The sequence below is a fragment of the Ananas comosus genome, linkage group 17 (assembly GCF_001540865.1).
Source record: "Ananas comosus cultivar F153 linkage group 17, ASM154086v1, whole genome shotgun sequence".
In the NCBI taxonomy this organism is placed as follows: Eukaryota; Viridiplantae; Streptophyta; class Magnoliopsida; order Poales; family Bromeliaceae; genus Ananas; species Ananas comosus.
Genome location: NC_033637.1, coordinates 5274186 through 5345930, shown reverse-complemented (window position 1 = coordinate 5345930; position 71745 = coordinate 5274186). Strand labels below are relative to the sequence as shown.

The window sequence follows — 71745 nt, the reverse complement described above, 5'->3', positions numbered from 1 at the left end:
TTCATTATTGCAGGAAAGCTAAAAGAAATGAGTGAAGAAAAGAAAAAGAAGAAGAAGAAATAACAGCTGTAAGAGAAATGAAAAATAAAAGCATCTTCATTCCTTAAAAATTTCTAACATTTTATTCATGGAATTCGAAACTTTTTATTTCTCAATGGAAATGCAATATCCGAAGCTAAAACAACAGAATGTACCGATAGGTAAATTCATTTGATCCAACCAAGACATATCAAGTTCTAACAACAGATATTTGACATGATGGGCCATTATCCTATCTAACAGGAAGCACCATGTTTAACTTCTCATCTCAAAGTAGGTGCAAATACTTATTATGTATATGTAAACACCACAAACCTGAAATTGATAGGACTTGTTTGACTTTTAAGTGTTAATATAATCTGATGGTCCATCAATTGGATGCATGCATGAAAGGGTGAATATGTTAAATATGATTTACATATCAAGACAACTGAACAGAGAATTTTGAGCAGTCATGTTCACGTAATTGTATACAACATTTCCCGGAAAATAGCGGGGTTGATAGGGAAATTGACCATTCGGATGGGCGTTCTAAGTTGTGATTCCAAATATTGTTAAATTTAGATTTTGCAAAATAGTGGGGATATGAGGACGCTAGGGATTCCAGAGTGCCCAAATTAAAAAATCACTATAAAGAATGTGCAATCTAAGTGGAAAAATCTCATTCAAGAAAGTATATAAATAAATAAAAAACATCAAGTACAAAAAACAGCAAAATATCATTTTTCTCTAGCAAGTAGCAGCAAATATTTAGAGGTAAACAAAGTTAATCAATATAATAAAAACTTAATGCATTTACCTGCAGCCTTTGCAGCCACAGCTTCCTGATAGACATCTGTTACAAATAATATTTGAGATGGCTTGTCCACCCCTAGTGACTGTGAGATTTCGAAATAACTCCGTGCTTCTCTTTTGTTCCTATATTGGAAAGGAAAAAAAAGTGAAATATATCTTTTAGTGAAAAGAAATAGCATAAGACATTGCAAAAGCAAGAAAAGGAAACAGATAACCTACCCAGTTGTGGTGTCGAAATATCCACAAAGGTACTTCCTCAAGTCGCCATAAGCTGTGTTTCCAAACAGAAGTCTCTGAGCCTCTCTACTACCGCTCGAATATAAATAGACCTGAATTTAGATTTATCAGAGACTTCTGCCATGAAAAACTACGAGATGAATGTAAAATCTAAAAAGACAAATAGAATAGTAGACAAGTTCCTACTACAAAAGCTAGCAAGGTGAGAAAAGAATAGGGCACACAATTGTAATTCAAACAGGTCAGTTTTTAGAGTTCTTTTTCATCGTGTTTGCAGGTGACTTAGAAAAGAAAAAGTTTAGAACCAGGATTACCGTAATGGATGGCTTGTGAATTCTCATTCAAGAAGCATATGGCTAATTGATGGAAAAGCAGAATGACAGAATCAATTAAATGTCTGCTTAACTATTTTAATCTGTGAATCTTCAGCTAAAGAATTAAATTACGTAGATCGAATGAATATATAACCTTTACGCCATTGGCATGCCATCTCTTAAGAGCCTCAGGAACATCCTCATAAACAATTCCTTGCAGTTCTTTGTTTTCAAATCCAGTTCTCCAAATATGGCCCTGTGTGTCAAAAAAAAGAAAAGAAAGAAACAAAAAGAAGGTTAGTCAAAACTCAACCAGATACACACAGATTCTTTGACTCATAATGGAGAAATTACAGGCTAGGCCTGCTCGACCATGTCAGCCAAGAACCAGTCCTTAATTTTTAAGAATAGAGGCCTAACATCTAAATATATACCATTATGTGATCTACAACCTCTAAGGACTCTAATATCAAAGATCATTAGTTTTTGGAAAGCTCTTACCTAGGCAAGAAAGCTTCAGGTAGGTGGAAAAATTAACAGCGTTAACCAGTTACTGCTCATTACAAAAGAAATAAATTTCTAAATGTTATGATTTTCAATGACCCTTAAGGTGTTGTAGATCAAGTCGAATGGTTTAAAGCTTCACTTTAAGACTTGTGTTGTGTTGTGATGGTTCACGGTGGACCAGGTCCTCACAATAATTTCTCCTCAGAATGAGAGGTCTAGAACCGATTATGCTACCTGCAATTGTTTAAGAGATGTAACTTTTCTGTCTGCTTTAATCATAGCTTGAATATTAGCAACTAAGGAATCAATGACTTCCTCTTTTCCAGCACCATTAGGTGGAAGGGGTACAGCCCCAACAACCCCTTGTTTTAGGTCATCCTCAACCTGTCAAAAAATCGCAACTATATGTTAACCGAAAAAAAAACTATGAATATATGCACCCACCACTCAAATATATCTTATTAGAGGCACATGTTGGCGCTGATTCAAACACTATATAAATAAGCCTAAGATTTTAGGATTGAAGCCTAGTTGTGCTTTAGCAATATACGCAAATCATGGAATATAAGTTCGTATCAATCTCTCTTCATCTAATTTGTGCAAACAAACACTGCGGACAATGACATCATTTAGAACTTTTGATAACAAGCACTTTTATTTGCCATGGCAGTACCCAAAAGGCAAATAATTTGGATAGTAGAAAGCATCAATATCTTACTTGGAAGCGCAATAGCTTAATATCATCTTGAGTTTCCTCGCTGTCGTATGTTGAAATCAAATGTTCCCGAACATTATCTCGAGCATAGGGGAAAAGAATGTCGGTGGCAAATGATATTGGAGTAGTTGTTCCTTCAATGTCAAGGACAATGCATTTCTGCAGATCATTAAAATTGATTAGCTTTTTTTTATTAGAAGTGAAGATTAGCTAAGTGCTAATAGTAAGAAATAAATTAATGGAACCTATAAGAGAAGTTGAAGAAGAAACAGATCTAATAACACAAATATTAAAGGAGCTCTGATGCATATATCCTGCAAAATCATTGATTTACATGCACCCCAATAAATTCTGAGCTATCATTTATTTTTATAACCGTCGAAAGTTCAGTTTCTTAAAGAAACACCAGTCATCTTAATTTGTGGGGCATTCCAATTCATGGGGAGAAAGCGGACTGCATATGAATAAGGATTTTAAAGAGGGGTATTTTGTAAGCACAAGGGTATATATGTAAAAGAGGAGTTTTTAATGGCATATATGGAATTTATATTTTGCAGAAATATATATTTATAGTAATCTTGCAGTGGTATATATGTAAATATTTCTACAGAGAAAAGACAAAAAAACACAAATTGCTCAAAAGATAAATGCACAAAGAATAGATAGAAACCCCCCTCATCCCCCAAAATAGTCATATCATTCCCAGTAAAATCTAGCATTAGAACTCCGAGAACTGACCTTTGAAGATTCAGCAGCAAGATTGCCATTTTGGACTGCTGCTCTCACTGAAGTACTCAAATGGTCTTTGTGCTGCAATGGTCTATCAACATTGATTGGACCATGACTAGGAGTCGTCCAGTCAATGCCCAATTGGTAGAGCTTGATGGCAGCATCAAAAAGATAATGATAGCACTCAGCCTGAAAATCACATCAGAGAAAATAAATAAGACAATATTCAAAGACAAGCGGCGATAAGGAAAAGCGTATCAAGAGCAGAAGAATAATAGGAATGATAGCAAAGACCAAGTTGGGAACAGGTGACAAAAGGATGTTACATATAGTATATTTCTTTAGTACGTTGAATAGGAACAAATGGTGGATTTATTGCAAATTTGTTTCTTCAACATGGTTAAGAAATTATAAACAGAAGTGAAAGACTGAATCCACGATTGTTGCAAATTGAGAAAATGATGTTACACTATTATTACATTACTTACTACTGAGCTTTCCTCATCTTCATAAAAAATATGAATTGTAAGACAAAATCCAGCCAAAAGCTATGTTCAGCTCCACCAAATGCTTCAGATAATTTTCATAACCTAGAAAAGTTAACCTAAAAAACTTTGATATTCAAGAGGAATCAATAGGATTACGCTGGATCAAATATTCAATATACAACCTCACTAAGAAAGTATCCCATAAGCAAAGTTTGTAGTTGATAGAGGAGAAAGATTAAACAGATGTTCATTATGGAAGGAAACACACCATTTACTGTGTGTGTGGAACTACAACTGTCAGCATAAAATATAATTCATACTGATATTACCTTAAATCATACATTTAAATCTTTAGAAAAAAAAAAGAAAAACATACCTGAGTCTTGCAACTGATCCATGTGTCACCCCATACATAAATACCATGGTTTCGCACAAGTACAGCAGTTGCTTTTGGATATGCTGCAATCTGTTTAAGTACAATCTCAGTTCAGTTATAAAGAACCTATCCAAATGATTTTCACAACTGTCATGATTAGCATACAAAAACCATCTATATCATTGTTGAAAGTGATGAATCATCAAAATATGTTCACCGGAGCAGAATGTATTATAGCCTCACTATACAAGTATATGGTAATCCTTCTCTACCATTTTATCATATACAATTGAATTTCTTGCTAGTTTACTAAGATCCCTATACATGAAGTTTACATAATTAAGATCCATATTAAGATCCATATACATGAACTAAACAGCTTTGACAATTTGTCTGCTTAGGCAAAACTTTGTAAAATATTTACTATACTTCAGATAAACTTTCTAAAATATTTTAATATACTTCAAATGTCCAAAGAGCAAACAATTTGCTACTTAAAATATTTCATTTGTCAAATGAAGTCCATACATATCTAGATTTTAAGTTTGAAGAGGAAACCATATATGATCTACATTATCTATAGTCCTGAAAAAGTAAGAAGAAAACACATTCGCAAGACAAAATAGTACCGCTTCACTAAGGGAATCTGTGAGCTCATACTCATAAGGGGTATTCTCGATTATCGGAACTACCAGCTCGTCATGATAACCATGTCCTTGTATTCCTTTAATCATCTCCATATGAGTTATCTAAACCAACAAAAGAGTTATTATGGAATAGAAGAGATCAAAGTGGATGTCATTCTGAAACATCTCCAGCTAACAAGAAATGGAAATACAGTAACAAGTAAAAGATGAATGACAGTTCCAAAAGTATTCCTACATATAACTTGAAAGATTTACCCGGAACTCCTTTGCGCCTGGATGAAGCATTGTAACAAGACAAGATTCCATGCCGTGGCTATGAATAACAGCTCCAGCATTTCGCATCTGATAAGCCTGCAAAGGATATAAATATAAGATAAGAGCTATATAAAAGAGGCAAATAGCTGATCCATTGTCTTAACAGCGATTTGAAATATGAGCCAGAAATGGATTGCTCCATTCTTGCATTGTTGGTTACTGCTGAGAAAAACACACAAATCGAAAAAAGTTACTATTAAATTTTTCCTTTTCGCCGGAAAAAACCAATAGATGTACAAATGAAAGCAATCCGCCATCCACCGAGCATTCAAAGACCTAATTTTTTACTTAGAGCAACAACAGAAAAATGAAATCTTAACTAAACAAGGCCTTCATTAAGAAAAATATGTAATTGAAAATAAGAGGGATTTAGTATCAATGTAACTAATAATGCAAATGGCTTCGATGGATCGATCGATCACCTTCATGAAGAGCGGGGCACAATCGGTGCACTTGGGGGGCTTATGGGGCCACGGCTTCGGCACGGGCCGGGAGAGCACCTCGCCATCGCCAGAGAGCAAGTACATGTCCTCGGGCACCATCCGCTCCTTCTGAACCCCTAAATCACCAATCACACCGAAGGATCACATCAAACCCCCCAGTCGATCGACCCATCGATCGAACCATTGACCGATCGATCGATCCATGGAGATAACACCAAAGAGGAAGAGGATCGAGGAGGAGGCGATAGGATTTACCGGAGGGGGACATGACGATGAGTTGGTGGGGCTTGGGCACGGCGGGGTCGTGGACCTTGAGCGTGATGCTGCCCCCCGTGCCCGTGACCCATCCCTGCGTGTAGAAGAGGCGGCAGAGCTCCGCCACGAGCGCGCGCGCCTCCGCCACCGCCGCGCCCCCCATGTACGCCTCCGACGCCACCTCCGCCGCGCTCGTGGACGACGACGCCATGATCAGGGCCGAGGAGCTCGGTGCGAGGAGTAGTGGAAGTAGGGTTTTGGGGTTAGAAGCCCACCGAGGGAAGAGACAAGGAGCATCGATGCTCGGAGGACTGGAATTCTTATCTGCACCAGGTGTACGAAGTAAATTTCATGCACCGCACCTATAACCTCTACTACATATATGAACTAATAAAATTCAAATTGTACTCCTTTTAACTGTTAATGACATTAAAAATGCCTAAACATATTAAATTATTCTTTTCTATAATTAATTAGTGAGATTATTTGATACCCTAAACCCTAAGTAGCTTAAACCATATCTATGTGACTAATTTGTAATTTAAAATATTTAAATAATTAAATTTAGGCACGATTCATGATGCATACGGATACACGTGGTGGACGGAATAATTTTTATTGGTTGAGGTTAAGTTGTTTAGTGGACAGCATGTGGCACACCATCTTTGTCATGGACCAATTATTTTATCTTTTTTATTGTTTTTTAAGAAAAAAGGTCCGTAGGCTATATTTGTTGTTCAAACAGTTTCAGAATTATAATAATTTCTAAATATTTCTTTGGCTAAATTATGGACCTCAACATTTAATTTTCGATTTACATAACACATCCATATAAGAGTGGTATTTGGAAGAAGATATATGTAATTCTTAATAAAATTAGTTATGGATCACTGAAAAAAAATATATATATACGGAATAACATTTATAGCAAAAAAAGTACTACCGTATAAAGCCATATGATAAATTGCAAGAGGGGAGAATTTGAAACACTAGTCTACTAGCACCGTTTGGTTAGGGGACAGGGATAGGAATAGGCCCTTATCCCCCCTTTTATACCCAAACGCTAATTTTTTACCTGAGAATAGTAGTTCTCGGTTATCCCCACCAACACCTTCATTTTCTATATAAAACTATCTAAAATTGTTCTTATTCCGGGAACAACCTAATTTTCATCCAAACGCTATTTTTCTTATCCCCATACTTGTACATGTCTCTGTAATAGCTAGTTCTTGCTTATACCCGAACCAAACGGTAAGAATTGCAACAATTTCTCTCTCAACAAGTGAGTTGATGAATATGAATTGATCTACATTACTAAGAGTGAAAGCATATGAACCTTTGAAGACCAAGCTAATTCAGCAATAACCAACATCCCAATCAGCAGCATCTATCCAGCATTAAATGTCTAAAATTATTTTGAAATTGCTACAGGAGAGGTTGCGAGTCAAATAAAACATTTGCTTAAGAGATCACTAAATTTGCATCATGTTTACAATTCCTTATAAGAACATGAATAATGTTGTGGCCAGAATTCGAATGGCAATTATAAATTAGTTTAGTACTTGAAGATATATATTTTTTAGGGGCAATTGCTTATATACCCGTAAAAAGCTTCTGACTTTCTGATTTATCTTTTTTAGATGACTAATATTGAAAATACTATTTTTACGTTCCAACATATTTCAAATATACCCCTAAAGTTAAAATCTGTTAATAAACTCTGTTATCTGTATAAAATTACTATTTTGCCATTTCAAATATACCCTTCCACCATTATCGACTTTTCTTATTTGCCCTTTAAGTTAGGGGCACAAAAAGTGTTTTGACTTTTGGTCTCTTCAAACATACCTCTCTAACGTCACCAATTTTTCTTATTTGCCCTTAAGTTAAGGGTAAAATTGATATTTTAATTTTTTTTAATTGTGGTCGATATTTAACTCGTGTTTAACCCAAGTTAACTTAACGGTTGATAACTGTAGGCCTATGGGGGTATTTTAGAATAACGGAGAAACATATGAGGGGTATATTGAAAAGGAAAAAAAGTAAGAATAAATGAGATATTTTCGAAGTTTTGAGGGATATATAGACAATTATTACGCTATTATACTATCGATAGTACTAAGCGATTGGTGCTATCGAGTTTTCAGTCGTTGGATGAAAAAATATATAGTTAGGATGATAATGGTCCTTTAGGGTTGAATGAGTGGTTGGTTGAATAATATAATCTAACGGATGGAAATGATCAAGGGGTAGATCCAACAGCTTGATACTATCAATAGTATTAAGAGCTTGATAATATAGATAGTATAGTAGTCGGACTTTATTTGTACAACAAACACATACTATTTTTTTTACCCTCGTATAATGTAACTCACTATAGAAGTATAATCCCCATTAGCTACTCTAAATATTAAGAAAGTGAGATATCATCTAGCAAGAGTACAACTTAACTCTCGTAGCATTAATTGCTAAAAAAAGAACTTCAAAATTACACTTTTGGTTCTCAGAATATAAGTAATGCTTTAATCTTCAAACTTTAATTTATTGTACTTTTTTATTTCAACATTTTAGATTGTTACAGTTGAGGGCCACAAACTAATTTAGTTGGTTTGATGATGATAATAATATATTACATATGTGGTGTGCTAATCATTATTAAGTTATGAACTATGGCACTACCACATGGCCGCCGCATTATTATTTATCCAACTAAATTATATTAGAAGACTTGAGTGCAATACTTTCAAAAAATTGAGTTACAAGTTAGGGAAAACTTCAGAAACCTCTCTTGTGGTTTCACACTTTTTTATTTTAGTATCCTGTGATTTAAAGTGTACCAAGTTAGTACCCTGTGGTTTCTCACTTTATCACTTTAGTACCCTGTGATTTAAAGTGTATCAAATTAGTACCCTATAACTTTGCACTTTATCACTTTAGTACCATGTGGTTTCACCCTTTATCACTTTAGTACTCTGTGATTTAAAAAAACCACAGGGTACTAACTTGATACCAAATTAAAACCACAGGGTACTAAAGTGATAAAGTGCAAAACCACAGGTTACTAACTTGATACACTTTAAACCATAGGGTACTAAAGTGATAAAGTGAGAAACCACAGGGTACTAACTTGATATATTTTAAACCACAAGGTACTAAAGTGAAAAAAATTGAAACCACATGGGGGGTTTTTGAAGTTTTCCCTATAAGTTATAACTAATTAAAGTTTAAAGTTTGAAAACTAAAATATTATACACCTCAGACTATTCCAAAAGAAAATAATAATAATAATAAGAGAGATAGAGATAGACCATTACTAAAAAAGAAAGATCTCGAATGCACTAGTTATATTGCAGATAAGAGTCCCTAACCAATCGAATTATTCTTTTTATTCATCCATTTTCATCATGATTATTAAAAAAGTATTTGTATATATTTTTTATTAAAAAAAAATGTAATTAACTAGTTATTGATGATATGATATAAGTGTTATATAATGGACTTTTTCTACTAAAGAACTGGTCTTTAGAGCAGGTCCAGGTATCATATTCTGATGTGGATGAGGAAAAGGACAGAAGCTTGATTGTGTACAATGTACCTGGACAAAATGCATCAAAACTCTCTTTTTTAATTTAATTTTTCTCTTTTTATCCATCAAAAAATTCTCTGAATCTAATCACATGTATTTTCATATAAAAAGCTAGAATCTAAATCACTCTTATAATAAACACAAACATGCATTTAAGCATTAGTGGCGTGTTTGTTTCATTGGAGATAGAAGATACAAAAAATTACTGAGTTTAGATTAGGTTTAATGCTCACAAACTACAACAAAGTAGGGATAGGGCCTAATAATTCTTAGGGCCAATGATTTGAGATTTGGAATCATTTATTAAGATCCAAAATTATTGCCAGATTATAGGTATAACAGGTCACTGGTTTGGTCAGTACTTCAACCAATAAATTGAATGACATCATAAATACTTAATTATTATTTTTTCATACAATATATATGTCACGTCTCGTATTTCTCGTTTTTCTGGACACGCTAACAGACCCGCCGTATACATAGAAATTTCTCCTGTATACGAAACGATAGCTGTACCTGTAAACATACAATACTACAACTAGTAGTATAGAGCTGCTAAAAGGAATACATATATAAAAATATCGGTTCAATACAACATAAAATTCTGGTACAAAAATACTGACTCCAGCGAGGAATAACATCAGCATCAGTATGTAAAGAACCAAAAACTACAACTACCTGTAGCTAGTCATCCTCTAACTTTGCAACTCGTCAGGAAGGGCTCTAACTCGCAACACCCTTTCTGCGATCAGAATCAGCAGTTGCAGCAGCCGCAACCAGAGGCTCTGCAAAAGATCCACAATTCGGCGTGAGAACTACTGCAAAAAGAAATAGTCCTCAGTGGGTACCGCTACCGACCTCAACGGCTCACCCACTAAGTCTACAGAAGGTATGCTCAATGATAGTAAAGGAACTGAAAATAATCTACGGCTATATGCCACTATACTATCATTATCCAATGCTAACTATCTGTAGAATAATGTAAGTTATGATCCAATCTCACTAGGGATTGTGAATACACCCGTCCCGCCTGTCGAAGCTATACAGCTACCTCCACGCTCAACCGTCCGTGGAAAGTAAGTCCAACCAGGACACAATGACACCAATGCAAACGCACAAAGCCCGACCCCGGAGTGGCACTCGTGGGCGCTACCCAACCGAATATGCAAGCGTGTCTCTGTCGAGCTCAATCAGGCTCTCATAGGCTATAGTCAAGTAAATAGAGTCTAACTGGTCTAACAGCAAAACTCACGTGCCCTCGGCACAATCTGATGCAAAAACAGCAATCTGGGTCCACCGTCAACCCTAACGGCACCCGACAGTCCGGAACAGCCTAAACACTACTGTAAAAAATAAACTCGGCATCCCAGTACGAGCGTAAGTACATTCTACACTATCATGTGTATCCACCGCCCACAAACTGCGGTGATACAAACAACTGCGGCTCCTAGATCTAAATCTGGTAGTTTTAACATATGACAGTGTAAAAGCGTCAGTTTTCTCCTAAGTCAAATCCAAGTCCAACATATATTATTTAATTAATATTCTAAGCTCCAATTCAGATTTTAGAAGACAACAAATCAATGAATCGAACTACTAAACATGTTATTCAAAACAGGAAATACACGTCGACAATGAATCAAGCTATTAAACATGTTATTCAAAACAGGAAATATACGTCGACAATAACTAGACTTAGGAGGAATTCCGTGAAATACGGTAAGCACAATATTATCCCACCTCTAGCGCTAATTGTAAGAATTTATCCGGCACAAAAATTGCAGTGGAAATTAAAATTGTATTTTCGAAAAACAAAAATCTATATCACATATGAATCAAGACAAAACAAATCAATCCAGTGCCGGCGGATCATTCTCATGTTACAATGTAAAATAATAATCTAACCTAAGCAAATTTGAAGTTTAGGTTACATTACCTCGGACTAGTTAAGGTCTCTTGATCTACTGTACGGTTGAAACTGAGATTCCAATTAGCCGCGCACGTGCCCGTACGGAACAGATGAGTCGCAGATTACAAAGACGGTGCTAGCAGTCTTCTGATATCTACGTTCCTTTTAGTGAAATATTTTACGAAAAGTTGAGAGAGAATAATGTGAATCCTTTTCAGTAAATTTGAGTGTCACATACTAATGAAGCCACGGCTCCTATATGTACGCCTCCACTAATTAATAAAGCCGTACAAGCCGGGCACACTCAATCTGTTATAACTAATTTGGATCATATCCAATTAGTTACAATACTAATTAATCTGTTATAACTAATTTGGATCATATCAAATTAGTTACAATACTAATTGGATTATATCCAATTAGTTACAGGATAAATAAAAGTAAATTTACGCTTATCCTATTATAGATATTTTATTATTATCCCTCTTTAATTTAATTAGATCTTATCCATTAAATTATAATTAAATATTCATATTTAAATCTAATCTAATTAGAATATTATCTCATAATAATTTATGAATATTTAATTATTCTCTAATCTAATTAGAGATTAAATCTTTCGTAACATTCAAATTCAAATTGTAATTTCTCATTATTTCCACTAAACTGTTTAGTGTATTATACTCATCTTGTCATGTTGGATGCACACAATTCCTATTGTGTGTGACCGCATAGATTCATTACTATTCGACAGTGAGGTCCAATATCAAACCCTTCAATATTGAATTAGAACTCTTCTAATCTGTAAAACAATTTATTTAAATTATTTGTTTACTTCTCTCACTGTCCGTGAGTGACACCTAGCAGTATATCACGGCAATCCAAAATAGTGATGATAAAACGAACCTTTCCGCTAACCGTTACCGTGTGGTTAATTCCTTCCAACACACAACGCCCCGATCGAACTAAGATTATGGTTACTCGCCAAATCTTATTATTCGATCATATGACTAGAATATCTAAAACTGACTCAATATGGTAACACAACTGGAAACTCTTTTCGCACACCACGTACCCTGGCCAAGGATTTTTCGAGTCGAGTTCGATAGTCTATATAGAACGTTCTCTCTCATTATTGAGAGTGTTGAATTCCTTATTGCACACTCACACGCCTCCCCATATAAACTACTACAACCAATCAGTACCAGAGGTAGACCAATGATTAGAGTCTAAGTATTAGTACAGTTAAACAGTAGCAATATATATGTGAAGCAACCATGATGCCTCAGGTCTGAGGAGTACTTCACACAATGGTAGCATAGAACTAGTCACTGGTGAATATGGAACCATGTAACTGTTCAACTAAATGGTCACGCTCAGTGTACTTGTTCGCTAACAAGCACCTGCATGTTCACTTTAGTGTCCCTACACTAATGACTTGAGATTCGTCACCTCAACTTAGAAGTATAGCATACACCGGCCTATCCGGAAATATCATCGTCCTTATGACATTCCTATGGCTAGGAGCGTTTAAGAATCCTGTACAAAGAAATATATATCTCAAATTCCTAACTCTTAGGAATATATTTTCTTAACGAAGATTCAATGGACGATTCATATAAATGTATTGTACTGCTAACAATAAATATGAATAAAACTTGCCCTTTATTAATTAAGAAAAATACTTAATATGTTCACAAGCCTATGTCACCGATTGGCTTTAGGGTATATCATTAACACTAATCCACGGCACAACTAGAAGTCGCGAAGTCACTGGGAGTCTCAGTCGTAATCACCCCTGGACTAGCAGCAAATCTCCTCAAAGATCTGAATATCAAAATACCAACATTTGCATTACAACTCCCAAAATTTTACACTTAAGCTTAACTTTCAATTCCAATGTCAAAACTCACTTATCAAACCCCGAATCCACAATTCTGGTGGAGAACACTCTCAAAACCAGTAGGAAAAGGTGCAGCAGCTTCCTCAGGTTGAAAATCCAGCTCTATCCAAGAATTGGTCCAAAAACAATCAAAGAAAACTCACTTTCAGGACCAAAACACTAGCAGCTCAGTAAAACACGAAATTGACTATACAAACCTCAATCAATTTTTGTCAAACAGGGTTCCACGAAATCTTTAGGAAGTCAGCTAACCACCAAACCATGTTTCACAGCAATCCGACCTTCCTACGTCGCACACGAGCCAAAACGCCAAAGGTCGCTGCAGAAATTATGCTAAAACAGCACTGCTCAAGGTGGAAATTGTAGAATTTGGAGTAATTTGAGGGACTTAGATGCAAAATAGGGCTTCTCTGTGAAGAAAGGAAGAAAAGAGCTCACAGGGGTCGAGTTCCATCTATTTATAAGGAGTTAGAGGGGTCAAATAAACCCCAGGAACAAAAGATACTAGCTTGAGATCCCAGCAGAAACGGTCACTTTCGGGCGCCCAAAACCCCTTTCTGGGCGTCCGAAACCTCCAGATTACACAATTGCTCCCCCTCGGTTCCTCCGCCCGCGGTGTACTGCGGCCATATCTTGGTCCGACGGATCTCACCTACCACCAGCCACGTGTCAGTACAAACGATATTCCCAAAGTAAAATTTCGGACCGACTTCTGGGCGCCCGAAACTAGGATCCGAATTGGCTTCCAATATCTGTTCAATTCAACACTCAACTTCTGGGCGACCCAAACCTAGTTCTGGGCGCCCGAAACTGGCAAAACTCTAGTTTTGCTCCTCTGAGTGCGCCAAGTCGATTTCTGCATCCATTTTGTGCAGAAACGACTCTGACTCAGTCCGACACGCACCAGATGTGGCGACTAATCATTAATACTGTAGTCAATCCTATCCAAACCTCCAGAACACTACAATATAATATTAAATACATACTAAATATAACATTTTATATTATTTTGAAATATTATTATATTATATATAATTAAAAATATATTCGAAGCGTAGATTATAAAAAATTTATACATATTTTTATTTAATTATTTGAAATATAAAATAAAAAAATCGACTGGTTTTAGGTTCAGTGATTAAATAGCTAATCTTAATAAATCAAAACAAATTTTAAGTCGGTTCAATTTTATGAATTAAACAAAATCGATTTGAATATAAGATCATGATCGGACTGGCAATTTACGTTGATAAAAGAGCTTTTTTTGTCTTTAGTTCCTCAGACATTCTTTTCATAAATAATCCAACAAAATTCATATTTACAAGATTGATTTTATCCCCATCATGCAAGTGCCACGCGAGCGCTATGTGTGCAAAATTAAACACGATGAATTATTCACCGTTCTTGAACACAGTGTCCTTCTTAAACTCTAATTTTAATATTACTTAATACTGTGGTAAGAAAATAATAAAATACGGTAAATTATTCATCGTGTCCAAACATGTTGAATGGTTCACTATGTTCAACTTCATCTACATCTTGATTTGCGGTCACGTGCTTATATGGTAGAAATAAAATTAATTTTACAATAAATATAAATTTTGTGAGATTAATTGTGAAAAAAATAAGGCCAATTTGCATAAAAAATCCACTTATTTTGGGCTTTTGCAAAACCGGGCCACCTTTTTCGTTTTTGCAGATTCGGTCCGCTTTTTCAGCAAATTGACCAAAATACCCTTATACCTTTTTCTCTCCCCTCTTTTTTTTTTTCTCTCGTTCTTTTTTTTTTTTTCTCTTCCCAGAGAGCGGCGGAGGCGGAGGAGGCGGCTTGTCCGGCGCATCCTTACCCTCGCCCGCACACCCCTGCACTTTCCTCGCCTCCGACCCTGCCGAGGCCACACCGCGACTTTTTTTTTTTTTTTTTCTTTTCNTTTTTTTTTCTTTCTCGACTCTCCTCCACCGTTTTTGACGACGACGCCTCTCTCGCCGTCCCCGCCCTTCTCGTCCTCTCCCTCTCCTTCCTCCTCTGCCACCTTCGACGATGACATATCTTCGCCGGCGCCGACAATATGCCGACGCATCCTTACCCTTGCCTGCACACCCCGGCACCTTCCTCGCCTCCGACCCTACCGAGGCCGCTCCGCGACTCTTTGTTTTTTTTTCCTCTTCGACTCTCCTCCACTGTCTCCGACGACAACGCCTCTCTTGCCCTTCTCCGCCCTTCTCTCCGCCCTTCTCTCCCTCTTCCTCTGCCACTTCCGACGACGATGCATCTTCGCCGGCGCCGACACCGTGGAGGTCACTGTGGTGCTGCAGCCTCGGAGCGGGGGGTCCTTAGCGGCATCGTTGCCGGCGCCGTGGAGAGGGGTGATCAAAAAAAATTATAAAAGAAGCAAGAAAAAAAAATAAAGATAAAAAATTATAGAAAAAGAAGGATGAAGATGAAGTTGTATCGTTAACTGCAAAAAAATTATAAGTTGTACTACTTAAGATGTAAACTGCAGCTTTAAGATGAAAATTACACTCTTTAAACAAAAATTACACTCTTTGGGAGATATTTACACTGTTTCTCCTCTTATTGCACTCTTTCAGATGTAAACTGCACCACTAAGATGAAAATTACACTATTTAAATAAAAGTTGCACTATTTCTCCTCTTGTTGCATAATTTTTTTTCTTGCTACACTATTTTTTATTTTAAACTGCACCCATTTAAGAGATATTTATACTGTTTCTCCTCTTGTTGCACTGTTTGTCCTCTTGTTGCACTGTTATTCCTCTTGTTGCACTACTTTTCCTCTTGTTACGCTGTTTCTCCTCTTAAAGGGTGCAGTTTAAGATAAAAATAGTGTAATAAGAGGAGAAATAGTACAATAAGAGGAGAAACAGTGCAACAAGAGGACAAACAGTATAAATATCTCTTAAAGAGTTGCAGTTTAAGATAAAAAATAGTATAACAAGAGGAGAAATAGTGCAACAAGAGGAAAAACAGAGCAACTTTCGTTTAAAGAGTGTAACTTTCATTTTAATGGATACAGTTTACATCTGAAAGAGTGCAATAAGAGGAGAAACAGTATAAATATCTCTTAAAGAGTTGTAGTTTAAGATAAAAAATAGTATAACAAGAGAAGAAATAGTGCAACAAGAGGAAAAACAGTGCAACTTTCGTTTAAAGTGTGTAACTTTCATATTAATGGATACAGTTTACATCTGAAAGAGTGCAATAAGAGGAGAAACAGTGTAAATATCTTCCAAAGAGTGTAATTTTTGTTTAAAAAGTGTAATTTTCATCTTAAAGCTGCAGTTTATATTTTAAGTAATGCAACTTATAATTTTTTTTCAGTTAACGATACAATTTCATCTTCATCATTTTTTCACTATAATTTTTCATCTTTATTTTTTTTCTTGCTTCTTTTATAATTTTTTTGGTCACCCCTCTCTGCCAACGTCCACAGCGGCGGCGACGATGCCGCTGAGGACCCCCCGCTCCGAGGATGGAGCGCCGCAGTGACCTCCACGGTGTCGGCGCCAGCGTCGGGGCCGGCGAAGATGTATTGTCGTCGGAGGCGACAGAGGAGGAGGGAGAGGGAGAGGACGAGAAGGGCGGGAGAGGGCAAGAGAGGCGTCGTCGTCGGAGACAGTGGAGGAGAGAGAAAAGGTTATAAGAATATTTTGGTCAGTTTGCTGAAAAAAAAGGAGAGAGAAAAGGTTATAAGAATATTTTGGTCAGTTTGCTGAAAAAACGAAACAAATCTGTAAAAACGAAAAATGTGACCGGTTTTGTAAAAGTCCAAAATAATTGAATTTTTTATGTAAATGGGCCAAAAAAACAAGTGTGAGGAGCTAAAACAAAAAAAAAACTCTTGATAAAGCCAATGGGCCCACCCACGCGACTTCCTAGGGCTTCGCTGTCACGTACGCGCGCCCGTTGTGGCGCGAAATCTTCCCGCCAAAATCCCATCCCGCCAATAAGACGACCCCATCTCGTTCCTAGGCCACTGTTCTCTCGAGGTGTGATCGCTAAGCACTCGAAGCAACAGGAGACGAAGAAGAACAAGAAGAAAGAGAAACCCTAATCGATCCCAACAATGGTGAGTAAGCCCTCAAATCTATGCCCCCCATTTCTCTCCCTCGCTCTCTCCCCTCTCGTGATCGATTCCTTTTCTCTTTCGCCATTTTGATCCTTCATGTATAACCCTAGGATGATCCCGAGAACACCCCGTCGACGCCCGGCTCCCCGACCTCGGCCGGGTTCAGCACCGACCGGCTCCCGCCCAACACGAGCCGCGCCACCGACGACGACTTCTCCGACGACGACGACGAGGCCGCCGTGGACCCCCACGTCATCCCCGACGACGACATGGACGCTGGCGGCGGCGGCGTCGGGGCCGACGAAGAGGAGGAGGAAGGGGAGGATCTCTACAACGACAACTACCTGGAGTAAGCAAATGCCGGAAACCCTAACCCTAATTTGTGACTTGTTTGATCTTTTCCTCTGTGCGTGTTTCTGATTTGGAGGAGTTTGAGGGTTATAGTGATTACCGCCGGATGGACGAGCAGGATCAGTATGAGTCGATGGGGTTGGATGATTCGATGGAGGATGAGAGAGATCTGGATCAGATCATGGCCGATCGGAGGGCCGCAGAGGTTGAGCTCGATGCTAGGGATGTGCGGACCGATCGGAAGCTCCCTCGCATGCTTCATGATCAGGGTAAATAGGTCACCTTTCTTATATCTCCTGTGCATATCTTATTACCTTGTGAATTTTGTGGGTGATATTTTTATGTGAGCTTAGATTCGGAGTGTCTTTAAATAGGAAAGGAATGATCGGGTTTGAAATGATGTTCATGCTGCTGATCACTGGACCCTCTACGAAGGGCCATTTACTGTTCTATGAAACATAAAGTCTCAAGTTTGAGAATTGTCGGATGTTTTCTTATTATAAGCTTTTTGTTGAATTGATTGGCGAAATTTGGGATTATTGATGTGTGTATGTATGTGTGGATGGTTATTGGAGGAACAACTGAGCTAAGAATTTCTATATTATTCAAACCCTACTTTTTGAACTGCTGTGGAAGTAGCTGAATTTCTATATTTTGTTTCTTGTGCTACCGCTGAAACTTTAAACCAGCGTTGGGATGTGAACCTGCACATCAAATAAAACCTCTTTTTTGTCTAACATTCTAGAATTTACTGTTTTAAATTTACAATGTCGCACTACCACATGTATTTTATGGTTAATGCTTACCATCGCGAGTAAAAGTTGTCCTTTGTTGCAATTGCAGACACAGATGAGGATATGAACTTCAGGCGGGCAAAACGGCATAGAGCTGATTTCAGGCCTCCTCCAAGTGGTGCAAGAAGTGATGATGAAGCTGATGCTGCCATGCAAAGTTCGCCAGGAAGATCTCAGCGTGGACACTCTGATGTGCCATTTACTGATCAGACTGATGATGACCCATACGAGGTGCTGATACTTGCAATGGGCCTTTTAATATATAATATACGCACCTTTCAAATTCTTCTATTTAGTAATATGCTCCAAAAATGTGATTTTTTTTATATTTGCCCCTTGCAAATGTATTCTTTTTACTTAATATTATTATATTTGGTTGAAGTATGATACAGCTCATGTGGAGTTGGTTTTCTCATGCTTGTTTTGCTGCACTTCACTTTACAGGATGAATATGATGAAGAAGGTGAAATGAATATGTATCGGGTCCAAGGAACATTGAGAGAGTGGGTCACAAGAGACGAAGTACGCCGATTTATTGCCAGGAAATTTAAGGAATTCCTGCTTACTTATGTGAATCCTAAGAATGAACAGGGGGAATTTGAGTATGTACGGTTGATTAATGAGCTGGTTCTAGGTATTACTCTACCCCTTTTTATCTTCAGTTTTGATGGAAGACCTACTGTCCATAGAGGGTAAATCTACACTGGGGGAACAACTATCCTTTCAGATGTTACAGTTGGGTCCTTAACTTTGCATTCTAATGTGGTTGTACACTTTTCAGTAAATTCCTAGCAAGATTGGATGGACATACCCACTCAATCACCATATGAGAGGCTGAGAAATCATATCGGGGCATTTGTATGATGATTACATGGCTATGCTTGTCCAATGCGATATAGGATTTAACTGAAAGTGTGAGTGTGTTGTAAATTGCAAAAGTTAGAGAGTCAATTGTACCAATCAAAAGGTTTAGGACTTAAACTACTCTAAGAGGTTGAGGACCCTTATGCAATTTATCTGATGGGTCATTAACAGCATGGACTTTATGCCGTGAGAATCTTGGTTGCTTTTGCTGATTTTATTGCTTGATCTGTTTGTGCAGCTAATAAATGTAGTCTAGAAATAGATTACAAGCAATTTATTTATGTTCATCCAAACATTGCTATCTGGCTGGCCGATGCACCTCAGTCAGTGCTTGAAGTCATGGAAGAAGTGGCAAAAAATGTTGTCTTTGATCTCCACAAGAATTACAAGAACATCCATCAAAAGATCTACGTCCGCATCACTAATTTACCAGTGTATGATCAGATAAGAAATATCAGGTAAAACATCATTTTTTTCTAAGGCATGGTAATCCTTCTTTCTGATGGACTGATGCTTTGTTGTATCTCAGGCAGATCCATCTGAACACAATGATTCGTATAGGAGGTGTTGTGACTCGGCGATCAGGGGTCTTCCCCCAGCTGCAGCAGGTGAAGTACGATTGCAGTAAATGTGGGGCAGTTCTTGGCCCCTTCTTCCAGAACTCTTATTCAGAAGTAAAAGTGGGTTCTTGTCCTGAATGCCAATCCAAAGGACCGTTCACTGTTAATGTCGAGCAAGTAAGCTACATTTGCATCAAACATTTTGTCTAATGGTAAAGATAATCCAACAATTAACTAGAGCACAGAAAGCTGTCTGTAAATATCATGGTTTGCACTTTACCGTACTTGATGATGAAAATCTAGGGGTAATCCCTCTTTTATGAAATGTTAGCACTTTCGTCCCTTTCTGTAGCGGGTAAAAGTGCATCATTTTCTGTAATCGACGAGGTTACGCTGTGTGTTTTTGATTATTGAGGGGGTTTTCTGTATTTAGCCTTAAGCAATCTGGAATGAAGTACTCTAATGTCTCATCTTGTACTTTCTAACTGTTGATATATTCATCGTATTAATTGAATATTTTGTGTTTAAAGAATATCAATGGCATCTTTGTTTTTGTTATCTAACTGTGTCCCTATATTCCAGACTATATACAGGAACTACCAGAAACTGACCCTCCAGGAGAGTCCTGGAATTGTGCCAGCTGGCAGGCTTCCAAGATATAAGGAAGTTATACTTCTGAATGATCTAATTGACTGTGCTCGCCCAGGGGAAGAAATTGTAATTACTTCACCTATAGTATATTATTGTCTTCCTTGTTAGTACAAGTAGAGGTTCTGAAGGAGAATTTGTTTCCTTGTCCTCTTTCAGGAGGTTACAGGCATATACACCAACAACTTCGACTTATCATTAAACACAAAAAACGGGTTTCCTGTTTTTGCCACAGTGGTTGAGGCGAATTATGTTGCAAAAAAGCAGGATCTCTTCTCTGCTTACAAACTTACTGATGAGGATAAGGCTGAAATTGAGAAGTTAGCAAAAGATCCAAGAATTGGAGAAAGGGTTTGTTCGTTAATGTTTTCTTTGTTATTTTGATGAAAGTATTCGGATTGTTTTTGTTAGCTTAGTTTTTTAATTTATTTTCAAGAAATATTCATCAGCTAAAAGATTGTAACTGAACACACAGATCATTAAGTCTATTGCTTCATCAATCTATGGTCATGAAGATATTAAGACAGCAATTGCGCTTGCCATGTTTGGAGGACAAGAAAAGAATGCTACGGGTAAACATCGGTTAAGAGGGGATATAAATGTTCTCCTCTTAGGTGATCCTGGCACTGCTAAATCCCAATTTCTCAAGTAAGCCCTGGAAGACTTTGAGATGTATTTACACTTGTTTTTCTTTGATTTGTTTCAGGGTTAGTGCATGAAGTTTGCATCAAGTTTGACTTTGATTTCAGTTTTGTCCTTGTAGCCTCAAACCTTCCGGCAGTTCGGTTTTGCGAAAATTATAACTTTTAAGGATGATATTGAACTTTGGAGTCAACTTCATGGTCTAAATTTGTAATTGGTTCATTTTTTTTCTTTTGTTTGGGACATACAACAATGCCCTTACTTTTTTTTTCATAGGTATGTTGAGAAGACCGGCCATAGAGCTGTCTACACGACAGGGAAAGGTGCTTCTGCTGTTGGGCTCACAGCTGCAGTGCATAAGGATCCCGTGACAAGGGAATGGACCCTTGAAGGAGGTGCACTTGTTCTGGCGGATAGAGGGATCTGCCTAATCGATGAATTTGACAAAATGAATGATCAGGACAGGTTAAACTACATTCAGATAGTAACTTAGATATCCTCGCAAAATTATTTATTTATGTATATACTCCTGCAATTGCTCGTAAGAGAATTGGCTGCTTACATATATGCCCATTGTACTTGCAGATATTCAGATCTTTGAGAATTTGTTTATAATATGAAATGAACTTATTCCCAGCATGACTCCTCAACTAAGCATATTTTTTAAGCAACTGCCCTCTCAAAGGGCATATATGAAAATTCAGATTTGACAGGACTATTTATGAAAACTGATAGTTTTGCAGGGAGATTTATGGAAGGCCCCATGAATATGTAGTCAAAGATAATTTTTCATTTCCGATTACCCTTATCCTGCTGACTATATTTGGTAGTTGCTAATTTCAGGGTGAGTATCCATGAAGCCATGGAACAACAGAGCATCAGCATATCAAAGGCTGGAATAGTTACATCTCTCCAAGCTCGTTGCAGTGTCATTGCTGCAGCAAATCCAATTGGAGGAAGGTAACACCAATAATTAAAACGGATTTTACTCAGAAAAAGTAAAAAGTTTCATATATAAACATTCATCACTGGGAAGAAAATTTAACATATTTTGTATCTTCAGATACGACTCCTCGAAGACTTTTCTTCAAAATGTGGAACTGACTGAACCTATCATATCACGATTCGATATCCTTTGCGTTGTTAAGGTTGAATTCCACCTTCAGTTAACTTAAAATAGTTTCGTATGACAAATCTTAATCTCATTTGTTGGTAATGTTCACTTTTAATCATGTGCAGGACATTGTCGATACAGTTACAGATGAAATGCTTGCAAGATTTGTTGTAGATAGCCATGCTAGATCTCAACCTAAGGGGGCCAACCTAGAAGATAAGCCTGCCTCTGACTTGCAAGACGATCTCCTGGCCTCTGCTAGATCAGCTGATCCAGAGGTGTGAGAATATCTACCTTTTTTGTACAAAAAGGGTATTGCAAATTTAATTGTTGAAGTTTGACCACGATGTCCATTATTCCCTTTAGTTATCAAAGTTTGTCCCATGTAACAATCAAGTCTTTTACACAGTTTACCATATGAAAAAAGAGGTTAGTAAACATCATTGTTAGAGTTTGCTGCCACCAGTTTTCTGACGTTCGTCTTCAATGATGATGCTGATATGGCATTATATTGGACTGTAGAGTAAGACTGAAGATAGGACTTAATTGTCATGCAAAACAACTTTCAGAGAGTAAATTGTTTATATTGAAACTTTGGGGATATAACTGAAATCAGGGCCAAAACCTAGTAGTTGAATTTATAATTAATTGAAAAAAAACTTTAAGCTAGTCTTAAATTCTGTCTAACAAACTGCTACATGGTCAGATACTTTCTCAAGACATGCTCAAGAAGTACATAACATATGCCAAGTTGAACGTCTTTCCGAGATTACATGATGCTGACTTGGATAAACTCACACATGTTTATGCTGAACTTCGCCGAGAGTCATCTGTGAGATCTGTTACTTTTCTTGAGGTTATTTAATATAGTATGTTTCCTGAACTCTCATCTTATCGTTCCATGACTTTTACAGCACGGCCAAGGGGTTCCAATTGCAGTGAGGCATATGGAATCAATGATTAGGATGTCAGAAGCACATGCAAGAATGCATCTGAGGGGTTATGTGTCGCAAGAAGATGTTGACATGGCGATACGCGTATTGCTCGATTCCTTCATATCAACCCAGAAATTTGGAGTCCAAAAAGCACTACAGAAGGTATGAATGTAATTTGGCTGTAAATATCAAAAGGTTAATGAAAGCTAACTACTATTGGTTAGATCACGTGGAGCTCTTAATGTATCCATATTAATTATCCGAGACTTTGTTCATTATACATTTCTTGTTCAAATTTTATTGAGCATGCCATGTATAGGTTTGAGCATGCCACTCATACTTCTTGAATACTGGCCATAGCGCCTGTTTGGCCTCACTGAAGCTTCGGCATAAATGCTACTTGAGCCGAGTTGTTTAAAGAACAAAAAGTCTTTTCTTCAGCTTCTCACCAGCAGAAATAGAAGCCTTGAAATTTTAGCTTTCTGCCATGGTTAAATTTTCAGAAATTTTGCTAGCCAAACGTCTCATCTCTAGAAGCTTCTATTGTTTGAAATAGAGTTGTTTTAAAGCTGAGCACGGTGCGGACTAAAAGCACATTTGCCATTTAAAAGAGAATTAACTCATGATTATCGCTGAGAGAGCTAACTCTTACCTCTACCTGTTTGCAGAGCTTTAGGAGTTACATGACCTTCAAGAAGGATTACAACGAATTGCTGCTGCATCTACTGCGAATACTCGTGAAGGATGCTTTGTATTTTGAAGAAATTGTCTCAGGATCAACTCGACACCTCACTCACATCGAAGTGAAAGTGGATGAGTTGCGGACTAAGGTAAGAATAGGACTAGTCAGTAGTCACTGCTACTTTCTTTCGTCTGGATCATATCTAATGTCAAAACAAGAAAAAGGGAAAATAAAAAATATTTTAATTTGTATTTTTGGTGGTCACAGGCTCAGGAGTACGAAATCTATGATTTGAAACCATTCTTCACTAGCACGCATTTCAGAAACAGCAACTTCATTCTTGATGAAGGGCGCGGAGTGATCAGACATCCTCTAGCAGTGTGAGAAGTGATATTTCCTTTACATAGGTTTGACATCAATAAAGTGAGATTAGCTTACTTACGCATTGGCGAAGATCAAAGATCCGAAAGTATCGATGCTTTGTTGTTCAATCATATTTCTAAGTTATTAAAATTTATCCTGATTAAGACATCTTGTAAAGAGTAGAAAAGTTGAGTTTTATTCTTCTGATGCCATTATGTTTCTTGAGCCCTGTCTGTTTTCTTGTCTCCTAAAAAATAGGAGTGCTTCAGCTGGTCATCACTATGAACAAAATCTAATGGCCTTTTCAACCACTTCTTCAAGTACGCTGAATGGGAAAAATTACCATAGAAATAAGATTAAAATAGTCATCGCGTTTAGAAAATCTTGTGCTCTCTAAATTTTTAAAGATAAAAGTTTCACAGCTGATGTGTATAAGTAAAAAAACACATGTACTAAGGGGCTATTTGGTGTTTGGTTTTATATTTTTGAATTCAACTGCAGTATTTGGAACAGTACAAGAAAGTTCAACTGCGGCAACTGAAAATACGTTTTTAATTTTTACTGAGGCAGGGAGAGAGTAATTTTGATAAAATTCTAGCTTATCTTTTTAATGATTTTTTAAATATTTTTTTTTCTACATTGAAGGTAATTTTATTATCATATATATAAAGTGATAAAAATTTAAAAATATAATTTTCATTTGTATATAATCAAATAAATTTTATATATATATATATATATATATATATATATATATATATAGAGAGAGAGAGAGAAAAAATAAATTATTTATACTTGTAGTATGTTTTATCATATCTTATCAAATCAATGCATATAGTTATAATATTTTTCAACTTTATTGTATTTTTAGTTACATTCAACCAAACAGTTTTTTTTTTTTTTTTTTGAAAAAAAGATAGCACGCTACCGCTTCATTCATTCGACAATGAACTAGCGCATGGATTAGCCATACAATTTATCAAAAATGAGAAAATGCAACAACAAAAATTCTTAAAATGATTCAGTTGACACGTATACCCTTGGAAGTAGGGGGGAAACGAGCCGAGCTCGAGCGAGCTTATGTCAGCTCAAATTCGGCTTGAAATTAATTTCGAGCCTAAATCTAGGCTCAAGCTCGGCTTGAAATTAATTCGAGCCAACTCGAGCGAGCCTAATTTCGAGTCGAGTCGAGCTCGAGCTCTAAACGAGCCGATTGAAATTCTCGACATTATATAATCAATAGTTTAATTTTTATAGAACATTACCTACAATTTGATGCAACATGAATAGTTCAAAATACAAAATAATTATAAGAAATGTGAGCTAGGTGACTTCCTGACTGGATAGGTCTAGTGAGAGAGAGAGAGAGAGAGAGAGAGAGAGAGAGAGAGAGGAAAAAAAGTAGAGATTTGAATGTTATCATATTTTAGGGTTATGTGTAACAGTGAAAGCCTGAAAGAGAGAGTGTGTTATGTAAATTTAGAGTTGGGCTCAATTGCACGGTCGTACTTGTTGGGTTTATTTTATGGGCCAACAATAATGGCCCAAATTAAATTAAAGCCTATATATAATTAAAATACATTATATTTATAAATATTATATATATATTTTCGAGCTTTTCGAGCTTTTCGAGCCTAATTCGAACGAGCCAAGTAATACTCAAGCTCGGCTTGAAATGAATTTCGAGCCTTTTATTTTGTTCAAGCTCGGCTCATTTAATTTCGAGTCGAGCTCGAGCGAGCCGAATATCGAGCCGAACACGAGTCGAACGCGAGCCGGCTCGCTCGTTTGCCAGCCCTACTTGGAAGAATCCAGAATGGAAAGGTTTAATAATACAGTGAGAAAGTCTAGTCAATGGCAATTTGGTACATTCAACCTGAAATGGAAACACAAAATACTATTTTTACTCGTATTAATCCATATAGATAATTCTCTATAAATCAAGTGGTCTCAATCCAATTAGCGTGTATTGCTTAAGGCATATTCAGTTCCTTAGGAAATTATGGGAAATTATCTATATGGATTAATACGAGTAAAAATAGTATTTTGTGTTTCCATTTCAGGTTGAATGTACCAAATTGCCATTGACTAGACTTTCTCACTGTATTATTAAACCTTTCCATTCTGGATTCTTCCAAGTAGGGCTGGCAAACGAGCGAGCCGGCTCGCGTTCGACTCGTGTTCGGCTCGATATTCGGCTCGCTCGAGCTCGACTCGAAATTAAATGAGCCGAGCTTGAACAAAATAAAAGGCTCGAAATTCATTTCAAGCCGAGCTTGAGTATTACTTGGCTCGTTCGAATTAGGCTCGAAAAGCTCGAAAAGCTCGAAAATATATATATAATATTTATAAATATAATGTATTTTAATTATATATAGGCTTTAATTTAATTTGGGCCATTATTGTTGGCCCATAAAATAAACCCAACAAGTACGACCGTGCAATTGAGCCCAACTCTAAATTTACATAACACACTCTCTCTTTCAGGCTTTCACTGTTACACATNAATCCATATAGATAATTCTCTATAAATCAAGTGGTCTCAATCCAATTAGCGTGTATTGCTTAAGGCATATTCAGTTCCTTAGGAAATTATGGGAAATTATTTTTCCGAAAAAAAGTTTTTCAAAAAAAAAAATTTCTTTTTTCGTAGTTTTCACTTTTTCTGAATAAATGAAAAATTCAGATAAAACTTTTTTTTTGTTGGAACTGTTACGACAAACGCACAAACGGAAACGAAATGACGAACACAAAAAACAATCAAACCATAAACAGAAAATAAAGAGACACAGATTTACGTGGAAAACCCTTTGCAGGGAAAAACCACGGGCGAGGGAGGAGAGTGCTTCACTATGGAACGAAAAAGGGAATACAATGTTCTTCAGGTTACAACCAACCACGATCACACGCCTCTAGGGCATAAACGATAAACGAAAAAGGAAAAAAAACTCATTACAGGTTTCGGATCCGATCCGTACCCTCTATGGGCTACGAGCTCGGGCCTGTCGGCCCGAGCCCTCCGCTACCCACCACAGACATTCATTTTTCCTCCATAATTTTCTTTTCCAAATTAGTCGCACCGCGAAGCTGTCGGTGAGTCGTAAATCCGAACCTGAATCGATAGTAGATTTCGAGTCACATCTAACGGGAACAAATAAACGAAAATTACCTTTTCAATTAAAAAACTATTTTTTAAAATCTTTCTGGAAAACCAAAAACTCACGTAACTTTTTTGGTCTCGCCTAGTTGTAATGCCCAAACTAATAATGCCCTTACTACTTATAGTTAAAATGAGGTGGTTGGTTAGGGTGACAGGGCTCTAGGGATGTAAAACGGGTCGGACCGCATGTGGGCCATCCGGCCTGGCACGGCTTTGGGCCGGGCTATTCACGGCATAGGTACTGTAGCACCGTGCTCGGTCGGCCCGGCCGGAGCTGCCGAGCCGTGCTGGGCCTCTCCCTTGGGGCCCGACGGCTCGGGGCCGAGGAGAGGCCGATAGCCCGGCAGGTCGCGGCCCTAAAATTTTTTAAAAATAAATACTAAATTTTTTTAAAAAAATTTTAAAAATAGAAAATACTTTTAATTTTAAATTTTATACAAAATTTTTAATTTTTAATAATAATTTTTTTAAAATATAAATATTTTAGGAGCTCGGCCCGAAACACGGCCCGTGCCTTCAGGGCCGAAGGACCGTGCCGGGTCGGAGGCTAGGCAGCTCGAGCCTGGCCCGGCCCGATTTTGACAGGCTCCTAGCCCATTTCGGCCCGGCTACGGCGCGACCCACATTACACCCCTACATGCACCCCTAATTAGCTAAAATAGGAAATTAGTCTCTCCCTCTATTATTTAACTTACAAGTGCATAGATTTGTCGGATCTGATTTTGGAAGAGACACAGGGCCTCTCAATTGCCCGGCCCCTATTGCTCTTTTATTGGTTTCTCCCACACAGTACATCTAAAATTTATATTCTTTGATAGAGGCCCTCACGATATATTTTAGGCCAATTTGTATAAAAAATTCATTAGTTCTGAGATTTTTGCAAAAGTAAACCATCATTTTGGATTTTACAAATTCGGTCCGAATTCAAAAAGCTGACCAAAATATTCATATTCCTTTCTCTCTCTCCTTTGGTTTTTCTCTCATTCTTTTTTTCATTATCTTCGAAGAAGGCGGCGAAAGCGGAGGCGGCCCGTCTCGCCTCTGCCCTGAGCGCCCTCGCATGCGCCCACGCACCCCCCACCCTCCTCGCCTCTGACTCCACCGAGGCTGCGTCGTGACTATATATATATATATTTTTTCTCTCCAATCCTCCTCCACCGTCTCCGCGGCCCTCTGCGACGGTAACAAGGACGACATTTCGTCCTCTTCCTCCGCCTTCGCCCTCCATCTCCATTGTAGCAAAATTTTCACCCACTATATCCCCTTCTGGGAACTCGCAGTCTTGACCACTGCCGCCGATAACGAAAAGTAAGCGCTTCTCGGCGCCGAAAAGCTCGTCGGTAAAGGAGGGGGCACACAACCCACTGCGCCTGGGACCGGTAGTGAGCGAGCTAGGTTGAGATGGAGGAGAGCGTGACGACGCCAGAGAAAAGGGCGGCAGAAGCGGAGGCGGCGTCCCAGAGGGCGGCGACGAGCGCGGCCTTGGTGGGGTCAGAGGCAAGGAGGGCGAGGGGCTACACAAGAGTATCCTTGGTCAAGCATTTTTGTTTGCTTAAAATAGAAAAAAAAATTAATTAAAGGTAAAAAACTAGAAAATAAGAAATAATAACCAGAGAAGAAGAAGATAAAGATAAAGTTGCAATGTTAAGATGAAATTGCACTGTTTTAAAAAAAATGTTGCATTGTTGTAGATGTAAGTTGTACTCTTTGATATATAAAGTACACATTTTATGATGAAAGTTATATTTTTTAAACAAAAATTATATTCTTTGGGAGGTGGTTACACTACTTCTCTTTCTCTTTTCCTTCCGCTTTCTTGTGCTTCTTCTACACCCAATTTCTCTTCGCCCTCCACCTCCACTGCAGTATCTCTGATCAAGCACTTTTATTTGCTTAAATTTAAAAAATTAACTAAAGACTAAAAACTAAAGAATAAAGAAGAACAACTAGAGAAAAAGAAAAAAGAAAATAAAGTTGCACTGTTTAGAAGAACGTTATACTGTTATAAATATAAGTTACATTGTTTGAGATGTAAACTGAATCTTTTAAAATAAAAATTATACTTTTTACATAAAAATGCACTCTTTAAACGAAAATTGTATTCTTTGGGAGATAGTTACACTACTTCTCCTCCTACTCTTTTCCTTCCGCTTCCTTGTGCTTCTTCTGCACCCAATTTCTCTTCGCCCTCCACCTCCACTGCAGTATCTCTGATCAAGCACTTTTATTTGCTTAAAATAAAAAAATTAACTAAAGACAAAAAACTAAAGAATAAAGAAGAACAACTAGAGAAAAAGAAAAAAGAAAATGAAGTTGCACCGTTTAGAAAAACGTTATACTGTTATAAATATAAGCTACATTATTTGAGATGTAAACTAAATCTTTTAAAATAAAAATTATACTTTTTACATAAAAATGCACTCTTTAAGGAATAATTATACCATTCTCCTCCTCCTCTTTCCATCTACGTAGAAACATATCAGGGTTGGGACAGTGACATGCTATTTAGCCTAATTACACACATTGTTTGTTGCATCCACAAGCTTTGTTATACAAAACGACACTTGGGAAAGGAACGTGTGTTCCCCAGGAACGGCGTTATGCGTCACGTCGCCGTTATGCATGTCTCGTGCAAGTGTGCCCTATCACATCTTAATCTTTTGTTTTTGTGCATTTATTAGGCTTCTTTCGACATCACATAAAATAGTATATAGTTTGTTCATTTCAAAGAGAAATATTACGTTCTTCATTAAAAAATTATGAGTAGTAGTGTTACTGTGTATTATTCGACCAAAAAAAAAGTGTTACTGTGTATTTTGAGTGTCACCTTAAATTATTGTCGATGAATTAATTTCCATGATAATTAATGAATAGTTCAATTATCTTATCAACTTTGCAACATGTTTCCTGAATTATTGTCCTCGTTGTTGGTATATATATATATATATATATATATATAGATATGTATGATGTGTAAGTAATGAGCTAATTTATGCTTGTCTCTCTCCGGACTTATAATGATAAAAAAATAAAGGGTTTAGTGATTTACATGAATCTAGTGTCATATTGATATATACAGTTGAGATTACATCTTAAGTGGAATTTACTTAATTATCCAAGTCAATTTTGGAGGCCAAATGGGTTTACATGATATTTGACATGAAAATTATGTCTCAATATGGCAAAGAATTAATCTCTGTAAAGAGTATTTTACTTCTTCACATTATTCCTGTTGTATTTGTCTTGAGATGGTGGAAATTATTAACCTAGAATTAATTAGGATTTATATATATTGGTTAAACAATTGTTCATACAATTAATCTCATATGGACAAAGTTTTCTAGAGAGGTATTTATTTTCTTTCCTACTTTCAAGTGGAGATGATCGCATTAAATCATATACCAATTAAAATCGTACATTCTGTGATAATTTCGATTTTCAGATGCGTATTATAGACGATGATTCTTTCTTATAATTCATCCTCGTTCACTATCCATCTCTTATCTCCAGAGATGGAGCTATTACAGGAAAATAGGATTATATATGGTTAGATCGGGATTCCCGTTATGTTTTATATATATAATCTATTGTAAAGATGTTTAATCACATCCGTCCATTAAGGACGTGTCCAGATATATTCTAATCGTTGGATCGACTGTATCTTTATGGATTGCTTTGAATAAATAATGACCTGTGCCACATCGAACAAATTGATCCTCTATTATGTTTAAGGAATTGTGAGAATATTTACCATAATTTTGTCATACTTCTTTGCTTCTGCTTTTACTTATAATACTAATCGTCCCCACAGCAACTAGCAAAAGTCTTGGTGGTTGGTACCCGAGGTCCCAAATTTGAAGTTTAGTTGATTCACATTTTCAACTAAAATTTATTTCTAAAGGAAAGTGAATGAATCAAATTGCTTGTTACCTTTCTCTGGAATAAAGTTTTTACTTACAATGTAGATGCTTGGCAATCACAAAATTTTCATTATGAGGGCTGATTTGATCACCAGGATTATTCTTGCACCAATATTAAAGCTCTAATTTGGAGCTTCTGTATTGGTGTGCTTTTAGCAATATTATATATATTGTCATAGCCTTAGCGTTTTTGTTCGTAAAGTCCGTATGACGCCTGTCTTCCTGCTCGAAGATGGACAAGTTTAGCTCCTTGTTGTTAGTCTGGACTTCCACGCCCTACGATTAAATATGCAAAAAGGAAAGAAGAGAGAAGAAGAGGTTTCCAAAAAACTAAGTACTCCACTACTTGGATTTTCTTTGGCGGTACGGTTTGGAGCCATTAACTCTAGCAATTATATGACTCTTTGTCTCCCATAACGACTGCTGGTTTTGAACCTCCTTTCCAGCCCGCTCCGCTAGCGAAGATAGGCCAAGAAAGCACAACAATTTCGCTCAGTCCCTGACAATATGCTAGCTGAACAATATTGCACATGGTTGCGCCCTACATAGCAAGCCCCCAAGTAGGACAGAATAAAGAGTACAAGGTGATTCCAAGATCTAAAAGTAAAAGCATAAACTTAGCTGAAAATGTGAAGTAATTAGATTTTAAACTTAAGACCTCCGGTATCAATTATTAAATCCTTTGACGCTTGCACTAGCCGGTGATCAGTTATTCTCATATATATATTTATTGTTGATATCTTGATATATTGGCAAATCCATATAACATTTCAGATTGTATTTGGACTTCATTTTTAAAGCAAAAATATTTTAAAATTATCTAATATATCCTTCAAAACATAAAATTATAATTATAGTACTTTTAAACCTAAATTGCTTTTTTATGATTATAGTATTTTAAACCTATTAATAAAAACAGGGATAATATTTAACATACCCTTCAAATAATACACCGCTCTTTGACTAAAATATTCTTATTGATTTCTAAAAATTCCTTCAAATATCCTCTAAAATTTACTAATGAGATTTAAATTTAAAAAATATTTTGATAATTTTAGTATAAATTTGAAAATTTCGAATAACAGGCAAAAGAAAAAGCAAAAAGCCCCTTAACTAAGAAAAAGGATAATTACACATGGTAAATATATTCCTATAAAACTTAGTTATCAGATTTATTCCTCAAAAAATTTTTTCATTTGCAAATATATCATTCTGTTATCAAAATTTAGATAATCATCGGTCAGTTAATTAATAAATAAAATAACCTTTTTATCCTTTATGCCTAAATTTTGTATTTCAATGTCGAGTCTCGTTATCTTTCTCACCATCTTTTTTTTATCTATCGCGACGGCAAGGTCTACAGCAACGGCAACGTCGAAGGCAATGTCCTTGGCACGGCAAAAATAAGATACGCCACACGTGCCGCTGCAAAGGCGAGGGGCGACAAAATAAAAATAAAAAAAGGAGCTTTTTATGGGGGATAAATTTATAAGGACACAAAATAATTATTTTAAGTATATGTTTATTAAAAAAGTAGCGGTGAATCAAGAGACAGGGAGAATAATACATGCGAAGGAACCAAAACTTTTATTAAAAGAAATAATCTCATTATTTAAGTCTTGTAAAAATTTATCTTTTACAGGACCTGAATGTAACCCAAAAAAAGAAAAAAAAAAAACAAGAAAAGAAATAATAATCGTGAAGGTGCGACACGACCCTCCGCGGCGGGGGCTGGAAATAATTTATTAGGTGGGGAGGAACAGCTCACGCCGCTCTCCGATCCGAGCTGTGGCCTGTGGGTGTGTGTACTTACTGCGTTCGATGCAATTTATTTATTTATTTATTTATTTAAAACCTCTCGCTATGAAGCGTGGGGGCAACACAAGCGATTAAGCACAAGGAGACGAGCTTTTGTGAGCTCCTCTCTCCTCGTCTCTTCCGCCGCATCGCCCCCCCCACTCGTGCGCTCGCTCCGCCTCCGCAGCATCAATCTCTATCGTTGTACACCGATACTTTGGCTTTGATGCGTAGCGAATTGAAAAGCCTCGAGCTTTTCGATCCCATCGCTTGGGAATTAATTGGTTTCTGAAGCGAGCAGAGCTCTTTCCGTAGTTAAAGTTTGGATTTTTTACGTTGGGTTCTTTAGGTACTCTGTTTCTGTTTCTCGTTGCAAGATTCTTAATTTCGTGTGTTTTTTCTTTTTTTTTTGAATTTACGTGGGTTTGATCTGTTGGAGTAGTTTGAGGAGAAGTTTCGCGTAAAGCTTCGATTTTTGGCGATTTTGGAGCAAACCCACTTGATTTTGTTGTGTCATTTGAGGAGAAATTTTGCGTAAAGCGTCAATTTTTGGCGATTTTGGAGCAAGCTCACTTCGCATACTCGGCAGTTTTGGTAGTGGGTTTGATTTTGTTGCGTGATTTGAGGAGAAAATTTCACATAAAGCTTCAATTTTTGGCCATTTTGGAGCAAACCCACTTCGCAGACTCATTCGCTTTGGTAGTGGGTTTGATCTTCTCGGGAGAAATTTTCACCTGAAACTTTTAATTTTAGCCTTTTCTTTTTTGGAGCAACCCCAAAGATTTGATGGTGTTTTTGATATTCGTTGTGTAATTTGAGGAGAAAATTTCACATAAAGCTCGAATCTTTTGGCCATTTTGGTGTAAACCCACTAATTCCCAGAGTCAACAGTTTCTGCGCCCATCTCTTTTGTTCCTCACTCTTATCTCTCACTCTCATGAGCTCCTCTTCTTTTTTTTTTTTTTTTAATAATAATAATAAAAAAAGATGGGCACTTACTTTAATAGCTCTTCTCCTGTTTTTTANTTTTTTTTTTTTTTTTTTTTTTTCCCCCTCTTTACCAGCTTTTGGTTTGATTATTCCAACGGCTACTTTTCCTCCACATGTTTTTTCTGATTTTTTGAATATAATCCCCATTTCATTTCCACCTCAAAAATCTCTCCTTTCCCTTACAAATTCACCTATAAAAGAAGCACTCTTCTTCATTGTTCTTGGTTTCTCATTGCATTCCACCAACCTCTCTCTCTCTCTCTCTCTCTCTTTCTCTCTCTCTAGAGAATGCTTAGGCACAATGTGGGCACAAATGGATCTGTAAATGGGCCTCGCGAGATCCGAAAAAGGGTTTCTTGTTCATCATCAACATCATCATCATCATCTACATATCCTTCATTGAAGAAGAACCATTCCATTAAGAGGGTAATTGTTGTTAGGAAGAAGGGGAGATCCACTGCACCAGTTCCTATATCTTCGGGTAGTAACAGTTCTGAATCATTCAAGAATCGAGAATCATATAATTGTGCGAAAGGGGTCCGAGCTTCGATATCGGCTCGAAAGCTCGCGACTTTGTTGTGGCAAATGAATAAGTTCCCCTCAGATAAAATGGCTGGAGATTTAGAGGAGGGGGTTTTGAAGGAGGCGAGAAGACGAGGAAGCAGCGCAAGGTCTAGCGTATCACATTGCGCTATCTCAGAAGTGAGTATATCTGTAATGGCATTTTAGATTGGTTTCAGCAGAATTAGGCCGCTTTTATTGTTGTGGATCTTTCCTAATCAGCTAACGAAACTCGCAGTTGCATCGCAAAAAGGTGTTGAACACAGTTAAATTAACTGAATCACTGTTAAATTTCTTATTGTAGTGTTGGTTTTGGACTTTAGGTTAAGAATCAATCGAGAGCGAGGAATCATAAAAGAATGATCCCACTGGCGCATCAGAAGCCCGGGTTCAATGAGAAGGATCGTAGATCATTAAATTTACACGGCAATATGAGCATGTTAGAGGTAAATAAGTTCTGCCTATTCTTTCCTTTTCAATTTTAGCGAGTTACCGTTTGATTACTTCAATAATTTCCTATCTGCTATGATAATTGGTGTTGGTTTTCACTGTTGTTTTGTATGCAATGATTGTGGGTGCCCCGAAAAAACCAAAGAAAAAAAAAAAGAAAAAGAAAAGAAGAGAAAAGAAAAAAGAATGCGGGCATTAATCTATTTGTCGCATCTATCTATCTGGTCTACCTTTTAAGAACTACTTAAAATCGACTGTTCATGTCAAATATTGGCATCCTTAAATCACTTTAGTGTCGTAAGTTTCCAGATATTTCTGAGCTCAGCGGTTTGAGAACTGCATCACTTTGTAATTTTTGGGTTAATGCATAATTGTAATGCACTATTTTTTGTAAGTTATTCCATTTCGTTTGATTATAGAAATTTCATATTTGCTTTTCTTAAGAAAGTTAGGATTACACAATTCCACCGAGCATAGAAACTTCGCATAGGAGGATTTTTAGTTCTTTGAGTAATGTTTGCTTGAAACTAGTTCTCCGAGCATCTGCAAATTCAGCGTTTTGAACGGCTGTATTTTTTTCCTTGCCTTGTGAGTTACAAATACCTGTCAACAAAATGCAGCGGCATAAGCAAGTTTGTAAACATTTATATCTCTTGTTTGTAAACTTCAAACACCTTTTGAGAGTTAAGCATTTAGTTCCTGAAGCTTACTGTCGCTTTTAGCTGATAATTACAACCTAAACAGATTTATATAGAGAATATTAGCATCTATGAAGGATCATATTGAGAATAGTTGTTAGTGGTCAACATTGTTATACTGTATATTTGTAACTCGTATTGTTGACAGCAAGATTTTAAGTGCCCGTCGGCATAGGCCGTATCTACCGTGCCGTATCGTGCCAACAAGATACCGGTACGATACAGACCCCGTACCGATGGCACAGCTCAAAACCCTCTATTCTTTAAATTAGTAAGTAATTTTCTCAATAAAGTTCAAAAGATGTGATAAAAAGACATAATAAATAATTAGAATATTTTGTTGCTAAAGAAAATAAATATTTCATGCTATTATGTGTCGGTACACAAGAATTTTTTTGACCGGCACGCATCGGTACGGCTTGGCACGCGTCATGCCGTACCGTGCCAGCAAGTTTCCGGCATGAACCCGTGCCACGGCACTTAACTCCTTGGTTGACAGTAAATGAACATGGTGCAGTTGCATTTCGAACTTTATGCTTTTAGTTATCTAGAAAATGCCTAATTCATATGCATAGATTTGTTTTGTTTTTGTTTCTTTCCTATTCAATTATGAATATTCCGTACCAAAATTGGTTTGTGAAACTTATGTGTGTTACAGATTCATTCATGTTCTCACAACCTCCCATCCTCTATTTCATCTAAACGAAGGATGAGGTGCTTGACGAATTTAAATAATGGCATAACAGCATCAAAAGAGCTTCTTAAAGTACTAGTCCGCATATGGGGATCAGGCGAGAAGCCCTCGTCTACCGTTCCTCTTGTTTCGGCTCTTCGAGCGGAGTTGGATGGGGCCCTCGTAAATATCGAGGAGCTTATCGAAGAAGAACTGTCGGATAATACGACAGCAAAGGAAGGTTGGAAGAACAAGGATCGCGAAAGATTTAAGGCCGCTTTTCGGCTCGTCGTGAGGGAGCTCGAAACAGAAAAAGCAATGAGAAAAAGAACCGAGAGGCTTAACAATGAACTCGCCGCCGAATTAGCAGAAATAAAAGCCTCCTTGGTGAAAACAAGTGGAGAACTCAAAAGAGAGAAGAGATCGAGAGAAGTGATCAAAGAGATATGGAACGAAACGGTGAGGGGGGTTGCGGAGGATAAAGCCAATATGGAAGAGATGAGAATGGAGTATAAAAGGGTAAAAGAAGAAATGGAAAAGGAGAGAGAAATGCTTCAGATCGCGGATGAGTGGCGAGAGGAGAGGGTTCAGATGAAGCTGTCGGAAGCAAAGCTTCAAATGGAGGAGAAAAATGCCGCCGTCGATCAGTTAAGGAACGAGCTCGACGCTTTTCTAAAAGATAAAAGAAGAGAGAAAGAAATCGAGAATACAAACAAGTTAACCGAGAATAAAAACCAACTATTCCAGCTTGGTGTGGTCGCGAGTGGATCGGAGGAAGGTGAGGAAAAGGATGAAGAAGACGAGGATGAGTTCGAGTCCGAAGATAGTGACTTGCACTCTATAGAGCTAAATATGGACAGTAAGAACAATAGCTATACCTGGAGCTACGCGGCTGCGGCGCATGAGCACAAAGGCAAATCGGTCGTGATTGAAGATAAAATCGAATAGGGGAGCGTGAAAAAGGGAATCGAGAGGGACCTCGGCGAAATATCGGGTGGTTATTTGGGTGAATGAAAGATATATGAGGATGGAAATCTCCGAGGAAGCGAGGGCTACAATTTGGAGCAAGAAGATGTAGAGAGACATAATGAAGTCGAAGGAATCGCGGGAGCGAATCAAAGGTGAAATCAATGACAACAAAATCCTTTTTGGCTCATTATTTTTCATCGTATTTATGTGCCTAGAGGTGGTTTTGTCCTAGGTTGAATCATTTTCATTTTCTTGATTTTTAGATCCCCATGAGTATTTATGTGTTTTTTTTTCGCCAGAATAAAAAGGAAAAAAGAAACAATAGATTACTATTACAAAGAGTTAATGTGAGAAAATAATTTGGACAAAGCGTGCATTTTGTAAATAAGAAAATTCCTATAGTGTTTATTGGTAGTTCCCTTCTAGGGTTGAGACTCTGTGGTAATTAAGTAAATTATATTGTTGTTAGGTTGCAATTTAACAATTTTTTGGAGTATTTGTCCAAAATCTATTTGGCTGGTGCTTTTCAGAAAGAACACTGAAATGTTTATTGGGCATTATTTATAATTGCCATTTCGCGAACAAATTGTTTATTTCACATTATTTGTAGATATGAAAAATGAGTGTCATTGAAGAAACAATGTAGAAATTCGCAAATATGCCCTCTGCATAATTTTGTATTGCGAAGATCACATTGATCATCCACTTATGTCCGAGGTATTTATACTACATTCATGTTTAGGACTTGTGCATGGTATGATTATTTTTCTTAACAAGCAAAAAAATAAAAATAAAAATAATGCATAGGATTCTTTAATAGGATGCATATAATACACCAGGTCCAAACATATAGAATTTCTTGATTAGAACTGCAGGGATCCAAGATTAGGTCAAATAAAGAACCTGACCTAGATAGAACCTCAATTTGCTGATTTTCTACATCCATTTCTGCTTTGAGTTCACATTTTGAGCTTGAGCCACAAGTGCTTATGCTACAAATCTTTGTCCAAAATTGGCATCTATATAACCCCTGACAAAAGAAGCACCTTCTTTTCCTAATAATTTAACAGCCAAGGTGTTATATATATATATATATAGAGAGAGAGAGAGAGAGAGAGAGAGAGTAGGGCTACTATACTCTTATGAGTGAGCCCTTCGTACTCATATATTGTTTTCGATGTTCGGGCTTCCGAATCGACGATTCACACCGTTAAACATGATCTAGAGTATTTGAAACTTTTAGAAAATAAATTTCGTAACTTTTCGAAATTATTATAAAGTCCATCAAGCGGATATAAAATGAACAGTCAAAATCGAATGACGTCCTAAAAATAGATGATTGGATCCTTCAATTTAAAATCGGGGTTATTGATCTTTAACTAGGTAATGAATAGAATTTTCTATTAAAAAATTAAGCTATTCCGATTCTTTTACACCGTTAAACTAGCAAGAATCACATACCGGCCGTTAAAAATTGTCAATTTTGTGAGCTATTGATCATAAGGTAAATGATATTGAAAAATTATAAAACTTGATTTCTAGAAATTTTAAATGCTCTAGATAATGTTTAACGGTCTGGATCGTCGATTCGGAAGCTCTATCATTGAAAGCGACTTATGAGTACGAATGTGATCGTACTCATAAGAGTATAGTAGCCGAACTATATATATATATATATATATATATATATATATATGCAAGCACATGAACCATGGTACTATTTAATATTATTCAAGCCAAATATAGTATGTCAATAATCAGTAATGCTTTTCTATCTATACTCACATTTGTGTGTCTTTTTGAGAACATAACTGTATTTTGAGAATNAACTTAGTTTTAAGTTATACACATGTATATTCAAGCCAAATATAGTATGTCAATAATCAGTAATGCTTTTCTATCTATACTCACATTTGTGTGTCTTTTTGAGAACATAACTGTATTTTGAGAATATACATGTGTATAACTTAAAACTAAGTTTCCTGCTCCTCATAATGTACAATACTGTATTATTCTTCTATCATTTGAATCATCTGCCGACCTACACAGCAGTATGAAAACATCAAAGAGTCAATAGTAGATTCTGTAAAACTTAACATAACATAATCTTTTAGCATGTTTCCCCAGTGGAAGTTTTCACAAAAGTGCCGTTTACGTAGAGCTATATGAAGACTTACTGGTGTGTTTTTTTCTACTAAATACTCCATAAGGAGAAGTTCAATTAAAACTTCTACTTTTAGTGATCTGGAAGCTTATTTTATTTTCTCTCTACCATGAAAATTCTAGATTTTTTATTTGCCAAGTGCCAGTCTTTGGCGTTTCAAAATAGAATTGTTCTAGAAGTTAGATCAACCACTCACTTAATGGAGTTTTTGGCCTCGCTTCTAATTCTACTTTCAGCCATAGCTATCTTTAGTAGAATGATTGGCAAACAGAAAATCTCTAGCTTCTACTACAACATACAGTTCCCACAAGATTGTGCACCAAAAGTGAGTGTTTTGATTTAATGCTTCTAATTCTTCTATAGAGACAAGCTATTGAAGGGCATTTAATAGTGCTTTTCCTAATATCTCTATTAAACATCACATCATCAAACGATACTACATCTTTAAAGCTGCGCCAAAGAAGTTCATAACCAACTCCAGAGGAGTCGTGAGACATGATAGTCGACATTACCTTTTGTAGTGTCATTTTACATCGAATTCTTCACCAGAAGGTCACTAAAATTTCTGAGCATCTTCTCGTAGGATTGCTCTTTGTAATAGTGATCTGTACTCCTGGCTCCTTGACCATTCATCGATCTCCCGAGCTCGGAGAATTGGCAAAGGGTGGGATAATTCCCTAGTTTGAGCATTCCTGAACATATCCAAAGATATACTCGATGAGTTCTCATCAAATGGCAATGGAAAAACTTTTATTTTATGTCTTAAAAAAAAAAAAACAGTTCTGGACTAGCAAAAACAGGATATTATTTTCTGTTTTTGCCACTTTAGTTCACTTTTCAAGAAGCCAAACTCCCCCTCCATTATAGGACAACGAATCATGCTTTCAGAAGTATGAAATTAAAAACTGTGAATCGAGTCGCACAATCGTGCCGTTTATTATGTAGTTGAAGGAAATAAACCTGATGTACCACCCAACTGGGCTCGAAGCAGCCTTGTCATAGGAACGTGCTTGCTCCAAGAAAGCGTCAACGTTGAGCTGGTCGGAGAGAGAAGGACATCCTCCAACTAGTTTCATCAGGACAGAGATGACCACCTCTTGATGGGATCATGAAATAAAGATTATCAGAAAATAGAAATATGCGGGTCGAATCAAAAGAAAACTAAACCATCGCCAAGACTGCATATAAGTCTTTCTTACGACCGTGCATATGAGTCTTTCTTATGATGAAACATTAATTTACAAAGTAAGCATTTAAAGACTGCATAGAGCCACCCTACTGATTCTGGATCAAAATGTACCTTGGGGTCTTGGACCACAAGAAGAGCCGCTCGATCACAAGTCAGCTCTGCAGCACGAAGCCACCTATATAGCTGCTCTTCCAAGAACCGAGCAAGAATACCAAGCCCTGAAAATAGTCTACTTATTAACACTTGTATTGGATTGTTTGTAGAATCGTAAACCATCTCTCTCTCACACGCTAAAGAAATTTATTGTCCTGGCTTGGTCCACTGAGTCAGCCATTGACCGCCGAACAATCTACCCTCCAATCCATTACGCCTTTCGGTCCTCATCTTTAAAAGACAATAATTTTTAAATGGAGAGACTGAAGTCCACAGGATGATACTGATTTCAAGAAGAGATGGAATAGAGGGTAGATGACCGGCCATTCCATGGGTGACGTGATGGAGAAGATCCAGGCAATAGTTCCTGCGCATGCACACGCATATACATAAGGGTTGACTATAAATTTAGTGCCTGAAGTTTGACCTTTGTTCCAAATTTCCTCATAGTTTCCTATTATAATAATTTAGTAGACGAAGTTTGTTTAGAATAACCATTAAGTTCGCTTTTCCCAATTATCATCTAAAAAAGGGTGTCACATCAGCACCGTATTAAGACTTTGTTTTGTTAAATAACTTGGAACTCCAGAGGATGAAACTGAAATCAAGTTCAAACTTGAGGGACTGAATTACTAAATTATATACTTAAGGATGAAACTGATATCTAGATCAAACTTCAGGGACTATAAATTATCCTATATGTAAGTAATAAAAAAAACATACCAGGTATACTAGAAGCTCCCAGTGTTAATATATTTGCAAGAGTGAGCCACACGCCATGGTCGCACTTCAAGTGGCCCAATTCATGAGCCAAAACAGCCTAGTGAAAAGATAAAACATTACAAAATTTTAAGTAACTCACTGGATCCAAGTAAAATGTCTGGCTGTTATGATATATTTACCACATCTGAAGTGGGGATTTCTTGCTTATGTTGACAACTTCAGAAATTTCAGGTCTAAGCAAATTGCCGTGAAATTTCAGTATGCTTTTGTTTAATTTCCACATGTAATGCTGGTATGATTATTATTCAATTATGAGTATAAGAATGCATGGTAGCTTAGTGGTAAATCCAACGATAATGCCAAAAGCTATATGGAAGGACTTCTATAGAGTCCAGAAACCCTACAAATATTCAACAGAAGTTTCTTAAAACATTGTCATCCAAAATCAATAGGGTAGCAACAAAGACTGGGAAAAAAGAATCATAACAACTGAACTATGAAACACTTTTGAGTTCATGTTTAATGATTGATGTTAACCCATCTGTTACTGAAACAATGAGGTCCTCTTTGGTCTGGTGGAGCTTCTGCAAAATTTCAGTTTGAGTATAGCTGCTTAAAGAAGCAAATCAGCTGCTTCATCAAAAACTACCCACATTCACTACAAAAGCACTTGGAGGCAAATGCTTGTTGTAACGTATTTCTTCACTTACATAACATTTAATTATTTTTCATAAACTGTAATTGGTATAACATTTAACATGCTCTTTAGCCAATCTTGAAGTTCATACTATATCTGATATGGTGCGAGACAATCGTAAGTCGCTTCCCCTCCCAATGATTTATGAAAAAGGCTTAACTACGATTATAGACACTACAGTCTGACATGAGATTCAAATTCATCCTCATTGTTGTAATCATAAAAATTTAGTCCCTAATATTCGACTATGATTTTAATTTCTTCCTCAATGTTTCAATTTTGATCCTAAAGTTTGACCTCTATTTCAATTTCGTCCCTAAAGCATAATCTTGGCTTCAATTTCATTCTCGATGTTTCAATTTTACCATAAGAAAGTTTGACTATGGCATTGATGTGGCACTTTTTTTTAGATTGTAGACTAAAAAAGGAATGTAATTGTTACGCAGAACAAACTTCAGGACTATGAGTACGAAATTGAAAACTGGGTCAAACTTCAGGGACCAATTTGTAAATAACACCCCCCTGCCTCCCTAAAATATCACAAATTCTGTGGAAATTATGCAGCAAAATGGGAAGAAAGGTACCTGTAGTTCTCTTCTTGTAAGAAGCTCCACAAGACTCGTATGCACTACGATGAATGGCTTTCTACCACTGATTGCCAAAGTATAAGCATTCGGAACAGGGTTCTGACGGACATATAAATCAGGGGCTTCTGTGTTTAGTCGCTTCGCAGCTTCGACCAATAATTTATGAAGATCAGGTAGCTGTAACCACATTAAAGCTGCATGAGTTACGGGAAACAAGAGTTTCATTTGACAGAGCGTAAATTCATCAGTTCACGCTCAGCACATAATATCGAAAATGCAGTCCTTTGCAGTTCAACCCATTTCCACATGATAATCAAAGAAGTATATGCATACACTATGATGACTATGTAGCCATTCGATCAGAGTGACAATTTTTGCCATTTTCTAGGAAATAATACGTGGAAAAAGAATAATGAAACCGACCTGATTTTCAGAAACAAGTACTGATGTCCCTATATTCTGAAGTAGCATAACTTGCTCTGCAACTGGCCCTGCTTAAGTGATTCAACATGAAAATATTAGAGGAGCATGCATAGCCTACTTTTGGAAGAGAAACAGGAGAAAGAACTAAAAGTAATTAGCTTCTGAAGAGTTCAATCACCATAAACTTTCGATGTACAAGATTTTAACTTTTAATAATATAAAGTTAAAAGTTAAACTAGTAAAGCATAGAATCTCCTCGGTCAAAGTTGTGAAGTTTCTTTATTTTGTTCAATTTTGCTTCTTTCTGCATTTAACCTCTTTATAAGTGCTTGTCTTTGCTTTATTTGTTTAGAAAAGGCAATATAGATGCAATTAAACCACTCTTCCCGTTCTCTTATCTAAATCTGATTCTTAACCATAGTTTGATGCACTATTGAACTATATGAACGTATAACAAGTCCCCTATAAATTGTAACTAGAGAGGAGAAATGAGATCAACTCTGATCCTAACCCTAAATCTTGATTATACACCAAGATCAGCATTATTTTCACCTTTTAATTTGTAGGGCAAACTGTAAAGTGCTCAGATCAGATCATACATATAATACAAATTAAGTACCGAGTAATTTTATAACCTTATTCATTTCTGAAACCATATTTGTATGTCGTTGATATCGAATAAGGGACCCAAACACACACACACACACACAAATTAAAGAAAACATGAAGCACCAATTACCTAATAAAGCCTTGACAATTTCATCAAGCCCGGGGATCGCCCGCAAGAGCGACGTGTTCTGATCAACAAACACAACAGTATCACCACACCATTTTTTTCCCTTAAAAAAGCCTCCTTTTTTCTCTTTGAAGCAATTCAACAAACAGGTCATATCATAGGCGTGGACAAATCCTCCGAATCAAAAGCCAAATCAAAGAGAGCCGAGTACTGGGAATTACTTGCTTATCGAGCGGGTGCCTAAAATCATCGGCGTCGAGATCGCGGAACCCCACGGGCGAAGAGCGGCTCACTGACGATACTCGGACTCCGCATCTTCTTCTCCGCGTCCTCGGCCCAACACGGGGCGCACGGGAACCCCATAAGCAGCGGATCCGTGATGTCCACAAGGGAAACGCGGAGGCGGGCTTAGGGGGAACGAGGTGGAGATGGAGAGGGGGAGAGGCTATCGCCATTAATGGAGTAAGAGAGAGAGAGAGAGAGAGAGAGAGTTGAGGTAGAGGAGGAGAGTATATGTATATATATGTAAATACTGATGAATACGGTGAATGTTTATTTATTTATATGGTAGAGAGAAGGAGACGTAAAAGAATCCCATTTTCGTGCGGGGGAGATCCACAGAAGCGTTTTATGGTGGGGCTTTGCTGCCACTTGAGCTTTCTTTGACTTTAATATGAGCAGTATTCAGTTAAAACTTAGATTATTTCCATCAATAAAATTTTATTTGATTTTTTTTTATTTAAAAATGTAACGCCGTAATAGTCCCACACCGCATCAGGCGGGGCCGGGCCACGCGGTTGAGCCCCGGTCTCTCTCTCTCTCTCTCTCTCTCTAAAAATATAACAGGTATAATTTTTTTAAGATAATTGCTTATATATCTCTGAAAATTTTCAAAAATATCTCATTTATCTTTTTTTTTCTTTCAAATATATCTCTCATACGTTTTTCCGTTATTTCAAAATATTTCTACAGTTATCACTCGTTAAATTAATTTTGGTTAAATATGAGTTAAATATCTACTAGAGTTAAAAAAAAATCAAAATATCTTTCGCCCTTAATCTAAAGGCAAATAAGAAATATTGGTGATGGTAGAAATGTATATTTGAAAAGATAAAAAATTAAAATACATTTTGTGTCCCTAACTTAAGGGCAAATAAAAAAAGTTGGTAGAAAGATAAATTGTTTATTAACAGAATTTAATTCTAGGGGTATATTTGAAATATGTTGAAATGTAAAAAAGGTATTTTCATTATTAGCTTTCTAAGAAAAATAAATTAAAAAGCTGAAAACTTTTTAGGGGTAAATGAGCAATTGCACCTTTTTTTTTTAATGCACGAAGTAGAGAGAAAAAATATAACTAATTTCAAATGTCTTATGATCTACTTAAAAGAAAACTAAAACTGATTTGTTTTTTTAAAAAATAATTATATATATAAAACAAATAAAAAAATTATAAAATAAATTTATATAAAAAAATTGATCAATAAAGCATGCATACAAAACAAGCATTACTGGCATGATCATGAGGTGAAAATAAATAAAACAGCTATGATACCAATTGTTGAAATTAGACTGCTGCGAAAATTTACAAACGGAATAGTCAACGTATTTAGGAACTAAAAACGGATCAGGTTATTTATTTGCTAGCCTTTTTAGATGGTCCTTGTCTCGATGCCTTTGAATCTTTTAGCCACCGTTTGGTTCGGGGTTAAGAAAAAGTAGCTATTCCAGGGATAGGGTTAAGTTCAGGGTTAAAATGGTGTTAAAATTTTTTTGTGTTTGGTTGGAGGTTGGAGTTAGTCTAGAATAGTGAAAAAAAGTGTTTGGTTGGAGTAGGTGGGATAAGAAGATAATGATTGATAAAGAAGAAAAAGGTGAGGGCTCGGGATGCGTGCGGGGTTAAAGTTGGGAGGGGGAATGGGGTTAATGATTGATAAAGAAGAAAAAGGTGAGGGCTCGGGATGCGTGCGGGGTTAAAGTTGGGAGGGGGAGTAGGGTTAATGATTGATAAAGAAGAAAAAGGTGAGGGCTCGGGATGCTTGCGGGGTTAAAGTTGGGAGGGGGAGTGCGGTTAGTAAACCCCACTAACCCGGTTTGGGGTGGGGTTAGTAAACCCCACCCCTTAAAAGTGGTGTTTGGGTATAAATTGGGGGTTAAGGGGTTATTCCACCCCTTAGCCCCCAACCAAATGGTGGCTTATGTATTTCGCCTTTTCCCTCATGCGTTGCGGATCATCGAGGGCTACCAAAATTTTTTTCTATGTCCACACTCTAACATCCCGAAAATGTTAAGTAAAAATTTCAGAGAGAAAGAAGAGAAGGAAAAAGTGAAAATTTCAAAGAGAAAGAAGAAGGGAAAAAATTTGATAGAAAAAGGGCTGTATTTATAGATTATTGAGACCTTTTAAAATATCTTGATTTTTACGTAGAGATTAGAATTAGAATATCTATTAAGATATTCATTAGTAGATATATTTCTTAACTAATTAGAAATATATAATTTGTTATTATCCTTAAGTTATTAGGATAAATCTCAATCCATATTTATGCGGATCAGGTTGAATTTGAACAGACTAATATGAACACACCATATGATAACACAATGTAATTTTTTAAAAAAATGGGCAATTGCCTATATACCCCTAAAAAGTTCTCGGTTTTCTTATTTACCCCTCTTAGAAAGCTAATATTGAAAATACCCTTTCCAAGTCTTTCTAATATACCCATGGAGTTAAGTTCCGTAGTGAGCTACCGTTATTTCTGTAAAATTACCATTTTGCCCATTCTAATATATCCTTCTACCGTAACTAACTTTTCTTATATGCCCTTTATATAGGGTATACTTTTCTTATTTGCCCTTCAAATATCAATTAATTAATTAAGCACGTCGGGAGCGAGCAAATGAACGGATGAGATCGATCGCAACTAAACAAACCTTGGTGGCTGGAGGCATAGTTAGTTAATTCGGATTCGGCAAAAATTCGGTACGGATAAAATTCGGATAAAATTCATCTTTTAATTTTTAAATTTGTTGAAAAATACGGCTAAAAATCGGATTCGGCAATTATTTGGATACGTGATTTTTACGGGTATTATGCATTCACCAATTAAAAATTCGAGATCAAAATTCGACTATATAATAAATATATAATAATTAATATAATATATATATTATTATTATAATTTTTATATATAGATTAAATATATATATATTTAAAATTATAATAAATATACCCCTATTAATAATATATAAGAGTTATATATTTAATAATATTAATAAACTTAGATTTGTGCAGATCAGAAGACTAATTTATTCCAATTAATCTCAGATAATTAACTATTCCACCATAATTAACTCTCTCAATTAGCTCTTCCACCCTAATTAACTCTCCCAATTAACTCTTCCCCATAATTAACTCTCTCAATTAACTCTCCCAATTAACTCTCCCAATTGACCTTCCTCCGGTACCGACAGCACCCACCTCGACCACCGTCGCCACTCCAAACCTCGAGGGTGGCGACCCATGAGGCAATATTGGTGATCGGAGCTGTTGTTCCCGACAGAGGCAGAGACGAAGAACGGGTTTTCTTAGCAACGAAGAAGGCGTCCACGGCGATGGTGTCGAGGTGGAAGGCACGATGATGCTACTGGTGGTGAGGGAGACGATGTCGACCCGCCGACCATAGCGATGTCGAATGTGACGAGGAGGAGGAGGAGGACGTCGAGATCTGCACGAATCGCTGCGGCCCTCTTGCTCCCGGCGCCGACCAGGGCGGCAGAGGAGGGGGAGGACGACGACGAGAGCGGCGACTAGCGGGCTGTTTTTTTTGTGCGAATCAGGCGAGGCTTCTTGGGGGCGAAGGTGGAGGCGGAGGAGCCGGCGCCGAGGTTGGCGGTGGTGGTGAGCTGCTGGCGCTCGCGGCGGCGGGCGGCGGGGACCCAAGTTGGGAGAGAGAGAGGATAAGTTGGGAGAGAAAGGGAGGATAATTTGAGGAAATAATTTAATAAGGTAGGGGCAAAATAGGTATTTTAATTAGGTTTTAACTCTGGTATACATTTAACTCATGTTTAACTTGAGTTAAACTAAAAGGAGATAACTGCGGGGATATTTTGGAATAACGGTGGAACATATGAGGGGCATTTTAGAAAGAAAAAAAAAAAGAGTAGATCGGATATTTTCAGACGCATGAGGGGTATATAGGCAATTATCCCTTTAAAAAAAATGTAACTATATCAATTACAATTATAACCATTATATATCTTACCACCTGCCATATATAAGTATACTTTATTTATAATTATATCTAGCAAAATGCCCATTTAGTACTACTATCATTTTGACAGCATTTCATCAAACGACATTATATATCGCAGCAAACCAAACAAACTAAACGTAGGTACTGGGCTATAGATCAGTTTAGGCCTTATTTCTCGTCCATCATCGATACTTAAAAAAAAAAGAAAAAGTATTGAACTGACATGAATTATAAATCATTTTGAATCAACTATCTTTTATGATTTTGATTCCACTATTTTATCATTTGATTTGTTTGATTTAATTTAGTTAGCACCATTTTGACTTTAAAATTTAAGCTAATTACTTTAATAAATCTATAGTTATGCTGTAACACACTGGACCTTTGCAAATAGCGAGGTTCGAGTGATTGGATGTGTTTCGAGCTTGTCCACACTTGGTGGAGGGTCGTAGAATGTTTTCCGATTCAAAAAGTTCGAAAACTTGAGTTTTGGACGAAACCTGAGAGTTTTTACTCTCAGGAACCGGTCCCTGATGGGAGAGACCGGTCCCCCAGTGAACAGTGCTGCGCAGCCGGCGAGGCAACCGGTCCCTTGCGGGCGAGACCGATCCCCGAGCGCATCTTCGCAGTGAGAGATCGGTCCCGCGCAGGGAGAGACCGGTTCCTGAACGTTGGTTTCTCGGGTGCGACACGCGAGACCGGTGCCTTGCAGGGAGAGACCGTTCCCTCTGGGCGAAAATTGCCCAGACCGGACTGATGCAATTTTAGATTTTTGAGGGGCCTAGCTGGATTTTGTAGCATTAGATGGTCTATATGACCTATCCACCTTCTCTTCTCCTCCTTTCCCTCCTCACACTCTCCCCACACCCTTGTTAGAGAGAGAAGAAGGAGAAGAAGAAGAAGGAGAAGAAGAGGAGGAGGATCTAGCTTGGGCTTGGAGCATTCCTTTGCCTTTTTTCCTCTTCCCACCTTGTTGGTGCTTGAAGGCTTGGACTTGGAGCTTGCATAGGAGGAGATCTTCACCCTAGGAGCTTGGATTGGAACTTCTAAAGAGGTTTGTTGCTCATTTCCCTCCTCTAGACCTTGTTTTGAAAGTATTTTGTAGATGGAACCCTAGAATGGAGATTTAGGGCTTATTTTTGGGCATTTTGAATTTAGGGCTTTTGGAGCTAAATTAGTTGGATTAGAATCTTTCTTGGGCTTGGTTTGGAAGGATTTTAGCTCTCTTTTGGAGCTTAGGAGAGGATTGTTACTCTTTAAGTGAGTTTTAGCCCTTTTGTCTTGTTTGTTAATGTTTGATCTAATGGTTGATTGTAATGCCCTTATATCTCTTCGCTGAATACTTTTAGGGTATTTAGAGACTCGTGGATAACTTCTTTCGGCGAAACGAAGGACACCGCGACGGTTCGGTGGGTTTGACCTAACCAGGCATATGAGAAACTCTCATATCCCATGTTTTATGCTTGTAGAGTAAAAATTCATGCATTTCTATGTTAAATGTATTTATTGTGAATTTTAGGATGCTTAATATGCCTATATTATGTGTGAGAAATTTCGGGCCCCTATAGAGTAGAGGGCTACCATGTGGGACTTGTATACGATGGGCATCCTATTGAGACTTGGTATCCTAACTCCTATTGTGAAAATGAGCATTTCTATCCTATATTTTGAGCTATTCCTACTTGAGACATAGAGGATCTAAGTAAGTCATAAAGGGGCATATGACAAGATTGATATGTGAAATTCTGAGCTAATGTCATGAAGCGGCATTGAGCTTGGGTTGTGTGTGAGCCTAGTGGATAGGGCTGTTGAGCGATTTAGAACTGGAACATGTTTGAACATCAAAACGTCTAAGTGTCATAAAGGGGCACTAGACTTAGTGATTGATTGGAACTTCACACTGTGACCTAGAACTAGATCATTGAGATGCTAGTGACTATTACCATGTTAGAGACATAAGGATTGGATACGTGAGACTTGGACTATGCTTGCTTGCCATTTGTGCTCATTCGCACATGCTTGTGAGGGTCGCTCTCTACAAGCCGGCACTCCGGAGTTGGCCTACGCGACTTATGTTCGCTCGTGCGGTATCGAGAAACCTACGGGGTCGGGAGGGATAGACTCATTCCTAGAGTGGGAATGCTGGAGCTACCACCGACACTTAGGTGGCACAAGCTGGACTACAATATGTGGGTCCTAGAATATGTTGGAAATAATGACATTTGATTGAGAGATGATAATCACTACTAGATAGGATTAGTAGTTGAATTACTATGACATGCTTATAGCATAGTGTTGAGACACGTAGTATACTCGATAGTTTATTTATTGCATCATAGTATACTTGCTGCCATGATAGAGCATATTCATCATACATTGACATTGTGGATCATGTTACCTACCTGTTCATTATGTTGGGACATACTAGCCATGTTTGAACTTGCTTCATTGGGATAAAGTAGATGTACACACTTTCGACATCATGTTTACTTGTGATATAGTAGCTTAGCAATTATTTATGCTTTCATAATGCAACTATTTCGTTACTATTGCCTTGTTGACTTACCCTTTTCTTTTGGGGCCTAGTGGTGCATTGAGCTGAGGTCAGTAATTGCCTACTGTGAACTATAAATTATAGTTCTCACGCCCTCTGTTTTATATTTTCTTTCAGAGCCTTCCACGCCGGGAGAGGCTAGGGACCGAGGGAAGCGCGTGGCTTCGAGCTAGCTCTTCAGCGAGTGACGAGTCGCTAGGTGGTCTACCTCTCGATATTTTTATTTTGGAGAGGTTGAGAGCTGTACCAGTGTACTAGAGACCACTTCTTTGTGTATTATTTTTGGAGATAATATTGTATTACTTTATATTTCACTTCTATTGTTTAGTATCTTCCGTTTACCTTGTCATAGATGATAGAATCATACCTGCTCTGATATCTCTAGATATAGATTATTTCTTGATTTTATTTCCGCTGTTATTTTAGACGCCTTATATGTGTTGACATATGGCGGGTCTGGGCACGCTACCGGGAAGGCCTCTGCCGGTCCCGGGACGTGACATATGCGAATTGAATGAAGTATGATAATTAAATTAGTGAAGACAAACAGCACACTTAAAATTTTAAATTAAAATACCGTTAAGTGATTCAAATTAAACCAATTAAAGATTAGATACTAAAAATAAAATTTTAAAAATTTAGATAGTCAAATTAAAATAATTTATTATTTAAATAAGTTATATATATTTTTACCTAAATAAGCTCGCAATGTGAAGGAAATTAAATGGCTCAAACCAACACCAGAGGTGCCACGTTGTACACGTGATTGATTAACTCAAACTCGGCTTTTGGTTACCTCGGTAGGTCCGTGGCCTCTTATGTCGTAATATAAAATTAAAAAAACAAAATAAGTTCATAAACTATTTTTTGTCACACTAAACTACAAACATATTTTTATAATAAAAAAAGCTTCATCTACAATCAAGTGTACCCCCATTTTGCTCCCATTTGAAATTTAGGACCAATTAAAACAAACTTTAATTTGCTTTTTTTTATTTTGTCATTCGTTGGGTTAAAAAGTTTTGTTTAACTATTTTATAATTTTTTTTTTTATTTATAAAAATATAAAGTTAAATAAATTAGAAAAATAATATTTTTGCGAATTATAAGTCCTATGATATAGTATTATATTATTATGTATAAACTACACTTTACTGTTCTTTGGTTTGTGAAATATATTGTTTAGTATCTTATTTAATAATAAATTTTTGGCTATTGCATATATAATTTTTTGATTTTGTGCTTTTATAAAATTAGACTTTTTTTTTTTTGGATTTATGTAGATTCAATGCAAGTTTTTAAAAATCTGACCAAAATTCTTATATTCTGCTCTCTCCTTCCTTTCTCTTATCTCACTCATCTCCTTTGATGTTGTGGTTACCGTTGTTGCTCTCTTTTTCTCTCCCTTACTCCTTCATTTTCTTCCTCTTACTTTCTCCTCCTCTATCATCATCGCTGCCGCAGATCAGGGACGTGCCGCAGATCTGGGACGTGCAGGTGAGGGCGTTGATTTTTGAAGCAAAAGTCGAGAAGGCTGAGATTGTGACGACAATAATGTGTAGAGAATAGAGGAGGACGAGGGAGAGAAAGGGGACATCAATGTCCTCCTTCCTTTTCTTTTATTTTTTCTTTATTTTTTATTTTTTTTAATTAAATTGGGGAGTGGGTACCTGCCGTGCTCCACTGTATCGAATCGCGCCACTACGTACTTCCTTATCTCTAGCGTTCGTGCTGTGTTTGAATCAGGTCACCGCCGTTTATAACAGTAAGGATGTGGGCTAGATAGAGGGAGGATCTTGGCGGCGACGTGCGGGCGCCGGAGAAAATAAAAAGAGCATGTGGATAATTTTGTTAGTTTTTAAAAAATTCGATTCGAATCTGAAAAATTAAAAAAACTTACAAAAATGCAAAATTAATAAATTTTTTATACAAAAGCCTTAAGTTTTTATAATAAAATATAATAAAATTATAGAATAGATAAGTATAATTTAATAAATCACATGGATGGTAATTAAAAAATATGTTAAACCACGATAATTTTGTAGGGCCAGCGATGCATAAATTAAAGTTTATCCTAACTTTTAAGAATGAAAAATGTAAACCTAGTAATAGTTATCTAAAAAAATAACGTTATTTGTATACCTATAATATAAATATATAAATTTTATAGTTTACGCTCTTAATGGCTCAGATTTACTTGTCTTATTAATTTATTTTTTTTTTTCCAATACTAATAATTCTATATTTTTTTTTAAAATCTTGGATAATGGAATGTAAGATATACACCTTATAATAAGGTGCACATATAATAATTTTTTTAATCTAAAAATGATATACAAATTAAAGATTTGACTTTCACATTTGTACCAATAGAAAAAGAGAATTTACGCCTATAATTTTTTGGGTGCATATTTTATCCTTGTATACTCAGAGAGCAGGAAAAAAAGAGCTAAAGCTTAAAATAAAATAAAAAAATAATTATATCTTTACAGAATGGTAGCAAAAAAATTTTTTCGTGAAAATTAAAGACCTCGTCATCAGCTACTAGCTATTTTGAAATAGCCTTATTAACTTCTTTTTTTTTAATTTTTTTTTTCAATTTAAGTAAAAGTTTAGTAAATCAAATTGAAAATGTTAATAAATGTTAATAGTAATTCTATTAGATTGAACAATTTCAATTATTTTATCAAATTATTTTTACTATTTTTGAGTTTCGAATTGGGGACATCGCGGGGTACATTTTAGAGTACCCAAAGCAATGCGGGTCTAAACACCTAACCAATCGGGTCGCCCTTTCGCCGCCTCGATGGTTCCGTCACCCGAACGCATCCATAAAGAGCCAAACCGGCATATTTTTCATAAAACACCCTCATAATCTCAATACACTAAATATAGCCCCTCGCTTTAAACACTACTATTTCACTGGTATGTAATTAATCAAAAATCCCAGCACAAAGTGCAACGCCTCTCGAAATTGAGCTTTCCTTTTTTAAATATTTATATTAAATGTTTTAATACAAAATAATTTCACTAAAAGGACTTTGTAAAATAGATACTTTGCACAAAGCACCTGACAAATGGAGTTTTGAGACAATTAGTAAAACGTTGAAGGGTTAATTTGCAAAAATCCGCCGTTTCAACGCCATCAAAATTGTCACCAACCAATCCACCTCCTCCGCGCACACTCGCCGCTCCTCTTCGTCTTCTTCCTCCTCCTCCTACTCCTACTCTGAGCTCGAAACCCTAACCCTAACCCTAACCGTAACCCTAGGTTGGCGAAGCGCCCATGGATTCGGCGGCGCTGTCGCGGATCGGCCTCGCGGGGCTGGCGGTGATGGGCCAGAACCTGGCGCTCAACATCGCGGAGAAGGGGTTCCCCATCTCCGTGTACAACCGCACGGCGACGAAGGTCGACGAGACCCTCTCCCGCGCCGCCGCGGAGGGCGACCTCCCCGTCTCCGGCCACCGGTCCCCGCGCGACTTCGTGCTCTCCATCCGGCGGCCCCGCTCCGTCATCATCCTCGTCAAGGCCGGGCCCCCGGTGGACCAGACCATCGCGGCGCTCTCCCCCTTCCTCGACCCCGGCGACTCCATCATCGACGGGGGCAACGAGTGGTACGAGCACACGGAGCGCCGGCTCCGCGAGGCCTCCGCCCGCGGGCTCCTCTACCTCGGCATGGGCGTCTCCGGCGGCGAGGACGGCGCCCGCCACGGCCCCTCCCTCATGCCCGGCGGCCACCTCCAGGCCTACCGCAACGTCGAGGACGTCCTGGCCCGCGCCGCCGCGCAGGTCGACGACGGCCCCTGCGTGACCTTCGTCGGCGAGGGCGGCGCCGGCAACTTCGTGAAGATGGTCCACAACGGCATCGAGTACGGCGACATGCAGCTCATCGCCGAGGCCTACGACGTCCTCCGCTCCGCCGGCGGCCTCTCCAACGCCGAGCTCGCCGCCGTGTTCGACGACTGGAACCGCGGCGAGCTCGAGAGCTTCCTCGTCGAGATCACATCCGACATCTTCCGCGTCCCCGACGAGCACGGCGGCGGCGAGCTCGTCGACAAGATCCTCGACAAGACCGGCATGAAGGGCACCGGCAAGTGGACCGTCCAGCAGGCCGCCGAGCTCTCCGTCGCCGCCCCCACCATCGCCGCCTCCCTCGACAGCCGCTACCTCAGCGCCCTCAAGGACGAGCGCGTCGCCGCCTCCGACACCCTCGACTCCGCCGGCATGCCCCCGGGCCTCCTCCTCCCCGCCGCCCGCCCCGTCGACAAGAAGCGCCTGGTCGACGACGTGCGCCAGGCGCTCTACGCCTCCAAGATCTGCAGCTACGCCCAGGGCATGAACCTCCTCCGCGCCAAGAGCGACGAGAAGGGCTGGAACCTCAACCTCGGCGAGCTCGCCAGGATCTGGAAGGGCGGGTGCATTATTCGGGCCCGCTTCCTCGACAGGATCAAGCAGGCCTACGAGCGGAACCGCAGCCTCCCGAACCTCATCGTCGACCCGGAGTTCGCCCGCGAGATGGTGCAGCGCCAGCCTGCGTGGCGCCGCGTCGTGGGGCTCGCCATCGAGGCCGGCATCGGCGCCCCCGGCATGAGCGCCAGCCTCGCCTACTTCGACACCTACCGCCGCGCCAGGCTCCCCGCGAACCTCGTGCAGGCGCAGAGGGACTACTTCGGCGCGCACACCTACGAGCGCGTCGACCGGCCCGGGTCGTTCCATACCGAGTGGTCGAAGATCGCGAGGCAGAGCAAGGCCGGCGTGCTCAACTGAGGCTGCTTCAAAGCTCTTCGGATTTTGTTGACGGTAATTTGTCGAACCTCTGAATGCGTTCCCTTTATTTTTATTGTTTTTCAGATTTTAGGTGGTGTTGTTTGTGCTCTTAATAAGGTGGGGTATCTATCTACTGGGACTTGTATGCCTGAAGAACAGATCTTTGTTGTCACTGATTCAAAAGATCAAATTTTTATGTCGAGATTAGCGTGCCCTGTTTAAGTTCCCTTAGTTTTACGTTCAGTAGCTTTGCAACTATTAAATGCATCTATGATGCTTCGGGTGTTCTACTGGTTGGGCTGCTTGATTCGATTACTTAACTTGGTCATTGTTGTGCGATTTCATTTTGTTTTAATTGATCCTGGAAGCTCGTTTGGAGGTGATGAGTACTATAAACAAGATGCTTAATAAGAAGTGTTGTGATTATTACTGCACAGATTTGCTATATGAGGTTATACTGTAAACGTGCTTAATCATGACTCCATGCTCACATCTTATTGTTCTATTTTATCAGTCGGATATTATTAACATCCATTGTAGGATGAAGCAGTTATCACCATAAAACGTCTGTGATGCTCACAATTGTTCTGGAACAATCGTATTAATTTGGTTTTAGCTTGATTGTCGTCAAATATAGGAGATTATTAATTGCGTGATCATGTATCTAAGTTCCAATACTTAGTGCTAATGTGTAGTCCATGCTCGACAAATGATATCCAACTGATTCCATTTACCTCTATGGAGACCACCATTCCAGTAGATAACTGAAGTACGCAGTTTAGCAATAATCTTTGGTTGGTTCTTATTAGTGGACGATATGTGTTTTATTACTTAATCACGTACTTGATTGAAAGTGCTTGTTTATAAGTTGAATGGAGTTATGGACCTCAGGGCCTTTTCTTGTCTTAGTATTTCCTCGGTTTGTGTTCAAACAACTATTCCCTTTGAGATTCGTAAAAGATTCTTTTTGAGCATGAATATTCAATTTATTGGATTAATTTATATTCTTATTTGCTTTATTCATAAACATGATTTCACCTTTTACTTTATTGAATAAGAGTTTTTATAATTATTCGCACAGGCCAATTAGTAGTGTTTTGCTGTTCCTTTTGATGCTTAATTGTTTGTTATGCTAAGGTATATTTTCTGCTTTTGTGACTAATGAATTATTTAAATAATATTGGATGACCATTTGGGACTTGATGATATCACATCTTCCAACTGATTTCTTCAAAATCTTGTCAAACTACTTCACACAATGATGATTGCTTCCCTAGTTATCTGCAAATTTGTTTTCAGTGTCCTTCAGTCAGAGAAGATGTTTCCGTGCATATCTACCCTAGTCAGAATCCAGAATTTTTGACAACTTGGTAGATAAATGTTTCTCATTTTCCAGATAGTGTTTCTAAAAGTCTTTACATATGACATTGGGTTTAGACTGGTAGTGTTGGTCATTTGGTTAAGATTGATAATATTGCTTCAACTTGAAGATTGTTTAGGAATTTTGAATAGGTAATATGTTTATATTGTCTGTAAGAGAGGAGGATTGTTGCCTTAGAGCTGAATGACAGGAGTAGTGAATTTGTCTACTCCAGACAGTTCATAAACTATGCATTGTTCTTTTTGTTGGCTAGAAACATGAAGAATGATTAACCAGTGAATAAATATTGTTGCAATTGAACTATTTGACGATTACTCAGTTTCTTTTTGGTCGATTTGGGTGCCCTATTCTGGGAACTAGAAATTAGTTATCTGATGAATTGATATGCTATCAGACTTGATTTGTTTTATTGCGAAACCTATTTTTTTACGGTCAACTATTGTAATGTTCATAGAGGTCTTGATTTTGTACCTTTTTCATGTTGATGAGATAAAAGTTTAATTATTTCATGATTGATAACTATGAGTTTAAGTTGAGTTTAAGTAGACATCCCTCCCCGATTGCTCAAAATCAATGCCAAGGTTTTTTTTTTTTTTAACCTTCGATTGGACGAAAATCTTGCTGCAACCACTCGATCTTTCTTATACTAGTTCAAAGATTTGATGAAGTGAGAAAGCCAAAGATTCATTTTACGGTGTAATCACCCTGATCAAGTATTGTCAAATTCTAGGTATCCTGGAAGTTATAACTTTTCAGGTGACAAACGGTCCAATTACATGTCTGTATTTGTGGGCAATAACTTGTTTGGGTAGAGTCACCGGCATATAGTCTTATTAGTGTAGATCTTATGCACTTCTTCTTGCTAAAGAATTTTCTCTTGAATCATGGGTTTACTTGGCTTTGGCATAGGGTTGAATCATTGGGCTCTTATGAGGCATTTCTTTCATGTGTGTTCTGGCATGAATTTATCGGCTTCATTGTTTGACTTTGAATCTTGACAGTTCGCTTTAATTCTAATCTTTCCGAATACTGAATCATCATTTTCAGTGAACCCTATTTATGCCTGTGGTCATGTTCTTTTAGTGTTCGATTAGGAAGTGTTTTTTTTTTGATGAAGCATGTTAATAATAGGCATGGATATTTGCGGTAATAGGAATCTATGTATTAAACATTATAGTTTTTGTTGCTGATCAGTAATAGGAATCTATGCCAACTTATGAGGTCAGTAAGTCTTTGAGCTGAAATCTATCTAGATATACCTGTATGATGCTTGCTTTCATTCTATTTGATCTTTGCTTATTCTAATTTGATAGGAAGATTCTTTACAGCTTTTCCTGCAACAATTTACCTTGTCAATTCAAGAGGGGTTCAAATTTTATATGTTTGTTTTGTGGTCGAAAGTTGCGTTTATGCAGTAGAACAAAAAGTTCTAATTTGATGCTTCTACTGTAAGAGCTAATATTTCATCTTCTTTGACATAGCGAATTTTCAAACAAGTTGTATGAAAAATGCATGATGATTATTTTCAAACAAAAGAAAGCTGCTCCAGAAGCAAAGCAAATTAGGCACCAAATATAGCAGAACCCTCCTGTAATTTACACACTACAACAATTTGATTCTATTACACAAATTTAGTTGCATACAAAATTAAATTAGTGCAAAATATATTTTACCACAACAGTTTATGTCATTGTAATAATACGAATCATATCATTATTTAGCCATTTATTACCGTCGAATTGATAGTAACGATTCTTGTTTGCTATAAAATAATTATTATTGTAACTAATAATTATTAATCGCATCAGCATTTATTGTTGAGAAAGAATGAATTTCTAGTAGCTTTTAACTAGAGTACATAAATTGTATTTTAATCAAATCATTGCGTCTCGCACGCACTTGATGCAATCTCTCTGTAATTTCGAATGAAGCCTGGGAGCCTAAGACTAGTCCTCGAAAGCATGGCCCAAACAACATTCTAAATCCAAGCCTATACCTGAAGAAAAAGAAGAAGAGCAAAGTCCACACCTCTTGGATTGGCCACTGATAACCCTTCTTGGTAAAGGATGGTAGATCCACCTCTTCGACCATTCATTCACGCGGCTTTGAGATTCGTACTGGTTATAAGTAGTTTCAACGCTTTGAGATTTGTGCTGTTCGCAAACGATTTCAATAGTATGGCAACTTCATGTATCTCGAGAGGTGTTCGGATTGGGTACAAGAGGTCTCTCTTTTGTCTTAGGTTTGTGGATTTTGTATGGCCTTTCGGGTGATGTTCACTGAGTTACAAGTTCGAAACGCCATCAAAATTTTCTAGTGAAATTGGAACAACTTTAAAAAACTAAACCTAAAAGCAGATCGTAATGAAAGGGACCGACCGAGGGGTTACTGAGCACACCTCAAACCCATACGGCACACGAACGCAGCGAAAACAAAATTAAAATAGACGAGAACAATCGTAAAAAACAAGCATGGAAAAGCAATAAAGAACAAGCGAGAACACAAAGAACACAGAATTCACATTATTCGGCCAACAATGTGTCGATCTACGTCCGCGGAAGAGAACACCTCAATGCATTCTTCAATTGATACACGGTATATATAAAAGTACAAAGAGTAAGATTGGATTATAAGAATCTCTCTTTTAGAAGCTCTACACGTTTTTTTCTCAATTAGGATATCTACAATAAAACGCTAAACTCTTAAAACATGAATTACAAGGTATTATAATCCGAAAACCTCAATTCTACTAAGAAATGATCTACCCCGTCCATCCAAGTCCCCCGATTCAGTTCTGATCGTCGATTTCCTCTTAAAAACTTTGTCCAAGGTGTTCTGGACCATCTCTAATCTTAAGACACAAGATTAGATCAAATTGGAGTTAAATCCAACTTACCCAATTGGCCACAGAAGTTGAGTACCGGCATTCAAATTTGAGTACCAGTACTGAAACGCACAAGAATTTCAGCACCTATGCTTCAAAATCGTGTACCTGTACTCAATACAAAAACCTGATTTTCACAGCTTCGGTTTCTAAAGAACTTCTGATGTACTTCTCAGTAACGATATTCAAACATCAAGTTTCGATACTTAACATCTAAAAAACTCAAATTTTTAACTTTTTCAGCGTGATATCGACTCAAAATATGACTTCACATAATTCAGTACAAAATGTTTCTTAGGGTCAGATTTCCAGAGATTTTAAGTAAGCGTATGCCGCTCTCGCGATACTTATAATGCAGAGGAAGCCGATTACGAACGCATCGAATTGCTAACTTCGATCTAGCGAGGGAAGTAGCTAGTACAAATGATATTGGGAGGGCTAATCGATTGTTAAGTTTCTAGGACCTGACATCATTTGTGTACAATTGTGAAGAGATTGAGAAAAATGGGGATGCAGCCGATGTAGATCTTGATACTCAAACTAAACAAGAGTTTGTCACGGATAAAATAGTTAAATATGCATCTAAACAATGTGGATTAAGTGGATAATAACTATGAGAGCCACATATTATTCTTTGTAATTTGTACTTTGATCGCGTGCGTGGTTTATACTAATGAGCTTGTTCGCCTTCGCGACATCGGTGTACGATAATCTCCTTCGTGATCACGAGATTAGCGTACTATAGTTTCCGTATTCCTTCTAAATCTTCAATAATTTTTTTCAGATTTCATTATGTGATGGTGCAATCTTTTGCTAGTTATCTACCAAACATTCTTATATCATCTTCCGTTGAGGCATATAATTCATCACTCTCTGTTAAATATAAAAAAAATAGAAAAATCATTCTTTATTAGCTTGAGTTATCAGAGAACAATACTTAATTGATTCATATTATTTAACATAATATTCAAATGGATTTAGACTTATTAAAATGTCTCAAATATAAATGCGAGGGAGAGTGTTAAATATAAAAAAAAGTATAAAAACATCATTAATTCTCTGTTAGTTTAAAAGCTATTGGAGAATAACGATTGTTTCATATAATTTATCATCCCATCATAGTAAGAGGTCTCGATTTGAGCCACACTAAGCACCTAGCATAATTAATTTCTCACATTTAATTTAAGTTCACGTTATAAGCCTATCGAAAAGTCTTAAGTTCACATTTAATTTAAGTTCACATTAGTGCAGCTCCTTTTTAATTGCTGGTGCTGTAATTTTCTTTCTCTCTTTAATTGCCCAGTGTTTTGTTAACTGAAGAGATCGAACCCTTATTCGAATTAGATCTCTGAATCAAGCAATTTTGTGAGAGTGCTGTTTCTAAACTAATATAATTTGTTGTAGTTTGTGATGCTACTTAATTACTCTAGAACCTAGCTTAAAGGGTTCTTCGGAGTATAAACTACGAGAAATTTTAATTATATACTTATTGTTTTGTGATAATATTATATTATTAGTGTTATGTGCATACTATATTATTTAATTTTTTGTCTTAACTTTTATTTCTTCAGCTATTTCATCCCAAAATATCAATCTAAAAAACAAAAAAATTTCTATAGAACAAGCTTTTTTCCTTCCTTAATTGATGCTCGCTATTACATGAAGTACTCGCAAACTTTGTTTGTTTTGTGCAATTAAAGTATTAAGTGATTCTCATTGCATATTCATTGAAAAAGAGATTATAAAGAGAAACACCACAAAGATTTGCAAAGTACCTCCTCCATCCAAAACGAACATTTCTCTCATGTTCACAAATGAAAATTAAATTAAAAAATGAAACAAGTCAATGTGCTTATACCATAATTAAACTACTTGTTAGATCCAAACTATTGTCTGGAAATGTTTAGTCTATTATTAGTATATATTTCGGTCCGTGATCCCTTTTATTTTCAATTATATATATATGTTTTTCATTCAATGTGAGACTATTGGAGCATTACAGACTCTCTCTGTTTGAACTTTAATTCAGCTTTGATACAAAAATATAACCATCCGGTCTACAAGCACTATTAACTAGTTGGATTCAAACCACTAACTTAAAATGCTTACAATAGGGTATTTGAACGATTAACCCTACGGAGTTTTTTTAATTATAAAATTAGGTATTCAAACTTTTTGTTTATAAAACTAGACTTAAGCGGTGCCGCTTTTGGAAAGCGGTGAATCATCCGCACTTTCCAAAAGCGGCAAATCATTTACCACTTCTACCAAATTTATATATTTTTTACACCCGAACTTCAAAGAATGTAAAGTATTAAACAATAAAAATAATTTCAACGTTTTAAAAAAGTGGTAATTAAATAGTTTTCCGTATTTAAAATGCAGTTGATCGATCATTCGCCGCGTAAGACTAGTTTTATAAATAAATTTTTGAAAGGACTATTTTTATAATTATAATATTTTTTTATGCCTATTAATAAAAAAAAATTTCTCTTTGATCTTTTATATTTCTAATTATATTTTCCTCATTACATGATATGGAACTACATATATTGAGATATTAACCTGAGAACAAGTATATCTTGATCTTTCCTATATATATTAGCAGGATCTAATCATTGTGTGTGATAGATTATAAAGTTTTATACAATTTTAGATACACTGTTGTTTTGTCTTGTTATGCTCTCTGAGACTGTGACAACACTACTCCTACTTTTTTTTTTTTACTTTTTTTTTTTTTTTCTTTGGGGTGGGGGGCATATCTAAAAATGCCTTAGTACGTATTTGAATAGTGATAAAGTATAGATCATCAATTAGTGCTCTACAAAGTACAAGCACTGAATAAGTTTTGCCCACTTTTATGCTGTTATGCACCAATCTCCAGCTAAATTAACAACTTAAACAGTGTGGTCCAAAACATAATCTTCCATATAAAAATGTCCCGATTTGGCTAATTACTATCATCAATATATTAACCAAGTTAAAGTACATACACTCTTCAAGTATGTTAGCTGTATATATGTTACCATGATTGAACTATTAAATACTAATTGGTTGGATATATGTATATATCTATATATATTTTTAAGAGAAATGTAGCATTCTGCCCGTTTCGTTTATCTTTTTTAGAAATAAACTTAGCTGAAAATGTGAATATACTAGAATTCGAACTTAGGATCTCGAGTACCAACCACCAAACCTTTTACCATTTGCACTAGGGACGGTCGGTATATATGTATATATATATATGATGAAATTGTACTACATCTTCTATCTATGCATGAGTCATTACAATGTCCATGATCACTAAGTGGCTTTTTTGCAGTGGAAATGTTTCTTTCTTGTCTATTCTTTTCTTTTCTTTTTGGGTGATTCCTTTCAGCTTGGGGCAGATGGTTTGCTTTCCTTCCATCAATCTCCTTATTGCTTGCTAGATCATATTCTACCAACAAGCTACCCTATTAAAAGAATCACAAATGTTATATATGTGTAGCCCTTTGAAAGGAAAGTGATGTCCATTACACTCCTTGCTATATGTATATCCTTTTCCTTTAGGGGAAGTTAGTGCCTCGAGATATGTCTGATGCCTGAGATTCCAAGTCCGAAGCAGCTACGTTCATTGTAAGGAAAAAAAATAAAACAAGCGGATAACACATTATCTTTCCCTCTCTCAAAAAAAAAAAAAAAAAGTTAGTGCATGGAGACCTCGCCCAACTATATAGCCTTTTTGAAATGATTCTCTCGACTTTGGTTTTTCTCTTTACTTTCTCTCTTTACCTCCTGTTTTTTACAAATTTGGTGATTTTAGTGAATTATGTTGAGAATTTTATTAAATTTACAAGTGATTTATCAAATTCAAGAGTCTTTATCATTGTTTAGAAACTTAAACTAGAAAAATTAATGGCTAGTAGCTAATAAAGCTATTAAATGTAACAAATTTGGCTAGGGTTCAAATTTTACGTACTTCTTACACAAGCTAAGATTCAATCATAAAATTTTAAAATAAAGATATAAACTATTTAAACTGATTTTTAACATAAAAAGACCTACATTTTAGAAAATCATAATTTCTGGAAACCTTTATCTTGAGTTTTCAATATTGTGCTTCAATTCCTATAAAGTTTCGAATCGTTTGATTTTAGTATCACTTGAAGTATAGAAAATCGGTTTTTAAAATTTTTGAAACTTTCTAGATATTCATTTTAAATATATTTTTATCATATTTAATAATTTAGAACTTAATTTACATCTTCTAAATTTGTAATTGTACTTGTATAAAAACTTATGTAACTTAAATACATATCATTTGATCCCTACTCAAAAAAAATTATTAACTTAACTAACTAGAAGTTACCAACCGTATCTAGCATAGTTAGCTAAAGATTTGATGATTGATAGCCGATATTCCACATTCGAAGTCTAGTTATTTTAAATGTATAAAGTAGATAGCTTTCTATCTTCCCCCCTCTCTCTCTCAAATAAAATAAAAATTTCTAAGTTAAGGAGGTGTGTTCAAAACACAAGACAAAACAAAAAAAGGGTTAATTGTATATATGCCCCTACAAACATAAATAGTGATCAATTATAAATATATCCTACAAATTTTAACTTTCATATGCTGTCCCTATAAATTCTGATATTTTTAAATATATCCCTACCGTTAGAATCTGTTAGAAAAAATTAGTTAACCATAGTTTAAATACTTAACGCTGATTAGTTAATGATGTGAATTGATTTTTTTACCATTTTCAATTAACAGTTGAGAGGGATATGTTTGTGATGGTAAAAAGATTATTTCACTTATAAATAAACAGTGCTTTAATGGTAACAAACCAGAATGACATATTTGAAAATATTAGGACTTTTATAGGGACAATATATAAAAATGGAAAAACTTTAAAAACTCCCCCTGTGGTTTCGTAGTTTCTCACTTTGCTCCCCTGTGGTTTTAAATGTATCAATTTGCCCCCCAGTGGTTTCTTTTTTCTCTTTTTCTTATTAATTTTTTTATTTTTTTTTCTTAAATCATTGATAAAGTTAAAATTAAAGGGTACTAAAGTGAATATTTGATAAATCTAGATGGGTATCTGAAATTTTTTGTATATAATTTAATGAAATTAATATTAACAAAAAAACTACCGAAAAGATAAAAACGAAACCACATGGGGGCAATTTGATACATTTTAAACCGCAGGGGGACAAAGTGAGAAACTACGAAACCACAGGGGGTTTTTTGAAGTTTTTTCCTATAAAAATTAATCTTTGTAGGAATATATTTATAATTTACTATATTTGTACGCATCTGTATAAAATTAACCTAAAAAAAAAAAAAGAAAAAAAAAATGTGGGGACTCTTTCAAAATGGTGGCGTATATGGTGGTTGAGGGGATTCTCAAGACATCTTCATCTTTCTTTCGTGTGCAATGTATGTATCTGGTCCCTGCCTCTAATGGAGATGCTTCATTTCCCTTTCCAGTGTGACAGGTGGATGCGCCGTGAATCGGACAGCCTTTTAATCATTAGCAAATAAAGCCTTGATTCTTCTCTGAAAATGTGGAAATTGCCCTGCAGCTTGTTTGAATATTCTTTATCTTCGCACATCCATTATCAGATAAACCCTTTTCCTCTGATGCAATTCTGACTGTGATATATATAGAGTAGGACTTGTGTACTATTAAGAGTATGGAAGCTTTCGTATTCTTAAGTTGTTTTAGATAATGTAATTTCTGAATCCACGACTTCGTTAAACTTGGTCTAGCGTATTTGAAGGATCTAGAAAAATAAATTTTGTAGTTTTTCGATATCAGGTACTTAGTGATCGAAAATACGTACTCAAAATGATCAACAGTTGAAAATAAAAATCTTATAAAAAGTAGTACCAAAATTTTTGATCAGAAATTGTAATATTCTTGTACTAGATATATAGTACTATAAAAAATTTTCAATCAAAATTTCATCTCATTTGAATGCTTTTACGCTGTTAAATTTGCAAACGGCACACATTAAGCATTAAAAGTTATTGATTTTGAACTCATCCGATCGCTAGGTAAATAATATCGAAAAACCGCAAAAATTATTTTCTATATACTTTAAATATGCTAGATTAAGTCTAATGAAGTTGATCGTCGATTCGAAAGTTTAATCATCGAAAATGGTGTAAGAGCATGGAGGCTTCCGTGTTCCTAATAGCACACAAGTCATATTCTATATATATGCATAAGTATATTCCTCTGCAAAATTATCTGAAATTTTACATTGTTGAATATAAAATACTATATCATCATCATCATCTTACAGCTTAAACTTTGTCAAGTAAGAGGTAGTTACACAACGTACGTAAAAGGAAAAAAATTAATAAACACTTACCTGAACTATGAACTATTTTGATTTGGCTACTAAATCTTTCAAAATTATGATTCTACTGCCATTCTTTTAATTTGAATCAATCAACAACACGACTTCAAATTTTGAATGCGTCGTTTATTTTTATAGGTTTAGTTAGTATGTTTCATACAATTCTCGCAACTATGAGTTCATTAAATAACCAGGCAGTTTAAATTTTGAAGTCGAAGTGCAGTTGCCTGACACAAATCAAATAAATTGAAATGTTGGATAATAAACTCAAAATTTAGAAAAGTCGTGTAGCCAACTCAAAAATAGTCCATAGTTAAGATAATAAATTTTGTACTTTTTTTACCCAAAGTAAAATAATGGTGAGTTTGAGTATAAAATAGTAAGATACAGTTCCCTAGCATGCATGCTTAATCTAATCGGTAGTTTCTCGCACGAATCCCCTTTAAATAAAGTTTAAAAAAAATCGCCTCTCGTGCGAAACTTTTTTCAAAAGCAAATCCAACTAGCTCCAGTGAATCGGATGATTCTCCAACTGCACTTTCGAGGGCTAAATATGAGACTCCAGATGTTCATAGGTGTGGATATATGTTAACTAGATAAATTTTGTAGGGGCCATAAATAATTAATCCTTCCATTTGTACATGTTTATCTTGTTCTTTTAGGCTGCTTTTTGCTACCCCTACAATTAATCCAAAATGATTATAATGCGACAACTTGGCCATCTAAAGCTAATTAAGTTGCATATACGTACTAGCCTCATCAACTTTTATTCTTTTCAATATATAAATATATATACCATTAATTTGAAGTACCTAAAAATCAAATTTCAAATCTTTTTGACATTATTGACCTAATGATCAAATGGTTTCAAAATTTATAATTTTTTTTTTTGAGAGATAGATAGCACGCTATCTGCTTCGTTTATTTCATTTAGAAATAAACTTAGCTAGAAATGTGAATCAACTAGGATTCAAAATTTATAATTTTAATAGTCTATATAAGACATTTTCTCGTTTAACAGCGTGAAGATATCTAAATCATTTAAATTTTTGTTAGAAAATTCTTTAAACTATTTAAAATAAGATCTATACTTTTGATCTTGATTACAAGATTCCTATCATCACTTTTTAAAAAATATTAATTTTCAGCCGCTCATTTTTGTATCCACTTGATGAACAAAAGAATAATATCGAAAGAGTATGAAATTTGATTTTCAGATGCTTCAAGTTATATATATAGGTCATATTTAATGCAGCTCGTTTGCTAATAATAGCATTCCAGATCAAAGTCCGTCTGGATTAACAGGAAAGCCAAAAGGCCTTTCACAAAGTTCTTCTCCTACTCTTGACTCATCAAGCCCTGGATGGATCGCTGTTCTAGCCCGATCACGGGACCTAGACCTAGCCTCTTCGTCCAAAGAAAAGTGAGAGGATTCCCTCTCTAACGACTTCGGTGAATACTATTAATAGTATCAGTATTTTGTGTTATCTAGTCTTTCACTATTATACTTGTTAAATATAAAAATGTTTAAACACCGTTCTTTAACAGCTTAAGTTTTTAGAGTACAACGGTTGTTTCACATGGTATCAGAGCAGAAGGTCCTGAGTTCGAGTCACGCCAGGCTCCTAGCATATTAATTCTCCCATTTAATTCAAGCCCACGTCATGGGCCGACTAAAAAGTCTTGAGCCCAGATGTGAGGGGGAGTTTAATTTTAGAGTACAACGGTTGTTTCACAATATCTACTCCTTGATTAATTCCATGTACTTCATAGATCATGCTATATATTCTACCAACTGCTCACTAACCCCTCTGGAGACCAACACTAAATCTTAGAAACCTTATAATTTTATATTTTTCAAATTTAAATTTAATCTTAAAATTAAAATTAAAATTTTGAATTTTATATTTTAAATTTAATTTTTCAAATTCAAATTTAATGAGAGGAGTAATATCATCATTTTTTATTTATAACTATCCACTATTTTTCTTATTCTATCTTATCTATCAAAACGTTATTTTTCTTATTCTCGGAAACAACCCAATTTTTATCCAAGTATTAATATTTTTACTATCGGGAACAACCCAATTTTTATCCAAACGCAAAATTAATCTAGTTTTGTTTATACCTGAACTTGTAGCTATCTCTGGAATAAGCAGTTTTTACTTGTACCAGAACCAAACGAAGCCTAGCTAGGGGGACCACCACTAAACCTTAGGAATCTTATAATTTTTTATCCAAGGGTTAAAAACTAGATAATATTCATAGCTGGATACTATTAGAGTATTTCAACCTAACCCTCTATATATGTGTGTGTGCACTTTTTTTTTTTTTTGGCCAAAATACTAAAACCCAAAGAGGATTTGCTTAATCTATATAGGATGGGCGGTTGTAGGATTTCAATCTCTTTTGGATTGTAAACTTAATTAGCATTTATCTTCTTTTAATTCTCTGAATCATTTATTTCTCGGATATTCTCCATGCTATGATACTTTAAAAAAAAAAAAAAAAAGGTGTACCTGCAATGATACTTGACCTTGACATGCTAATATGATCTTTAAACTAAAACTTTGGGCTCCACCTCTGTTTATTCTTTCTTTATGTAGCGTGAGGTGCTGGAGTAACAACAGTAACCACTCAAGTCGTTGTACTACATGCATTGTTATTTATTAGTTGCATTGGTCTCATTACACCTTAGAATAAAAAAGTTTCATGCTCTATGTAGGTGTGCTATATATAAAAAATTTGAAAGCACATTACTATCCACTTTAGCAACTTTTCTTTCCTTTAGATTCGAAGATAAGGGCCTCTACAAATGTTAATATCAAGCAAAGAGAAGCCACTTTATCTATCAAGTGAGTGAGAGCTCCAATCAGCCTCTCTTAATTTGTAGAGCGTGTACGATGATGATCGATTAAAGGTTCTTTTAATTATTTAATTAAAGCCATAATTTGTTGAGCAAGGATGTGCATTCCATTATATACCCTCTATTGGCTTTTATAGCACTTCTTTTGTGGCATGGAAGGGTGTGAGAGTGAAATTTTTGCGTGCAAAATAAGCTTTTATTGTTCTTAATGGACTTTGCACCTTTGCTTTTTCATGATTTCTCCAAATGAGAGCAATAATGTTGCACTAAAATAGATTATGATAATATATACGCAGTTGTATCAACGGCACTTTTTGTTATTAACAAAGCAGATATGCTGAATTTACAAAAGTTTTGCTATGTCAATAGTGACAAGCTTAACGTACTTGTCCAAGCCTGGTTTGTTAATATCACTAACAATAAAATAGTGCCGAGAGTCAACATAATACTAGCCTGCTTTGTTAATATCACTATCTATATTACAGTGTCAAGAGTCAACATAACCCTAATTTGATATTTGTCATAGATTTTCCACTTCAATTGGGATATGTATAGGCTAGCTCTCTTTGTGGTGGTAGTAACTAACAAAGAGAATAGGTTTAAAGGCAAAGAACCCTTTCTTCTCTAGCTAGGCCTGGTGGTGGAGAAGAATGTGGATAGAGAACAAGCATTTAAAGAAAATATCATATCTCCAAAGGTAAGAAAAGAGGTGGTTAGGGATCAAAGATATGGATTCGAAGAAGAAAATAATTGTTTTGGTGTTGATAAATTCCAATATCAATTGAAGATTATGCTCTAAGGTATATTATCTGGCAGATCCTAAACCCTAAATCCTAAATCTTAGTTGAGTCACCATCAAACCCGAACAGTATGTAGTGTTGGGTTTGTTATTGGACACTCAATATATAAGGTTCGAATCCAAGATCCGATTATTTTTTAAGACATAGGATCTCGTTTTAGTATTCAAACTCGAATATTTTATCGCTTCGTTAGGTGCTTCTTTAGAGGGGATTAGCACACTACAGAAGTGTTATATAATTAGAAATATTTAGGAAACCATACAACTTTGCTAATATTGACAGTTTTGTACTTAATCAAAAAATAGAAGCTCTAAATTGGTCCTTTTGCTTCTAGAATCAAAAGCCCAAATTTGAGTGGCTCCTTCCACCTAGAAGGATTATACATTTTCATTAACAATTAATTAAACCTAATTATCTTCTATTTTTTGTCATATGAAGCTGTTCCAGAAACCAAACGTACTGAGGGCACTTAGTTAGCTGGTTACCTGGGTTCACCGGCCCGAACTCAACTGTAATTTGAAACTAGCTTTGCTCTAACTATATGTTTTCCAATCTTTCTCCATTACACTAGATAGTTTACTACTGAAATCGGGCTTAGTATGTATCCATTAAGAATTGCTATTAGAATTATTGGAGTCACTGTCCATTGTCATCTTCCAAAATGATTAGAATAAGTTTATTGGTTGAATTAATAGTAGCTTGAAGTGATCTCCAAGCAAAGAAGTTCAGTGTTTCCTAAAAAAGTCTTTAGAGAAGTGATTTTGTCACCCTCTAACATGAAAGTCAGTGTATGGGTCCTTTCAAGTTTTCACCCTCTTTTATTCTTGTAGTTGGAACTTTGCTTTGTTGGTTTTGGATTGCGAGCCCTGTGCCGCCGATTTCCGTGCACTCCAATGGCTATATTTGTAACGGTTTGTTTACTTTGCATACTTGTTATTAAATTTGGAACTGTTTCTTATGGCCGACCAAGCAAATCTTAGGCAGAGCTTAATGCTATAATCTTGAGTTAAAATGGCTGTTGGATATTGTCTCGCGACATCGATTCGAGGTAGTGGAGAACGCCTATTTAGATGGCGAGGTGAAATCGCCGTCTCCATCAAACACCTATAGCTATTGTTTAGCCTTCTGATTCATCTTTGCATTTGATTGAAACAACACGCACTAATCTTAAAATCACTACTTGATTGAGATGATATTGATGGAAAGTATACACCTTTGTGTCCTTGTAATCTAAGCAATCAAGAAACTGCTGCTTCTCTGAGTGTGAGTTGATGTAAATCTAAAATTAGGTCATGTACATGCACAAACACAAAAGCTTAAGTTGGAGGCCATATACAAACAATACAAGTGCTTAAGTTTGTGTAGTTGGAGGCCAAATTGTACCTACCACTAACTATATATATAAATATTCGATAAGCTTGGCTTTTGAAATGGACTTTTAATTTCAAGAAGTTGCAATTAATCAAGCTTGATTAATCAAACGTACGAAAAATAGTTGGATATTGTATTATGGCTCAAAGCTGCAATATATTTACTGACCATGAATAGAAAAGTGTATGATTTGGTGCTTCTGCTTTTGCTCTATCAGAACGCTAGAAGAAATACTTTAGTGCGCAAAGTGCTTGGGCTTTTTGGGATTATTTATTCGAATGGAACAGATTTTTCTGGAGAATCTTAGAGCATGCAATGAA

At 36.6% G+C, this 71745-nt stretch overlaps 5 protein-coding genes across 6 annotated transcripts in view; 3 read left to right on the top strand and 2 right to left on the bottom strand.

The window, feature by feature from the left end:
- LOC109723454 (probable bifunctional methylthioribulose-1-phosphate dehydratase/enolase-phosphatase E1) overlaps positions 1 to 6141 on the bottom strand; it is a 6599-nt gene extending 458 nt beyond the window's left edge. The window contains exons 1-11 of the mRNA XM_020251813.1: positions 5861 to 6141; positions 5585 to 5721; positions 5103 to 5198; positions 4830 to 4949; positions 4201 to 4290; positions 3346 to 3525; positions 2611 to 2766; positions 2127 to 2276; positions 1540 to 1641; positions 1054 to 1163; positions 839 to 957 (exon numbers count right to left, since the gene is read on the bottom strand). Coding sequence (XP_020107402.1) covers positions 839 to 957; positions 1054 to 1163; positions 1540 to 1641; positions 2127 to 2276; positions 2611 to 2766; positions 3346 to 3525; positions 4201 to 4290; positions 4830 to 4949; positions 5103 to 5198; positions 5585 to 5721; positions 5861 to 6071 — 1471 coding nt within the window. The 5' untranslated portion in view covers positions 6072 to 6141. The remainder of the gene's footprint in view (positions 1 to 838; positions 958 to 1053; positions 1164 to 1539; positions 1642 to 2126; positions 2277 to 2610; positions 2767 to 3345; positions 3526 to 4200; positions 4291 to 4829; positions 4950 to 5102; positions 5199 to 5584; positions 5722 to 5860) is intronic.
- LOC109723453 (DNA replication licensing factor MCM2) lies at positions 17216 to 24523 on the top strand. Its single transcript, XM_020251812.1, has 18 exons — positions 17216 to 17348; positions 17459 to 17697; positions 17793 to 17968; positions 18543 to 18724; positions 18938 to 19127; positions 19596 to 19815; positions 19887 to 20094; positions 20500 to 20634; positions 20725 to 20916; positions 21041 to 21213; positions 21484 to 21672; positions 22051 to 22167; positions 22271 to 22355; positions 22447 to 22599; positions 23028 to 23153; positions 23236 to 23418; positions 23925 to 24086; positions 24206 to 24523. Exons 1-18 carry the CDS (start codon positions 17346 to 17348, stop codon positions 24320 to 24322), a joined length of 2850 nt encoding a protein of 949 aa, XP_020107401.1. The 5' UTR covers positions 17216 to 17345; the 3' UTR covers positions 24323 to 24523.
- On the top strand, positions 34203 to 38015 carry LOC109723455 (uncharacterized protein At5g41620). The gene is made up of 3 exons (XM_020251814.1): positions 34203 to 34870; positions 35053 to 35175; positions 36536 to 38015. The coding sequence occupies exons 1-3, from the start codon at positions 34457 to 34459 to the stop codon at positions 37496 to 37498; spliced, it is 1500 nt and encodes a 499-aa protein (XP_020107403.1). The 5' UTR covers positions 34203 to 34456; the 3' UTR covers positions 37499 to 38015.
- On the bottom strand, positions 39374 to 44724 carry LOC109723456 (protease HtpX homolog). Of its 2 annotated transcripts, none has more exons than XM_020251815.1 (9): positions 44413 to 44724; positions 44195 to 44252; positions 43456 to 43526; positions 43030 to 43209; positions 41749 to 41845; positions 40984 to 41090; positions 40644 to 40777; positions 40196 to 40375; positions 39374 to 39560 (listed from the first exon to the last, which is right to left on the bottom strand). In XM_020251815.1, exons 1-8 carry the CDS (start codon positions 44644 to 44646, stop codon positions 40240 to 40242), a joined length of 1017 nt encoding a protein of 338 aa, XP_020107404.1. In that variant the 5' UTR covers positions 44647 to 44724; the 3' UTR covers positions 39374 to 39560; positions 40196 to 40239. The 2 variants fall into 2 exon arrangements, with proteins under 2 accessions (XP_020107404.1, XP_020107407.1); XM_020251818.1 differs by having other exon boundaries at positions 43456 to 43523; positions 44413 to 44723.
- On the top strand, positions 54159 to 56203 carry LOC109723243 (6-phosphogluconate dehydrogenase, decarboxylating 2, chloroplastic-like). Its single transcript, XM_020251549.1, has one exon. It carries the CDS (start codon positions 54288 to 54290, stop codon positions 55767 to 55769), a length of 1482 nt encoding a protein of 493 aa, XP_020107138.1. The 5' UTR covers positions 54159 to 54287; the 3' UTR covers positions 55770 to 56203.

What these genes read in the sequence shown, in the direction of transcription:
- LOC109723243 (XM_020251549.1), top strand. Translation starts at nt 54,288, where the DNA reads ATGGATTCGGCGGCGCTGTCGCGGATCGGCCTCGCGGGGCTGGCGGTG.
- LOC109723455 (XM_020251814.1), top strand. Translation starts at nt 34,457, where the DNA reads ATGCTTAGGCACAATGTGGGCACAAATGGATCTGTAAATGGGCCTCGC. An exon ending in CACATTGCGCTATCTCAGAA is followed by an intron (nt 34,871 to 35,052) that starts GTGAGTATATCT and finishes TTTGGACTTTAG; the next exon opens with GTTAAGAATCAATCGAGAGC. An exon ending in GCAATATGAGCATGTTAGAG is followed by an intron (nt 35,176 to 36,535) that starts GTAAATAAGTTC and finishes TGTGTGTTACAG; the next exon opens with ATTCATTCATGTTCTCACAA.
- LOC109723456 (XM_020251815.1), bottom strand. Translation starts at nt 44,646, where the DNA reads ATGGCGATAGCCTCTCCCCCTCTCCATCTCCACCTCGTTCCCCCTAAG. An exon ending in GGCACCCGCTCGATAAGCAA is followed by an intron (nt 44,253 to 44,412) that starts GTAATTCCCAGT and finishes TTTGTTGATCAG; the next exon opens with AACACGTCGCTCTTGCGGGC. An exon ending in CCAGTTGGGTGGTACATCAG is followed by an intron (nt 40,376 to 40,643) that starts GTTTATTTCCTT and finishes GGATATGTTCAG; the next exon opens with GAATGCTCAAACTAGGGAAT.
- LOC109723453 (XM_020251812.1), top strand. An exon ending in TCGCATGCTTCATGATCAGG is followed by an intron (nt 17,969 to 18,542) that starts GTAAATAGGTCA and finishes TTGCAATTGCAG; the next exon opens with ACACAGATGAGGATATGAAC. An exon ending in ATATCCTTTGCGTTGTTAAG is followed by an intron (nt 22,356 to 22,446) that starts GTTGAATTCCAC and finishes AATCATGTGCAG; the next exon opens with GACATTGTCGATACAGTTAC.